The 72,089-nt window shown below is 39.5% G+C and overlaps 3 protein-coding genes across 4 annotated transcripts; 1 reads left to right on the forward strand and 2 right to left on the reverse strand.

The window, feature by feature from the left end:
* The first annotated feature begins 33,234 nt into the window (after positions 1-33,234).
* On the forward strand, positions 33,235-36,191 carry LOC115739898. Its single transcript, XM_048271701.1, has 3 exons — positions 33,235-33,310; positions 34,591-34,930; positions 35,525-36,191. Exons 2-3 carry the CDS (start codon positions 34,601-34,603, stop codon positions 35,876-35,878), a joined length of 684 nt encoding a protein of 227 aa, XP_048127658.1. The 5' UTR covers positions 33,235-33,310; positions 34,591-34,600; the 3' UTR covers positions 35,879-36,191.
* A 2,292-nt stretch (positions 36,192-38,483) lies between these two features.
* Positions 38,484-41,417, reverse strand: LOC115739847 (organelle RRM domain-containing protein 2, mitochondrial). The gene is made up of 3 exons (XM_030673134.2): positions 41,198-41,417; positions 39,001-39,069; positions 38,484-38,896 (listed from the first exon to the last, which is right to left on the reverse strand). Exons 1-3 carry the CDS (start codon positions 41,322-41,324, stop codon positions 38,661-38,663), a joined length of 432 nt encoding a protein of 143 aa, XP_030528994.1. The 5' UTR covers positions 41,325-41,417; the 3' UTR covers positions 38,484-38,660.
* Positions 41,418-43,428: 2,011 nt separating this feature from the next.
* LOC115739846 lies at positions 43,429-56,041 on the reverse strand. 2 transcript variants are annotated; one of them, XM_030673133.2, is made up of 19 exons: positions 54,534-56,041; positions 54,381-54,446; positions 54,089-54,287; positions 53,746-53,812; positions 52,339-52,443; positions 52,063-52,131; positions 51,796-51,877; positions 51,663-51,722; positions 51,260-51,312; positions 51,010-51,173; positions 49,461-49,638; positions 47,318-47,375; positions 47,176-47,232; positions 46,853-47,101; positions 46,168-46,229; positions 45,171-45,227; positions 44,964-45,057; positions 44,710-44,850; positions 43,429-43,888 (listed from the first exon to the last, which is right to left on the reverse strand). In XM_030673133.2, exons 1-19 carry the CDS (start codon positions 55,287-55,289, stop codon positions 43,802-43,804), a joined length of 2,604 nt encoding a protein of 867 aa, XP_030528993.1. In that variant the 5' UTR covers positions 55,290-56,041; the 3' UTR covers positions 43,429-43,801. The 2 variants fall into 2 exon arrangements, with proteins under 2 accessions (XP_030528993.1, XP_030528992.1); XM_030673132.2 differs by having other exon boundaries at positions 52,339-52,446; positions 54,534-56,040.
* Between the last annotated feature and the right edge of the window lie 16,048 nt (positions 56,042-72,089).

The following is a 72,089-nucleotide window of genomic DNA, read 5'->3' on the forward strand; positions in this document are numbered from 1 at the left end:
TTACAGCTTTTGGAGATCTCGAGTCGGTCCGAGCGGTGCGATTGCTTCTCCTCGGCTCGGGTGAGCTTCCTACGGTAGCTTGATGCTCCGATTTGGTCTGTGGTGGCCGGGCGAGCTTCTCACGGTCAAGCTCCGGTGAAGTAGCAACGAGGCTCGCTAGAGCTTCTCTCTCCTATTCTCTTACTTTCTCTCTCTATTCTGGTGCGCGAGCGAACGAAATGAGCCTCCCCTTTCGTCCGGAACCTTCTTTGGCTATTTATACTTGGCTTTTGAATTTTGGTGCGTACGGGTAAGGGCTCGCCGAGCTGTTCTCACGTGCGCCATCACGTGATTTTTGGTCACCGATGGTTCTCCGTTAATCGCGAATTGTGCTTGAATTTGTGCATTTTGCGAAATGTTGACTTTTTTGCGTCGCCGGAGCTTTGACCGTCAATTTCGCCGTACTCTGGCGACGACCGGTCGCGCCGCCGGCCCCAATTGACTGAGCGCGACCCGCACAACAAAAGCCCTAATATAATTGGCTCAATTAGGCACGAATTGACGTCCAATTTGATCATTGAAATTCGACGTTCAAACCTGCAAAATGCACGAAGATTTGGGGAAGATGACACTGTCTTGGACCGGTTCGACCGGTTCGGACGATGAATTTTGCGCAATTTTCAAAATTAATCAAAATTTACTGGGAATTTTTGCAATTAAACCTCAAAATTGGACTTAAGGGCTTGGATATTACCTAGAAATGCAAATTTGCCCAAAATTTCCTATCAATTTGCACAAAAGCCCCAAATTTTCCAAAATTGCCAATTTGGGGAAAAGTTCAATTGGATGTCAATTTGACCAAATTGGACTATGAGACCCATGCCAATCGATTCAGAATGTGTCAAAACCCTAGGGGTGGTCCAATTTTGCAGAGAAAGTCCCCCAATTAAAAGTAATTTCAAAAATTAGCAAGTAGAGGGACTAAATTGCAAAACTTTTGGGGATTCTTATGCAATTCGTGCAATTCGCGCAATTGAGGGTGCAATTGATCAAATTGAAGTTCAAAGGGGCTGCAATTGAATGTCTAGACTCTAAATGTGCAAAAATTGCAAATAAAAAGACTCAATTGGTATTTTTTGTACAAATTCAACTCTAGGTATTGTGAATAAACACCTAAAATTGGATTCAATTTTCAAATTTTTATGAGGTCAATATGAAAAGGGAATTAAAAGAAAAATATTGGACATTTTTCTATATTTTTGTGACCTCGAAAGGTATTTTTTACGAAATTTCTAATATTTTCCTAGTTTCCGAAAATATTAAAAAAATGTGAAAAATATGAAAAATTATTTTCTGTTCCAAATTGGTTCCTTAGGCTTGGCCAAGGCTTCCAATATTGATTTTTTTAATTTTTAATTTTATTTTTTGTGAATTTTTAGTGAATTTTGGAAAATAAAACTAAAGAAAAATTGATTAAAAATCAGGTGTCAACGATTACCAATAATGTGGTATCTTACGAGCTCAAGGGCGAACCTAGCGAACTTAAACATTTTAGTAGCTAGAGTCAAAGAAAACAAAGGGGGATTCCCTTGAATAGCCCAAACCAGTTCTCTCGCATAATTGGGGTTGTAGGAATTATGGTCATCATAAGAGTTACCAAAGCTACTCATAGGATAATTGTCTAGGAAGCCATACTAAAGAAGGTGAGAATCCTGTATTCTAAATGAGTTTCTCTTTCCTAAATAGGGGAAATTTGTTGGGAAGCAGCGGGGACCACCCCGCAAGGTGAAATACTACTTAGTCACCAATAGTGACCGTGAGGGAAAGGGTAAAAGAACCCGCATCTACAAGAAGTGAAAGCTTGTTTGTAGAATGAGCCTACGAGTTATGATTGTTAAACGAAGCCGCAACGAAAGTGAGTGGGCATTAAGTCGGTGATTTTAAACCCAAACTAGGTGAACTAACCATGAGCAAGTTGAAATTAGGGTAATATCTAGTGGAGGATCGAACCAGCTTTTTTTGTTGGATGACTTGTGGTTGGGAGTGAAAAGCTTATCGAACTCCTTGAAATAGTTTAGAGACTAGCTCAAAAGTTAAAATAAGTGGGGATAGAGCACTTAATAGAGAAGGGCTCCAAACCGAGTACCACCTCTAATCAAACTCCGAATACCCTTTCAATGTCGCGAGGGCAACCTCGGCGAAGGTCCCTAAGTAGTATTAGGAAGATGAAAACAGCTAGAAGGTTGGCTTACAAGATCCTTTAAAGAGTCCGTAAAAGCTCAATTTTCAGCGCCGAGAATGTAAGGGGGCTCAAATCGTACACCGAATAGGCTAGCTAGTCATTTTTGTAGTGATAGCTAGCGATAGGGGAGCCTAGTAATGATAATGAAGCTAAACTGGGAGGATCAATGGAGTTTTTACTAGTGAGAATGCCGGCGTGAGTAACGAAAGGGGGTGAGAATCCTCCTGGCCGAAAGACCGAGGTGCTTAGTTGATGGATAATAGGTTAATCTTCTTGTACTCACCGTAATTACCGAGGGAGTGACGGAGTCGCCTAAGATAAGCTTAATTGGTCTAAGTGTAAAGAGGGTGTGGTTGGCAAATCCGCCACACGGTAACCTTGAAGCATGATGGATAGGGCAACCGAAGTATCTTAATGCCTTGCTTACAAGAAAAACTTATAAGGATATATTTAGGGTACCCATACCGCGAACGAATGTACGTAGTAAATGAGAAGATCCTCGGGCCCGCGAGCAAACTATAGTTCGGGAACTTGGCAAATTAGCTTTGTAAGTTCGCAAGAAGGGGTGCCTATGGCAACCTAGGTCGCAATAAAGAGGCACGAATGACTGTTTCTCAAAAACACAGCTCTATGCTAAGGTGCAAGCTATAGGAGGGGGCGACACTTGCCCTAGTGCTCCAAGGTTAAGAGGAGGGATTCACTAAAAAAAAAAAAAATTGAGTTACGTTCTGAAAGGCGTAACTAGAATGATCCAAAGGTAGCGAAATTCTTTGTCGGGTAAGTTCTAACCCCATGAAAGGCGTAACGATTCCACTATAGACTCGGTGTAATCTTAGTACCGGTTACCCGGAACTCGTGGAGCTTTACTACAACTTGATATTGGATTTTGTTTTTTAGGTGGGAGACCAAGACAGTGTTTAGTGAGTAGTTTTATTGGGGCGGTCGCCTCCTAAGGTTTTAATAAGGTATCGTAAATATGTAGTAAGCGAAAAGGTAAAAGGATGCTTAATCATGAGACAAAGAAGTCGAGCAAATACGAAAGTAGGACTTAGTGATCCGACAAAAGCGGTTACCTGGTGGTAGGGCCGTCGCTAAACAGATCAAAGTGACCCCGGGGATAACAAAACGTAAGGATTCAACTAGCTTTGAGCTCTCACATAGTTCAGGTTGAATCGGTTTCCTTTGGTTCGGTGGTATCCTGTATATAGGATCAAGGCAGATTAAAGGAAGGAATGGATAGAGCTAGAGTCAATTGACATGAATTTCTCTTATAAGTCAAAATGGAAATCAAAATGGAATGAGACCTTCCTTCCGATTCCGAGATGCTAAGAACCCGGTCTTCTTGTTCACACCGCATTTGCTAAAGAAAGAAATAGATCTTCTTCCCCGAAAGCCTCTAAGGAAGAACTATTAACTAATGCAAAAGGCTAGACTTAAGGATTCACTTCTTTGTGAGTAAATACCGAGCCGAAAGGCCCAGCTCCGACTTATTTATTGGATATCGAGAATCCGATCTGTAGATGAAGCATTGCGTTGGATACCGAGAATCCGATCTAAGGAAGAACTATTAATTTCGATATGTTTTGCTCGAGAGTACAGAATTGGATTCTTTGTGAGGTTGATTACATTGGTGTTGTCACACTTGATTTCTACATTTGATACTTCAACACCATAGTCCTTCGATTGTTGCTTCATCCATAGGATTTGAGCACAGCAACTTCCTAATACCACATACTCAGCTTTCGCAGTTGATAGTACCACAATGTTTTGCTTCTTTGAGAACCAAGATACTAGCATTGATCTTAGAAGTTGGCATGTGCCTAAAGTTCTTTTTCTATCTAACTTACAACCTACAAGGTCAGCATCCGAATAGCCACATAACGTAAAGTTTGTTGTCTCAAGATACTACAATCATAGGCTGGGATTAGCCGCTATATATTTTATGATCCTTTTAACTATTGACAGGTGAGACTCCTTAGGATCCGATTGGAATCTAGCATACATACATACACTAAAAATAATGCTAGGTCTAGAAGCGATAAGATATAGTAATGAACCGATCATGCTCCTATATAGCTTTTGATCAACTTGTTTGCACTATTCATCCTTGTTTAGTTTGGATGAAGATGACATTGGTGATTTAGTTTTCTTACAATTTTCCTGACCAAATTTGTTCACAATTTCCTTTGCATACTTCTCTTGATGTATGAAGGTTCCTTGATCAGTTTGATTCACTTGTAATCCAAGGAAGAAAGTAAGTTCTCCCATCATGCTCATTTCAAATTCACTCGGCATGATCCGAGAGAAATTCTTGCAAAGTTTTTTGTTAGAAGAACCAAATATAATGTCATCAACATATATTTGAATGAGTGGGATTTCTTTACCTTCCCTTTTGATAAACAAGGTTGTGTTTACCTTACATTTTTCAAAGCCTTTTTTAATAAGGAAGTTACTTAACCTTTCATACCATGCTCGAGGTGCTTGCTTCAGTCCATAAAGAGCTTTCTTGAGTTTGTATACATGATTTGAGCTCTTTGGCTCTTCAAATCCCGAGGGTTGTTCCACGTATACTTCTTCTTTAATGTATCCATTCAAGAATGCGTTCTTGACATCCATATGATATAGCTTGAAGTTATTATAACAAGCATAGGCAAGTAATAGTCCGATGGATTCCAGTTTTGCTATTGGAGTATATGTTTCATTTTAGTCAATTCCTTTGTTTTGAAAGCAACTCTTTGCAACGAGTCTTGCTTTATTCCTAGTTACTTTCCCTTTGTCATCCAACTTGTTTATGAAAACACATTTGTTTCCAATAATTGGATGATTCTTAGGTCGGGTACTAGTTCCCAAACTTCTCTAAGTTTGAATTGATGTAGCTCCTACCGCATTGCTTCTATCCAACTTTCGTCTACAAGAGCTTCCTCAATTTCTTTAGGTTCTACTTCTAAAACTAATGCAAATGCATTTATAGCATTCTTGAGCTTGGACCTTGTTTTGTTTCCTTGTTCTATTTCTCCAATAACAAGTTACGTAGGATGACTGGATTTGTATTTCCAATTCCTCTTGGACTTGCTACTTTCGTTTTTTGGAGATTCATCTTGATTTTCCTCTTCAGAAGACGTGATATTCTAAATCTCTTCTAAGTTCTGAATAGAATTGAGAGTACTCGTATCCTCGGATGATGGACTCTGCTTAGATGGTTCGATGCTTTCAATGTTTGTCTTCCGAATGACATGTACATCCTTAAATCTGATATTCATTGACTTTTTAATTGTTCGTAAGCTTTTGTTGAAAACTCTGTATACCTTGCTTGATGTGGAGTAACCAGGGAATACTCTTTCGTCCGATTTTTCATCAAACTTTCAAGGACAATCACTTGTATTCTTAAGAATGAAACATTTACACCTAAATTCAATAATTTACAGAGTCATTTTTCTAATTATTTCTATTCTCGGAATTGCTGAATTATTTAAATTATAATTAATGGCAATTTGGACATTCTATTAACATACTAGAACATTCTATACTTTTCCAGAATATTTTTTTTATTTGATAAAAATCTGCCTTGGAAATTGGGCATTGACTTTTTAAAGCTCCTTTCTTGGAATGCGTGTTTAATATTATCTTATAGGGATTCGTGCTTGTTGTTATCATCTAGGGATTTGTGCTTGTGCTTATCATTTAGGGTTGCGTGCCTTACCTAGGATTGCGTGCTTTGACTAGGTCAAATTTTGACTTGGTCAAAGTCATCATTACCATTGACTTTTCAAAGATTCTAAAATCTCCCTTGGAATGCGGTTTTGACTATCCAAATATGATGTCATGCTTGCCTAGGTTTCTTGTTGACCAAGTCAAGGATAAAATACTCCTTAAAAGACGAGCTTTGACTTTTCAAAAAGGTTTTAGTAATGATTATAATTGACTAGTCAAATATTTCCTATATTTTTTTCAAAGTTCGTGCTCACAAGGTGTCAAGAAGCTACGAGACCATGTGTCGCCTAAGGATTGGCCTTTTCAATTCTTTTGAGATTAGTAAGTATTTATTGTGTCGAGTCGGATCGAGCTTCCGATTAATTGTGTATGGCCATCCCTCAATCGAACAGTGCCAAAGGCATGTCCAGGCTGTCATCAAGCATGACCAGGATGCCATTGGATAAGGCCGAATGTGCCATGTGGCACAGCCAGGCATGTCGCATAACATACCCTATTATCGCTAGGAACGATCATTTTTATTTCGGGTTTGATTTAGGGTTGGAATCACCTATTCTCGAACCACCCATTCCCGAACCGAACGTCCAATCAGAACACAACCGAGGGTGACAGCCCGCGACTCGTAATCCCACACGTCATATTGCACAACCGAGGGTGATCAACCAGCGGCTCGTAGTCCCACACATCATATTACACAATCGAGGGTGATCAGTCCGCGGCTGGCACGTGTTTGAGTACGAGGTTCTTAGGGTTGATTACCATAGTAGAATTCGGAATCGATTTATTTGTGTATCTGAAATGCTTGCCATTGGGCAATACCAAGTTATGATTGCCCATAGCAATTATTCATCCGAACACTAAGATCGATCATGACTCGCTTGTAGGCAATGTCTCCCGCGATTGGTGAGCTAACTCTATTCTCGGCGCTCGTGATTCCTATCATAGCTCGCCCGTCTTAATACTTAAATAGGCCCTAAAATTTAGGATGTCACATACAGGATGCAAATGTTTTAACGGGATCACTTGCAGAATGAAAAGATGTGCAAATCCTAAGGGAAGCATAAATATAGGGGGAGCTTGAGAAACATGGAGAGCTTAAGCAAGAGAACAAAGGATTCTCTCTACAAATGTTTATTTTAGAAACATCTTGAATCGTGACTAAAGATCTTGATCAAAATATTTTTCAAAATCAAAAGATCAACTTAGTCGGTTCTTCTCCAGATTCATTTTCAAATCTTTTTCGGAGAATCCATATATATGCGATTATGCCTTATCAATGAAATATCAGCTATGCAGATTTTTACATAATTGCACTTCTATAAATTCTGTCTCACTTCATATCTGCAAGATAGTTTTGTCATCATAAAAAAGGGGGGAGATTGTTGGAGAAACATCTCATAAAACATTTTGATAATTCCCAAACTATCCTTTGGTATTTAATTTACCTTTAGTGTGCAAATGTTTGTTATCTATGGCTAAGGATAATGACCATCGGGCAAAGATTGCGTGCATCCTGAAGCACTTTCATGAAAACATCCGCCGAGGACCCCAAAAGATTTGGTCATTGCATATTTGATATTGGAGCTTGAAAGATCGGGTTAGCGATGGTGTTTAAAGTCCATACGAGCTGATATTTGTGAAAGAAAGGATAAAGTAGCCGTTACTTGATGGGAAAACTCAACGGGAAGATTTTGAAGCTTCTTGGGAATAGTTCTCTGTTGTATCAGAGTCTAGTGGAAAGCTGTCAAGGTGGAACAGTGGCTCAACGCCTATTTTTGGAAAGATTGGATTATCTTTAAAAAAAAAAAAGCTATATGGGTAGCTCTACTTCAAAGATAACGAGTCCAACGGCTCTTTTCTTCTCCTAAGGGACTCCAACAGGTTGAAGAAAGTCTATAAAAAGAGCAAACCATGAAGACTAAAATAGCAAGACGAGCATATACGAAAATTCAAGAATTGGTCTAGTTGCTTGTTCTTGTTGAAAAGCTTACGTTGGGGAAAGATCTTGTGATCCGTTGTGCCTTGTAATTGTGCAATAGTTAAGTGGACAACCCCGAGTAGTGTGGCTAGATCGAGATAGTGTGATATATCGTGTATAAAGATTAGTACATTCCATTTGTAACTTGTGAGGCGATTTGTTAGTGTATTCCAGCCCATGTTGTGGTTGTTAGTTGTGTGGAGTGGACGTAGGCTTGGTCTATAAGTCGAACAACTATATATCCGGTATGCTAATCTTTTCTATCTCATATATCCGCTTGCACATATATCTAGATATTGTTTAGCGAAACATTTGCTCACCCGTTCTTTTTCATATCACATTTGATTTTTCGCAAAATCTGAAAAAGTTTCGAAACAACCTATTCACCCCCTTCTAGGTTGTATTATTAGCCCCAACACGACTTTGTCATTTTTTACCTCTGATGTGCATAAAACGGGTGTGGAATGGCCTTCGTTCTTCTTGGTCATGTCTGCGTGTGTGAGAAGAAGCTTCTTAAAACTACTGTTCGCGGCTTCTTGGACTAACCTGGTCAACCGAGTTTCTTGGGTTCGGTCAACCCGACCCAATTAACTTGGTTTCTTCTTTTTTGGTTCGAGTTGACTACCTATTCAACTAATTTTTCCAAATTTAAACGCAAAATTGGACTCCACAATATACCTAATACTTAGAAATCGACATATTCGATATGATTGGTTCAATTTAGTGCAAAACCTCCAAATCTCAAGTTTAACCCAAATGTGAAATTTGTCCAATTAGGGCCCTTAATGACTAATTTGTATCAATATGATCTCACGAATGTGTTTAAAATGTTGAAAAACCTATGAAGGTTCATCTGTACATGGGTTCGTCTTTAAAATGATCAATTTGCCAAAAGCCTCAAATTAGGGACTACATTGAAAAGAAATTATGCAATTGGGTCCTTTTTTACCAAAATTGAACTATTCCCCAAACAAATGGACTAAAATGCAATGCAAGGCTTTAGATGCAAACTTCATGACTTGAAAATTGTGAGAATAGAAAATAAAATGACTCAAAGTGTAATTTTTTTACTCAATTCGAGTATGCGTTTGTGATGAATCACGGGATCCCGAATTGAATTTTTTTCAATTTTAAGAGGTCAAAATAAGAAGGGATTTAAAAGAAAAACATGTGCTATTTTTCCATATTTTTGTGGCCACAAATGCTATTTTTTGTAATTTTTTAGGTATCTTCCTAATATAAGGAAAATATTAAAAAATACAAAAAAAAAATCGAAAGTTATTTTTTGTTTAAAACTAGTTCCTTGGGCTTAGCCAAGGCTTCCAAAGTTGATTTTTCAATTGTATGATTTTTTTTTATGGATTTTTAAAGATTTTTCTAAAGAAAAAATGATTAAAAATTATGTGTCAACATTGTCCCCTCTTTGGAAGTGATCTATATTGAGATCACTTCCAAAGATAATGTGACACTCGAGTTTCAATCGACTTGACAAGGAAAAAGGAAAAGGAAAAGCCATAACATTTGTCCTAAACCTCTTGCGTGAGTGCAAGTCTAAAAAATCAGATTTCATGCTGCTGATTTGAGAGAGATCAGAGGGATGCATACCTAGCACTTACTTGCCGGATGTGCGGATATCGCTTGCTGTGGTGAATTTCAAGAAGATACCTAGTACTCATCGTAAGAATATCCTAGGGAGGTTAAACTCTAACCCATATGATAGGTCAACCCATGATAAAATTCCTAACGAAAGGATTTGAAAAATAGCTCACCTAATGAAAGATTTACCAAATGGGATGCCTGTAGAGTGTTGACACCTAAATTTTGACTAATCTATTTTTTGCATAAAAATTAGAACTAATTTTAGTTCTAAATAAAAATCATCTCACATGTTTATTTTTAGCGTACATTGCATTGGCATATAATTGGGCAAGCGTAACACTTAATTTAACATGCATCTAGACTAGACATGGGGTGAAAAATGTATTAAGAAGATTTGGGCTTGAAAGAAATATTTTCTCGGGGACCGTATTGCAAATACTAAAACTTCAGAGACTGTATTGCAAATATTAGAACCTTAGGGATTGTATTGAAAATACCAAGAGAAGAGGAGATGATGAAGAGAAGATGGAGAAACGAAGGTGAAGAAATGAAGATGCAGAAATGAAGGCGACGAAGAGAAGATGAAGATGAAGAAGAGAAGATGGAAATGGAAGATGAAGATGGAGAAATGAAGATGAAGAAGAGATGATGAAAATGGAAGATGGGAAATGAAGATGAAGAACTTTGCCTATAAAAGAAGAAGAGTTCTTGAAGAGAGGGGGGCTTTTTGGAGAGAATTAAGAGTTTTGGTGATAGAGAATATAGAGAGCTCTTGAGAAGAGTTTTAGAGAGAAAATTTGAGGAGAGTTTTGAGAGAGTATGAGAGTTTTAAAGCCCGGTGCTACCATTGCCAATTTCTGCACCAATCAACACAAGCCACAAGTTCATCCCCATCGTTCAAGCTCCTCATAGCAAAAGAAAGCTAAGTGATTTCCTAATTTCTTCTAAGTTCTGATACAAATTAGCCCAGATTTTCTACATTGATTTCTCTACGTTTTATGTTAAATAACAGTTGCATATCAACGATGAGACATCAATGGTACAAGAATAGAAGGAAAGCAAAAAACGGAGAGAAGACCAACGCTTAGATTGCATCCGTCCCGATGATTAATTTGTCAAAGCAATTTCCTCCACTAAAGCTAAGTCCTCTTACTTTCTCTAGCTTGGTTCAAATCAATCGCACTCAGTTTAGTCTTTTCTTAATTTGCAGAGCGTCATGGAATCATAGCAAGATGAGAAAAGAAGCATAAAGGAGAGATAGGACCACGAGACTTCTTGGTCTAACAAGCCATCGAACCGGTCCAATATCAAGACAAGCCCGGAGCATAAGTTTGGTGCGAGAGCTCAAACCGGGGAGTAATCTTAAACCTATTTAATCTCAATTTCATGTAATTTCTTTATTTTGAAAATAAACAAAAACTAAAAAAAAAAGTCATAAGAAGAAAAACTAAAAAAAAACCACACCTTTGAACATCAAGCGGAATCCATCAAAATTGCCAAATCAGACTTTTTTTTTCATGAAAATGGTACCGAAAAGGCGTTAGAGTAATCTAGTGTAACCAAGTCCTCGGACTCTTACTCTCTAGTTCGCAGGAATAAAATAATTCTCCCGCTATTTTATTTAGGTTTCTAATCAACTTACCAAAAATGATTAGTGGCGGCTCTAAAAATGAAAAATCTTTTGCAAGATAATCACATGAACCATAAGTTGCGATTTGGTAGAGATTGGGAGAGCTCGAACTAGGTTAATTAATCTAATTAATTAATCCGATAATCCATTAACCTAAATATGGAAACTCGTTTTTTTTTTAGATCGCGACAGCTTGGCGACTCTTCTGGGGAATACAAGGAGGACTTAAGCCGGATAATTTCATAAAAGAACAAAAAAATCACTTGGTTTGGCAATTTTGGTTGAATTTTAATCCCTAGGTGTTAAATGGTTTTGTAGGAAGGGAGTTATAAGGGGAGGAGTTTGTAGCTAACCTCTGTTTTGTAGGCTTGGTGATGAGAATTTTAATTTTTGAACTATCTGAGTGCTGATTGCTTTTAAAATGTCGTCCATGCCCCTAGTATAATTGCACTACATCGACTTGTGACCGAACCCGGGTCACTTGATAATTTTATGATGGTATTTAAGTGGTTCTTTAACTTTGGCTGTAACGCTTCGCTAAAGGTTATCCCACTTGGATCCCGAATTCTTCAAAAAATGGCTTAAGGGTTGTTCTCATGCACGTGAGGCTATGATACATGAGAGTTGCCCTTTTCGGCCGAACCAAGCCGAAATGATTGGACCCGACTAGTCATGACTATGTATGCGAGGCGGCAACTAGTCATGATGAACGTGCGCGAGTCTGCGACATGTTGTTCCGTCTCTCATTTCATTTTGCTAAAGGAACTAAAATCTGAATCCACAATTCATGCGCATGTCTTTGTGATTGACATTTTCTTCCTATGAGCGGTAATTTCTTGTCCCTTATACCCTGCCATCTCATTTTTATTTTGAGTCGGTCCATGGTTTAGGTTGATTTATTCGACACGTGATCTATATACAAATGGATCACAACGATATCCGTTTCATGCCTACTCCAAAGCTAGAGCTCAAGAAACTATGGGGTCGGTTGAAGCCGGATGGTCAGCAAGACGTGCCCAAGCGCACCAGGTTCATGTGGCTGATTCTTGACATTGATGTTCAGAGCGGGATCATGCAAGCACTTGCTCATTTTTGGTGCCCCGAGACGACCACATTTGTGTTAGGAGAATGTCCCGCCTTCGCTTGAGCCCAACGAATTCCAAATTCAGTTTGAGAAGGACGAGAACTATAGAGCAGAGCTTAGACGTCATTCTAAGGCTTGGCAGGAGTGTTCTAATCAGAAGTTGATTTGGCCCATAGAGGAGCTCATCGGAAAAATGAGGAGACACTTTGCCACAACTCAGTATATTTTGTCTCATACCATCCCTGTTGAGATACATTCGAAGATCCCAATCGTGAAAGTGCAGCATATCCGTCATGCTTAACTCGAAATCAGCGAAGAGAAGGCAATGAAGGTCCAAAAAAAGGCAAATGTTTTGGCTAAGGAGAATGCATGATTACGACGTGCCTTGAAGGCCCATTTGTCTATAGATCATGTGGCCTCTTAAAAAAAAAAAAAAAGACCGTTTGATTTCTTGGTTTGTTTAAATTGAGTCATGTATTTACTTTCATAGGTTGATTGTTTAGGAATCTCATTGTCATGTTTCCAATTTCACACTTTGTTTCCGTAGTTTTCACATTAAGTGTAATTTCATCGGTCGTCCTCAATTCTGATTTGGTTTGTTCATGTTGTGCGATTTGTACTAAATTCTACGATCGAGCTTTGAGTAAATGCCAAACATGAAAGTTGTAGACCTATGTTTCAACTAATATCCTACAAAATTTCAGAATTAGATTCATAATTTAAGAGGGCCCTTCGTTCTTTCAACTACATGCGGTTATAATAGTTTTCTGAACGTGATTTTTCGGAAAGACACATTAAACTGATTTGATCCGTTCATTTCTAGTCCGACTAGCCAACATAAAAGTTATTCATCATCTTCTCAACTACAAGTTTGTCAAATTTAGACAAATTTTGGTCAACGTACGAATTAATACGGATTTTTTCGTAAAAGCGGACAAACTGAAAATTGCCTGTTTCAATCTTTTGGTCATAATTACTTTGTTCGTTTGAATCAAGAGGGACGCCATGGGCCGGCTCGCTATCCTTGCTCCCTGTACTCATTTTGGGTTTGTTACTGTGTACATGTAATTTATCACGGATCCTCCACATATTACTCGATCGGTCGCAAAGAGGATGGCCGATATCAACGCCACCGTCGGTGACGAGAAACTTAGCTCCTTGACCGAGCACTTTGAAGGGATGATGCCCCCGAAAGATGGAGGAAATGATGGCCACCTTCACTGCCCCAACTTTAATCATCCACCTCCAGCCCGCCGCTAGCCATTCCCGCACCGATTCCTCCCGCGGACAATTTCGGCAAAGCCCTAGAAGCTACTCCCTATCAGACAATGCCGCTAGAAAAGGTGATCATCACAGGCATGAGCTCGAGCATACCGCCCTTAGTTTCAATCCCCCAAGCCGGCCATGTAGCCCTCGGATTGAATGATGATACGGCCAAGATGTTGGCCCAAATGGAACAAAAGATCCGAGAGGTTGAGGGGACTCACAACACCGACAGTGCTTATCAGAATATGAGGCATGTATTCTCGGTTTGAATGCTGTAATTGAAATGGGAATAGCCCGACTCAAGGTGTTCGGAGATTCCGCTTTGATTATCCTTCAGATTGTTGGAAAATGGAAGATAAGAAATGCTAAATTGTTACCCTATCATGAGTATCTGGATGAGCTGGTAGAAGAATTTGAGGATATCTCACTCGAGTATCTATCTAGGACTTATAATTGGTTTGCTAATGCATTGGCTACCTTGTCTTCAATGCTACAAGTCACAGATGGACTTGAGGTTGACCCACTGAAGATCGAGGTATTAAAAAAGCCGGTGTATTGTATGTACGTGATCGATGAACCCGATAGTAAGCCGTGGTATCATGACATCAAGACTTATATTCAAAAGCAGGAGTTCCCCAAAAAAAAGTACCGTATATGACCAAAAGTACATAAGGAAGATGGCCTCGAAGTTCTTCCCGAACGGAGAGAATTTGTACAAGCGGTCATTCGATTCTGTCCTACTAAAGATGCGTTGATTCAACCGAGGCGGTTCGTCTGATGATGTAAGTACATGAAGGGATCTGTGGTCTACGCATGAACGGCCACATGTTAGCCAAGAAGATTATGAGGTTGGGTTATTATTGGCTCACGCTCGAAAGCGATTGTATTCAACATGTTCGGAGTTATCACAAATGTCAGATTCATGGTGACAAAATTAACGTTCCTCCAAACGAGTTGCATCAGTTATCTAAACCATGGCCGTTTTCTATGTGGGGCATTGATGTTACCGGCCCTATCAACCCTAAAGCATCCAATGGGCATCACTTCATCTTGGTGGCAATTGACTATTTCTCCAAATGGATTGAAGCCGCATCCTATTTAGCGGTCACGTAACGAAATATCATGAAATTTATCCGCTAGGATATCATTACTCGATACGGTTCACCTAAAGCCATAATCCATGACAATGGCTCGAACTTAAACAACAAGCTAATGGACGAATTGTTTAAGAAATTCAAGATCAAGCATCCGAACTCTTCCCCATATCGTCCTTAGATAAATGGAGCAGTAGAAGCCGCCAATAAGAACATTAAGAAAATCTTAGCGAAGACAGCTAAAAATTATCGCGATTGGCATGAGAGATTGCCATTTGCACTTATGGCGTATCGGACCTCGATCCGAACATCTACCGAGGCAACCTCGTATTCTCTTGTATATGGAATGGAGGCTGTTTTACCAATTAAAGTGGAGATTCCTTCCTTACATATACTGTCTCAAGTTAAGTCGACCGAAGCTGATTGGATCCAAATGAGGACGGACCAATTGAATCTGATCGACGAAAAGAGACTTAAAGCTGTATGTCATGGCTAGTGCTATCAACGTAGGGTTGCTAAATCCTTCAATAAAAAAGTTCGGCCTCGATATTTTCGGATCAATGACCTTATCTTGGGAAAATTGTTGCCAATAGTCCCACTCCCGTAAGGGAAGTTCACTCCGAACTATAGTGGTCCATATATCGTAAAGAAGGTGCTCCTTAGTGGCGCTTTGATTCTAACCGAGATGGATGGTCGTGTCTTTACCAACCTAGTCAATTTCGATGCTGTAAAGAAATATTATACTTGATTCACTCTGATGTTTTCATAATCGAGTTATAATATTCAAACAGATTCATGAGTTGTTCACATTCGGACATTCGTTTGGTTCCTCACTACTAATCTCTCTTGAGAGATTGTTTCAAATGGGGGAGTCTCTCTAGCCCAATTGAATTGACCATCGGGAGCGTGAGATTTACATATTTACAAAGTAAAGGGGTTATTTTGCGAAAAAATATCACAACCAAGATGAAATAAGTAAAGTAAAAAGACAGGTAAAGAGCTTCTTCAATCTGTCAGCATATGGAAGATGGAATAATGCGAAAGCAAAACGCAAATGAGCAAAAACTTGCATTCATTTCATTCAGCGGAAAACCTTACAAATAGATCATCGATGTGGGAATGTAAAGCCAAACCGAGCCCTAATAAGCATCACAAAAGAGTTTAATCGACTCTCCATACTGTTGATGCTCCGCCTACACCGATCGCTCCGAGAATCGAGATTCACAAGCTTAAAGAGGAGGAGCTCACATTTCTGTTTAAGCCTGGCTACCTTGTCCTCGTGGTACTTAGCAGCAAGTTCCAGGTCATGGATCAGCATTCTCCCACGGCCTATATCCATGGTCAGATCATCAAGCCTTTCTTCCAGCCATGTGCATTGGAATCTCAAAACAATATTGAGCGGATCGTGCTTGAAGATGGTCCGGGACATGGCCAAACGTTCTACCAAGTTCCCCCTCTCACGAATCAGCAGTGAGACTTGTTCATTACCATAGTCAATGGCCTTCTTATGATTGTCGGCTACAAGACCGGCCAACATCAAGTTTGTCGACCGATCCCGATAGCGAGCTCTCACGAGATGGGCCAAGGTAACCTCTTGATGAGCGAGATGGTACGCTTCCGGGAAGTTAGTGAAGAGAGTTGGGAAGATCCCGTATTCCTTTTCTAACTTGGTACCTTCAATAGAAACGGTGTCCATATCCGTAAACATAAGACGGATTTCAGCTTCAGCCTCGGGATGGTTGGCTATATAAGAGTAGCCTTGGTCCAAGAGATTATAAAGTTTCTCCCATTTGGCCAAAACTTCGGCCGAGAAGATGTGTGCGGGGAGGGAGGCCATTGTTGTTGAAGCGGCTAAAAAAGAATGGATGCGAAAGGGTGATTAGAAGGTTGAAGATAAAGATATGAAAGCGTTAATCTCCTCGGCGTTAAATCCTAATTTAAAGAGCAGGAAAAGTCATAGCAATAATTATTGTGGGAGCCGAGTTAATTATCCGGGTAAAACTACGGACGTTTTGTCCGTGAATCACGGATCTACCATCTCAAGCCTCGTAAATCCAAAAAAGTTGCGAAATGACTTAAGGGTCCCGCCATATTAAAAAATTAAGAGAGGGACAAGCATACTTCTCGAGAAAAGAAAAAAATCCTGCGTAAAAGATTTGAGGGTCCCACCACGTCGAAAGGAAAGGAAGAAGACAAAGCGGGAAAACACGAAATCTTGGGAGAAGCGCCGGCTTGGTGGTTTTTATTCACGATAAAAGGAAGGCTTTGGAGCATACACGATTACTCAAAAGAAGAAGAAGAAGAATTTAGAGAGAGTAAGCATATAGCGGAGAGTAGAGATTCTTGAGTGAACAAAAGGCGATAAGAGATACCTCAATTCAACATGTTTAGAGGCTACCATCACTTATTGGAGGCGACCGACCTAGACATCCCCGAGAGCGAACCGCTGAGAGGCATTAAAGATTTCGAGGCCAAATCCAGTCTTGAAGCCGTAAAACCCAACCCTCTTGGCGATGAAGTTCAAGATCTCGACAACAACAACAACAGAAGTAGCAGCCGTAGTCAACCCCGGAAAAGAAAACATCGCCACGCCCGGAGGCAAATAAGAGAGCTCGAAGCTTCCTTCAAGGAGTGCCCTTACCCGGACAAGGAACGAAGAAATGAATTGAGCCTGAAGCTAGGAATGGAACCCTTGAGCGTCAAGTTTTGGTTTCAAAACAAGCGGGCCCAATTGAAGACCCAATTGAAGGCTCAACATAAAAGTCATGAACTCGCGTTTCTAAAGGAGGAAAATGAAAAGCTTCGAGCAGAGAACAAGAGGTATAGGGATGTTCTTAACACCACTATTTGCCTTGACCGTAGCGGTCCCATCGCCCTTGGTGAAATGTTCCTCGATGAGCCGCATTTGGGCGTTGAAAATGCTCATTTATCACCTCACTCACCAGAGCAATTTCTGGCACAATCGGATTTTGTTGGGGATTCATCCTAGAAAATCGATCTTACGGACACGTAACCAATGCCCTTCGAGGGAAGAAACATGCATCACTACGATTGGAGTTTCCTTGATGACGAGCTTATTACGGTTAACCGGTTCAATGCTGATGGAACTCCGAATCAGTAACCTACATGAAGCTTAGCTGTTGATTATGGGCCCTCCAAATATCACTTTTTTGAGCACCATTGGCCAACCCCTACCGATTCTCAAGAGAAATAGAGACATGCACGAATGAATGTCTTGTTTGTTACCAAGTCCCCATGTGAAACATTCTTCTTTTTACGCTTAGAGTTAATCCAGGGGCAAAGAACAGTACTATCTACGAATATTATTATGCTTAAATGCTTGAATTCCTTGTCAGATTAGACTGAACGCTGAAAAGAAAAGCATTGAAAGCCTTCACATAGGTAAATAACCGCCTCGTTCGTAGGAGAAAGCGAAAAGATTTGAGGAGAGAAATAACCGCCTCGTTCGTAGAGAAAGTGAAAAGATTTGAGGGCTCCTCCATATCGGAAAAGAAAGAAGATGACAGATTGAGTGAGAGGTAAGAGTTATTACGAAATGGATCCAAGGCACTAAGACTAAAAAGGAGAGAAAAAGCTATCCTCTTTCGTAGAGAAAGCGAGAACCTATCTGCGAGACTAACGGATCAGAAAAAGTTTATAAAGAACCTAAAGTCTCCATGCACCTAGCGACCTCCGGAACCCATCACGAAAGGCCATCATCGCTTTTGTGATTTTCGGGCAATTTGTTTTTGCAAGTCCGAAAACATCTAAAGCCCATCCCTTGGTCGAAATACCCATTCTTGGTTTGTAAACATATGGAGGATTTTAAAAGAAAAACAAGTATACATTCATACCAAGCGAAAGTATAGGAAGCTTCCTATCTTGAGGATATGCGAGTCATGGCCATTGATGACAACCCCGTTTCCCTCTCGGTCCTCGTTGCTATGCTAAGAAAATGCATGTACGGGGTTTCAGCTTATGCGAAAGCAACGGAAGCCTTAGAAGTGTTAAGGCAGTACAAATATGATTTTGACATCGTCGTCGCAGCCATGGTGGGGATCGACATGGACGGTCTCGATCTCTTGAAGATCATTGATTCTAAGTTGGGCATATGGGTCATTGTAGCATCAGCAAGTGGTGATCTGCAGTTCATAACGAAGGCCATATTGGATGGGGCTCGAGACATCCTAGAGAAGCCGGTCTGCATTCAAGTGCTCCAGAATATTTGGCAGCATATTGTAAGGAAGCAATTACTTGAATAAAAGAACGATGGTCAAGCTAACGACGACGATTTTGTCGGTAAGAAAGCAAGGTCCCTTTGGACCCCCGAGCTTCATTCTAAATTCATTAATGCGGTTCGACGCCTAGGAATCAATTCAGCACAACCAACGGCGATATTCGAAATAATGAAGGTAGACGGACTCACTATACGAAGTGTCATGAACCACTTTCAAAGATTTGGAGAAAAACCGAAGAAGCACGATGCAGCTTGGAACCAAGGCGACCGCGCAGAGTTAACTCGGAGAATCAATACCAAGAAAACCTAAGGAGTAAAAAAGTACCGGCCATTTCCCAATATCAATCAAGAATACCGGCCGCACCAATCTTCCGCTGGTGTTTCTAGCAGCAGACCAATTGATCATCCCTACGAGTTCCGAGCAACGACAAAGGCTCAAGCTGAAGGAGTCAGATCGCTCATGGCGAAAACAAAGTCGGAAATCTATCGCTAGTGTTAGCAAGTAACAATACTCAATTTGAGTATCAATTACTCGAAAAATCAGAAGATTACTTTGATGATGAGCTTGCCACCCCGATCGGCCGGTTCGGAACCGAAGGACCTTTAGAGCCGTGATCTCAGGCGGACGATTATGAGTCCTCAAACAACGATCGTAGGTGTTTCGCCCAAGATAAAATCGGTCGATCAACAGAGTGGCCAGCAAAAGAGGTGGAACGAATCTTGCATGAATGCACCTTTAATTCCATGTATGGATCCCCTATGTGGGATACATTTCTTACTTTCTAGGTGTCCGGAATTTATCCAGAGTTAAAGGGTGAATATTCTCCTCTCTTATCAAATGCATAAGTTCCTTGTTTAGCTAAGCCTGTAGCAAATCAATTTGTGGATGACGCCCCCCGAACGCCCGTAAAGAGAGATTCCGAATAGCCTTACTTGGGAGAATACGAGTAAAAGACCAAGCGGGCTCAAAGATGGGTAACTCCGTATCGTTCCAATTGGCTCTCGGTCGTTTCAAACTCTAATTTAAGCTTATTTCATTCTCGACAGGGAATTGCCAACTACTTTGAGAACAATATAGCAAAAGGCGAACCACCCGTGGACGCCAACAACACCACAGCCTAGTGGTTGGGGGAATGACAGATGGTCCGAGGCGCCCGAGTTCGGTCCCGGGATTTAGCATCAATGTACAAAGATTAATAAAAACTTTTTGCTTCGCAGTCCAAGATCGATCGAAGTTCAACCCAGATGGTTACAAAACCGGAGAGATAACATCCCGGACATTCAATCCGATCCAGATGAGTTGATCTTTTCAATTCAAAGTTCACAAGAAATTCGTACAAGAGTAAAGCGGTATCGTTTCAACTCATTTAGAACATGAGAACGTACATTGACACTTTCCCTTTTGATTTTTACAGGGGTCACTGCCTTTCCAGATAGGGAAGTATCCCTTCTCCCTAAAAATTAATGAAATGAGAAATTTTTGAAGCCTTTGACAATCTCATGTCTCGAAGTAGACAATACAGTTTTGCAACTCATCCGCACGACCTGGGGCAACTCACGATCCACGCCCCTAAGAATTTTCTTACATGCTTGCGAATTCTGTTCGCCAAGATAAAAAGTTGATGTATTTTGTATGCTCGAAAACACTCATACATCGCATGGTTTATGCATGATTGTTCATCATGTTTAATTTACCAACTCTAAATAAGGAGCATGAACTGCATAAGATACATCGAATGTACAGAAGGGGGCATGACAGGATGATGAAAGGTAATCATTTCCAAAACACGTCCTATTTTTTCAGGCGAGATGAACGGTGGCTAAATTCCGCACTCCCCGAGGTAAAGAGTTTTCTCGCGAAAGGTACGATAACCGAAGTGACGGAGGCGTTCATTTCTCTATCCTAAATACTACAGGTTATCTGTTGATTAACTCATTTGAGCGGAGGTTTCACTTCTACAACCCTGTCATCCAAGAACCACCCCACATTGGGGCAAAACAGAGGTAATTCCATCAGCATCACGAGGCAAATGGTTAGAAATTTTCTTGCTTGGACTAACATCAATCTTCGGGCGATTCTTTGCATTATACTTGTGCTTTAATTCGAGTGCCTTAGGACAACGAAGAGCATTTCTTCCTCTATCCTACACATTTATATCCATTTGCACAACCCATTTAAGCCTGCAAATTCATCTATAAAAGCCCTTGTTGGTTATCATTGTTGTCCCAAAGCAAATATGACCCATCTTTGAGTAGAAAGACTTGGAAAGTCGGATCAACAGAAAATCTTTGAATGAACTTATCAAGATACTGAAAAATGCAGGCAAGAGTTTAAAAAGATGAAGCAAAGGTTGATTCTACAGAAAATTCTTGAGGCATTTAAAAAGCAAAGTGCCTACCAAAAGTAAGGTCAATGCACATTCAATTCATTGCTCATTTATAGAATACATTTGAATTTGAATGCACAATTCTATTGTACATTTCAAGAGGGGTCCCATTAAGTGTCAAATTGCAAAATGCAATCCTCAGCTCATACCATCCTCAAAGAAATGGTGGCACTCGAAAAGGCCAAGATCGGTGACAAGATTGCAATGGACACCAACATCAAGCCGCTTCTCATACATTTTTCGAGCCAAAATGAATCCTTTCTTTTTCAAGTCCCCAAATCATAACCTATGGTACAACCCTTCAAAAGTCTTTTCTGACTAGGGCACTTGAGTTAACGTAGAGTTCAATGATCTTAAGCATCGCTCGAAGAAGTTCGAGCAAAATTATTTCTCTCTCATTTTTGCGGGGTTCTTGACTTGTAAACCCGGAGCGGATAACGATGAAATTCATTTCAGCAGCCTTGACTCAACTAGAGTCCCCTTTGTAAACCTTTGACCTAGCCCTCATTACGGTCCTAATCAAGACCTCCGGATCGGCTTAGTCGTATCAATTGCGAGATTACTCGGATCCTTATCGAATGCGATGATGGTAAGATTGAGTGATTTCTCTTGAATCCTGTAGACAAGATAAATAGTTTTTCTTGAGAGTGAGAGAAAGCCCTTTCGAACCGAAGTCCCCTCCATTCGGCTCACATTTGAGGTATTCATAACGCGAGAATCTCCCTGGACAAAATTGGTAACGCAAACTTGATGGAATGGTTATGCATGAACCATAGTATGAGCAATTGCATTATACACATGTTATTTTTAATCATTGCAAGCTCGGCAGAATAGTTTTGCATGAACTCATTGTCGAATATATTTGCACATGTTACCTCCGACATTCTATGATAGGTAATGCATTCAGGATGATTCCCTCCTAAAGTCTCGAAATTCATCCAAGGATTATTGAATGAGCAAGTTCTGCTGGCAAATACCTACCGGGTACTATACGAGCGATCCGTCTCGTTCCTTGATTAATCGTTCGGAGAACCCAAGTAAGTTTTTGAACCCCTTTTCAAATTAACAACTTTTCTGATGATAGTTGTTATGATTCAATTCAGGCAATATACCCCTTTCGTACTTATCGATTCCATTTGGTGGTGCTCCTATCAAATATTGTTCAATTCGGGCAATATGCCTCTTCTGTCAAGTTGTGAAGACATATGCACTGGCGATCTTGACATCTTATCAAATCATAACGATGTAGCTCTTATGATTTCGGTCTCGAATCACGAAGACATATACACTGGTGATCTTAACCTTTAGTCGGCTCATAATGACATAGCTCTTATGATTCTCGACCCTTTTATAAAATCATGACGACATAAGCGCTCATGATTTTGATCCAAAAAAAAATCATAACGACGTAGCTCTTATGATTTTGGTTCCCCTTTGTCAAATTGTGAAGAAATATGCACTGGCAATTTTGACATTTTATCAACTCACAACGACGTAGCTCTTGTGAACTTGATTTCACTTCTTTCGACTCACAACGACGTTGCTCTTGTGATCTCGAAGAATACACATATCTTGCATTGTCTCGCACCGAAAAGAAGTCTCCGGTAACAGATAAGGCACCGATACCTTAAAATCCTTGCTTGGAAATTAAGAGAATCATCAGCTTATGAGATATTTGGTAAAATAGGTATTCTCGTATGCGATCCATATGCAGGTTTCTCTAACATGGAAACGAGAAGTTTTGGCGCATGTTATCTACAGTCTTGCATATCATGCATCACTTCATTACATAAAAAAAAATGGGATTAAAACTCCTACCAAGAGGTTCATTCATCATTTGCCTTGTCAAAACTTAGGGTTCAACTTTGTCTTTGAGCGGAACCTCTACGAGCCTCCACTCAAAGAGGGGCAACTGTTGACACCTAAATTTTGACTAATCTATTTTTTGCATAAAAATTAGAACTAATTTTAGTTCTAAATAAAAATCATCTCACATGTTTATTTTTAGCGTACATTGCATTGGCATATAATTGGGCAAGCAAAACACTTAATTTAGCATGCATCTAGACTAGACATGGGATGAAAAATGTATTAAGAAGATTTGGGCTTGAAAGAAATATTTTCTCGGGGACCGTATTGCAAATACTAGAACTTCAGGGACTATATTGCAAATACTAGAACCTTAGGGACTGTATTGCAAATACCACAAGAAGAGGAGATGATGAAGAGAAGATGGAGAAATGAAGGTGAAGAAATGAAGATGGAGAAATGAAGGTGAAGAAGAGAATATGAAGATGAAGAAGAGAAGATGGAAATGGAAGATGGAGAAATGAAGATGAAGAAGAGAGGATGAAAATGGAAGATGGGAAATGAAGATGAAGAACTTTACCTATAAAAGAAGAAGAGTTCTTGAAGAGAGGGGGGAATTTTGGAGAGAATTAAGAGTTTTGGTGATAGAGAATGTAGAGAGCTCTTGAGAAGAGTTTTAGAGAGAAAATTTGAGGAGAGTTTTGAGAGAGTATGAGAGTTTTAAAGCCCGGTGCTACCATTGCCAATTTCTGCACCGATCAACACAAGCCACAAGTTCATCCCCATCGTTCAAGCTCCTCATAGCAAAAGAAAGCTAAGTGATTTCCTAATTTCTTCTAAGTTCTGATACAAATTAGCCCAAATTTTCTACACTGATTTCTCTACGTTTTATGTTAAATAACAGTTGCATATCAACGATGAGACATCAATGGTACAAGATAGAAGGAAAGCAAAAAACGGAGAGAAGACCAACGCTTAGATTGCATCCGTCCCGATGATTAATTTGTCAAAGCAATTTCCTCCACTAAAGCTAAGTCCTCTTACTTTCTCTAGCTTGGTTCAAATCAATCGCACTCAGTTTAGTCTTTTCTTAATTTGCAAAGCGTCATGGAATCATAGCAAGATGAGAAAAGAAGCATAAAGGAGAGATAGGACCACGAGACTTCTTAGTCTAACAAGCCATCGAACCGATCCAATGTCAAGACAAGCCCGGAGCATAAGTTTGGTGCGAGAGCTCAAACTGGGGAGTAATCTTAAACCTATTTAATCTCAATTTCATGTAATTTCTTTATTTTGAAAATAAACAAAAACTTAAAAAAAAAGTCATAAGAAGAAAAACTCAAAAAAACCACACCTTTGAACATCAAGCGGATCAAAATTGTCAAATCGGACTTTTTTTTTCATGAAAATGGTACCGAAAGAGCGTTAGAGTAATCTAGCGTAACCAAGTCCCCGGACTCTTAATCTCGGGTTCGCAGGAATAAAATAGTTCTCCCGCTATTTTATTTAGGTTTCTAATCAACCTACCAAAAATGATTAGTAGCGACTCCAAAAATGAAAAATCTTTTGCAAGATAATCACATGAACCATAAGTTGCGATTTGGTAGAGCTTGGGAGAGCTCGAACTAGGTTAATTAATATAATTAATTAATCCAGTAATCCATTAACCTAAATATGGAAACTCATTTTTGTTTAGGTCGCAACATAGGGAAGGACATAGAATTACCCTAATGCTGCTTTGTGGGCAAGCAAGGACGATGGCGAATCAACTTTAAATCATCCTATCAAAAGGAATCATTAAGGAATGTCTATAGGTAAGACACGAAATTACCTTCATGCTGCTTTGTAGGTGAGCAAGAGTGGTAACGAATCAACTTTAGATCATCTAACAAAAGGAATCCCTAAGGAACGTCTATTGGAAAGACACGAAATTACACTAATGCTGCTTTGTGGGCGAATAAAAGTGATAACTGATTGGCAAATGAAAACCTAAAGTAGTGTTTTAAACACTTCAAGAGGAGTTTCGACAAGATTTCAGTATCATACAAAGGTGATAAAAAATTCCTTGTGGGGAATTTTTTTTAAGCAAATGATTTGAAACAGCCAAAAGAATTTGGTTAAAACATCAATTGGAGTGCCCCCATCAAAGCCGACTTCTTACAATTTCGCAACAACGGTTTTAAATTCCTACTTGCTGGGGAACATATCAATAAGGTACTCAAACAAATCTCACAAAACCTATCGTCTAGGATTTTGGGATTATTCACGAGGCATACACTCCGATTGATTAGAAAAGGTCTTTTGAGGGACCGTAATGTTGATTTGATCAAAAGGCTTTCACGATTGAGAGGTACTTTGAGGCCAAGAATGAAACATGTTTCAAAAAGTCATTTTCGGGTGTACAAGTCAAGAACCCGAAAGATAAGATAAGACAGGATTGTACTTACTCCTTTAAGTAATAGCTTCCTAAGTGAAGCTCCATGTCGCCTCGAAACACCTCGATCAAAAAAGTCTTCGAAAAGGGTTATATCGTTGGCTTTGGTTAGGCTTGAAAAGGCCAAATTCCAAGAAAAAGGAATGTGAAAGGTTGGTGGTTACCTTTGCATCATTACCAACTCTTGATATCCACTGGAGATGAATTTTCATTCGTGATTCTAGAAGTCTTTTGGAAGTTTGTCTTTTAGTTCTGAACGTAATTGCCATGCTCTTGATCATATCTCAAATCTCATTATTTTTCATGAAGGGCTCTGGCCTTGCTTTTATCGTGCACTTTGCTTTTTCTAGCCCTTTGGCTCAATTAACATTCGTCTTTTGACTCTTTAGTTTGAACCTTAAGGGTTCTTTTATCCGTCATGATGTCACATTTTCATTCAATAAATCACATCCATTGCCCCAGCAAAGGGAGGTAATCACTAACGGGGTTTAGAAATGAAGATTTCAGGTTCAAGTTGGTTAGTGCGTAGGATAGAGAAACGAATCGCTCTTTCTCACTTTGCGATGTTTCGAACTTCCATGGGACGTCACCTGGAGCTATCACAAAAAGATTGATGCAAGTTAGCACAATAAAATCTTTATTGATCTTTTTCTCCAAGATATTTATCAATGAACCTCCAAGTTGCCCCCAGTGTAGGATGGCTCTTGATAGTGCTGTCTTTTAAAATGCTCCCCTTTTTAGCTCAAAACGGTTTACAAATTATTAAATACGTGTTTGGGATATGAAATGAATGCATTACTTCACTTTAATCCATGTAATCATTGCGAATGATCCACACGTCCATAGATCAAGGTTTTACTTTCAATTTCACTCCACTCAACTCTCAAGTGTATGTAGGGCCTTGTTTGGACTAGGTTTGCCTCTCTACATCCGAGAAAACATCCTTTGAAAGTTTTAAACATCTCTTGCTAGAGAAATTCATTTCATTTTCTCCAAAAATTAACCTCCGTGAGGATTTGTGATGCACAATGCATATTTTAATCATGTTTGGATAACCTCCAAATTTTTAAACATGAATGCCAATGAAGTGATTGTGAGAATTCTATATCTTTCTAGACATGAAAATTGAGTATATCTTAGATTCCTAGAAGTCTTAGGGCTCGCATGACAACCATTCTGGTTCTCCGATTCTGTTCCTCAGAACAGAAAAAGATAAGAATGCTATTTGATAATGTAAATGATTATGATTCTAATTCTGATTATTCTTCCAGAATCAGTTTTAGAGAATCAAAATCAGTTTTATAGCAAAAACAAAAACCAAAAAGACTAAGATTTGATTTCCTTGAACCAAAAAGGCGGACCAATGCGGGATAATGTAGTGCATTTTCCTTGTAGAAACGAGTATGTCGCTCATGTTGGTTATCCGCTTGCTCAAAAGAGTTGGATGAAATCACACAATAAATGGAGAAAATGACTTTTGATGATTATTGATATTTATTTTTACATTTCAATATGCAAACTATTATATAAGAGAATCAATATGAATTAATCTTAGATTAATTCGAAACATAGGATCAAATTTCACAAAGTATCTACGTAATTATTTGACTTAAATAATAAAAATTGGGAAGAACAATCGTTCTCGGGAACAGAAATTATGTGCATTTACCAAACACATTTATGTTTCAAGAACAAAAATTTTATGCAAGTTACTAAACGTGTTCGATTCTCTAAAACTTATCTAAAGAACAAAATCAGAAAAAATCATTTTAATCGGAATCACTTTTCCGGATCAAAAGGGTTGCCATGTAGGCCCTTAACGTCCTAGAAAGAAAAGACTTTGAAAGCTTTAAACCTTAATAGATTGAGTGAAAAAATACTTACTTGTCCGTCGTGTCCGAAGATCCCTGGAGATATAAAAGGAATACATTAGTGCATGTTCTCGAATTTTGAGAAAATTGGAATGATTCAACTTTTACGTTTGGTTATGCACTCCAATTTAAAGGAGAATGCATGGCTTGAGAAAATCTACAATCTACTTAACAAGATAAGATTGTTAAGTGCTCTAAAACTTCTTGATTTTTATTTTTATTTTAATTTTTATTTTTATTTTTATTTTAGAGGGAAAGGACACTTACCTGTCCACCATGATGGCGAGTCCTCGCTATTTTACCACTATGGCGATGACCTCTTTTCCTGGTCCAGCAATGAATCTTTATTTGCATTGGAAAAGATCCCTTCATTAGGTTGTGTCGGGCACTACTTAAATCTCTTCATCTTAAAAGCTCCTTTTGGCATGACCTGTATTTGTTTGAAAATTATAGCATGTGGTGTGGAAGTGATATGTTTTACCCTCTACTTGATCTTATATCTAAAGATTGTTTCTTGAATGTTTGATTTCTGAAGCTGGTATTTCCTTTCGCTTTGAATCCATATTAGCGAATTCCTTTCTTTTGAGTTATCTTGATTGCTAATAATTTTCTATTGATAGGAGGACAAACTCATGTTATGAATAAGATCATCAAAGATCAAATTAGAACGATATGAAGTTACCTTTCACTTGAGTCCATATGTTGGAAATTTTGAGATTTTACTCTGATGTGAATGACCGCTATCGAATCCATTCATTCGATCTTCGGAGGTGTTGCTTACGAGAATACTTATACCAGGTTTACTTGATAAGTACGTATCTCTCTTGCGTCTATTGACTTGATGGAAATGAAACGTCTTACTTTCACATCTAGTTGCACAAATGATTCACTTGCTCTAGCTAGGCGACACTTGCCCCAACTAGGTGATGCTTGCCCCAGCTAAATGGCTATGTTCTTTTCCACAATTTCTTGCAATCCCCTATCCACTTTGGGATATCTCCTATTTGGGGTTTTCACTTCACCTTTCACTTTTGAGGTGTCGTCTTTCCAATATTTGAGAAAATTATTCTTTTCGGGCGTCTTGTTACTTATCATCTCCTTTTTGACATCCTCCTATCAAGAGAAAGGAAATGAAGTCAACAAATAATGTCAGAAGAAGTAAATTGGAACTAATACGATTTACCCTTCATTGGAGCTCATGATAATATCTTATTAGCACATTTTTTCTTTTGTCGAGTGTTGACATTTTCTTTTAATGGAATCCATTTCAATATTGTATACTGATATGGATAATCTCTATCGAATCCATTCATCCGTGCTTGAAGGTGTTGTTCACGAGAAGACCCTTAGTCACATTAACAATCCATTTGCTCCAGTCGGATGGCATTTGCCCCAGCTAGATGTCTTAGTACTGTCTCACAATCTCTTGCAATTCTCTATCCAATACGAGATATCTTTTGTTTGGGGTTTTCACTTCACTTTTCACCTGCATGTGAAGAAATGAAAGTTAGCCCACATTTTATTTTGTTTGAACTCTTAGGAACAAGATATCCCCTTGAGGCGTTGTCTTTCCAATGTTCAAGGGAATTGCTCTTTTCCGGTATTGTGTCCCGGTAGAGCATATCTTGATGCTTGTCACCTTTAGACTTGATAACTTTGCTCCAATATGCTCTCTCTGTGGCATATGAGAATCTTGCCCCCGGATTGATCTTTTGGCAAGAAGGGAGAGATTTGCTCTAAATGGACTTTCCTTATTGGTCCTAGTATCTATCTCGGCTATCCGAATCATCAACTCTTTTTATCTTCCCTTCAATGGCTTGATAACCCTGTGAGAATGAGAAGGGATGTGTCAATTAAAGATTCTTTAGGTAATGAAAGGCTTGGAGCGATACAACCTTACCCTCCAGTTGAACTCGTATCGGCTTCCTTAACAAGTAAAGATGACTCACACTCATTCAATCATTTAGAGATTTTTTTTTTAAAATTGTTTGGAATCTATCACATGGTGACTTGGTAACTCTCTTGATTGCATTCATCTTTGAAGTGTTTGGCGTTTTCCTTTCACATTCATCCTTTGGGTGCTGGCATTTTTCCTTTTCATTTGGATTCTTCTACCTTGACTGATCAACATTTTCCAAGAAGGATATGCATATATAGGATGTATGCGTGATATGCACGATGCAAGTGATTTAAAGTGAATCGTGTTTGCAATGAAAGGTGACTTTGTGGCCTTGATTATATTCATAGAAAGAATTTCTTTATTGCATATGACAATCTATAAAGTTTAAACTTTTTCTTCTCAAATGTTCTTTTCAAAGAGACTTCTAATTGATAAGATATTTTTTTTCAAGTTTTCTCGAAGATTTTGTCCACAAATGAGCCATTAAAATGCTCTTGAATTCATCTATTCTAAATGCATGTCCAAGATGAAGTGAGAGGGGTACTTACTATTTTGTCATTTGGATGTGGCGTTCCTTGAGTGCCTCGCCTCTATTCATCGTCTGCGAAGAAAAACATAGAAAAAATTATTTCCACACTTGGTTAAAAATTGCTTTAGAATGATACATCTTTTCACCGAAACAGATGATTCGGTCCGGTCCTCTTTCTTAGTTGAGAGTGTAATCACGCTTAGATGATTTGCTTCACTTTTCATCCCAACATGCTCCCTTGGTAGGGCGGGAATGATTTGCTTCAAGTGAGTTCTCTTTGTCCATCTTCAAGCATTTATCTCTACAGTTTGAGCAATTGACTGTTTTTAACCTAGGCCGGGAGGAACATGTTGACAAGTTAGTTCATATAGGAGGTGTTTTCATTAGAACGATCACATTTATCCTCTTGAAGTACTATTCCTTAGGAGATTCTGCACAAATCAGCATGTAAGCAACATTAAAGTTTATGCATGCAGTTTTGAAAAACTATTTTGAAAGATACTTTCAATGGAAGAATGAAGAAAAAGGGAACTAGTCCTCCTATCATCGGACATCTTCGTTCCTTTGATCTGAACATGAAAGGTAATTTTCTAAAAGCAAATCATGAAATAGGAACTAATCCTCATATCATCGGATGTCCTCATTCCCTTAATCTGAACAAAAAAGGTAATTTTCTAAAAGTAAATCAAGAAGAAGGAACTAATCCTCATATCATTGGATATCCTCATTCCTTTAATATGAACATGAAAGGTAATTTTCTAAAAGCAAATCATGAGATAGGAACTAATGCTCATATCATCGGATATACTCGTTCCTTTAATCTGAACAAGGAAGGTAATTTTTCAAAAGTAAATCAAGAAATAGGAACTAATCCTCGTATCATCGGATATCCTCGTTCCTCCGAAACTCGTTTAGAAACTAGGAAGCGTGCAAGAACCCATGCCTCAAATCTTCGAAAATCAAAGACAAGTATCATCATTGGGCTAGTTTGAAATATTCCCTCACGTCCTTAATAAAACGTGCGTATGCTTGTCATTGAAATTCAAATGATAAGGCCGTCTTACAAGTGAGACTACCTTGGACCAACGGCTGAAGATCCAAGGTGTCATTGAGTTCTGCTGATAATAGGAATTGAAAGACTAAACGGAAATGACATGAAACAAACAACTCGCGTAGATCACTTTATTGTGAAAAATCCATAACAGCTCTGAATGACCTAGCTTCTTCATATACCACGATGGTATCCTTGTCATATCAGTTGATCACCTCTTCCACAAACTCCTTCGAGACTTGATCATGTCTCAACTACAATGCGTTGTAATTTTGGGGACACCAATCGAGAAACCCAATCTATCTTCCTCTTTTTCAACACATACGAGCTCTACTCCTTAATGTTTAGACGAAGTATTCGGATGTATGTTCGATTTTGTTTCCTTGAAATCCAAAAGGCCATTGTCAATAAGCTTTTGAACTTTGGTCTTGAGTATGGCACAATCATTCGTGCTGCGTCTCTTTTCCCCATGTGATAAGCACATAATTTAGTCTCATCATAGCCCTTGAGCTTCGGAGCATTATATCTTGGCACTTCCTTAGCTATCAATCGCTTTTCTAAAAGCATTAAGAGAGGCTTCGACAAAGGACGAGGAGGTGGCGTAAAGTGTTTGGATTTCTTCCTTGGCTCAACGGATTTTAGCGCAATCTAAGTAGACTTAGTTGGCTTTGGAACCGATTCAAGGTAAGATTTCTGATTTGGAACAGATGTCTTATCAAGAGGAGACCTCATTTGGTATTCACAACTTTGACGAGGTAGATCCCGCTTGCGAGACTTCTTTTGAGGGCCATGAGGTGGTTGAGCATCGATAAAGTTGGTTTCTTCAGCATATCCTTTGCTATGTCCTTTCTTAGCGGAAGATTGCTCGACTTCGTATATGGGCTCCTCGTACGGTCGTTTTCCTTTGCCTCCCATATAACTAGTAGTGGTTTCAAACATGGAACGGGATGATGATTACATAGCAATTTGATTCACGCGGTCCATAAGGCATATCAATATCCCATGCAACTCATTAATCTAGTTCTGAAGATGTTCGGGAGTAGGTATAGCTTTATTTGGACGCAATGGAGTTATGGAGGCTTCGAAGTCTGTAAATGTGGCGATCATCTCTTCAAATCGCCTTTCTAAATCAATAAGCCAATTGTTTTGTTTTTCAACATCCATTTAAAGATTAGGAGGCGGCATGTTATCCACAACTTGTGGAATAGCAGGGGTTCTTGCTTGTTGAGACAACTCTCCCAATGTGGAATGTACTTGAAAGAGTTGAAATTCGACGTAAGCAAGCCGAGTAGGGATATTTTGGTTATCCATCTTGCTTGAAAGTGTACTTCCACGAGAGATCTTGTTCCAATTTCTCATTACTTGTTTAAATGAAATAATGGCATTAGAAGAGAGAAATAGAAAAGTAAGCATTAATCCTTTTAATTTTATGCTTGCTTGTAATTAATAAAGATAAGAATCTTTACACGAGCTTTAGCCTTGTGTGAAAAGTTCTTATCAATATTTTTCTTAAGAAAGCATACCGTTGAAAGGAATGTAATCTACGGTAATTGCATTTGATCAATTCGAAGGAAAACCAATGGAATGTTCAAAAAATGCAATTTCAATATGTTTTAAATTCAATAGAAAATATGGTATCCAAGTTAAAGCCGTTTGTTAAGAATGGGAGTAATTTGGATATCGATCTTCTCATTAAATTTGGAAAACACGAAAGATTTTGATCAAGTATCTTGAATTACAAATAATGAAAATGACATGAAACATACATGAACTAATTCAATTTTATAGTTCCTTTTGCCGAAATAGAGATTAGATTCCCTTATATGACCAAAAGGTCAAATAAGGGTTCTAATTCCGATATCTTCTAAGGGGAGTTATATAATTAATTGAATATTCGAATGATTGACAGAAATGTCACTATCACATTTCAATGATAAATTAAAAGAAATACGACAAAGTTCAAACAAAGTGTGTAGAATTAGAATATATTCGTCCAAAATTGTAAGTAAATAGTTAAGCAATAATCTCCTTCGTCTTCCTCGGTCAAGACCTGAAATCAGTCGCTAGCTTGCGCATTCGCCAAAAATCGTCTTTAGGATTAGAAAATTCGAAATTAATAGTAACAATAGAATCGAAAAGGCAAGGTAGAGAACAAAAATCGAAAAAAAAAAAAAACCACCAAACATTATCCAATCAATTTCGAGCCGGGTTGGGTAAGGTATAAAATGTCCAAAATTGCCCACTCCCCCATAACTTGCTCATCACGCAGCAGCGGGAGAAAGAGCATGATCAACCGATTCACTCTCCGTGTAATCAGGAAAACCCTAGCCTTCTCTCTGAAATACTACTTCTAACTTCTCTCCAAACAGCAACCGGTCCCGCTCATGCTCTGCAGATATAGATAGGTATATAATGTATCTCCCTGTGATCTCCATATTAGGGAAAGAAAAAAACAATACGCACTTTCTTCTTTTTTCTCGCTCCGTTTCCAGTCCCTGAAGCTCTTGAGGTTTTTCCTGCGGAATTTTGGAACGAGGGTCTTGTGTTTTTTTTTTTTTTTAATTGTTGAATTTCCATCGACGTTGTAGTTTCGCTGCGTGAAGCCGCAAGGGCGTGATCGCATCTGCTGAGTTACGTGCTTCGGACTGTTTGGGGTGTCATCAACTTTGTTTTTGTTAGAATTTGGTTCTCTGTTAAGGTTTGTTGTTCTGGGTATGTGGAATTTGATTGTTTACGCGCTGTTGAAGGTTTTGGGTGCGGTTTTGCCTTCAGGTTTGGTTTTGTGGAAATGGGTTTGAAATATTTGGGATGAAGGAAGTTGTTCTTGCTTTATGTGTCCCGCCCTTTGGAGGTAGGAGTTTGGGCTGTGGAGGAGAAATTTCCATATTGTATGTGTCCTTCTGTTTGGTGTGGCTTGAATAGACCGGACAATCCATCTCAGACATCTTTTAAGTGGAGGCGAAAAAGTAAGAGCTAGCTTAGACTCTCGAGTGATGTGATTTGCTGCTTGAATTAACTCAAATTCAACTCGAAAAGTAATAGGTCAATGTTGGGCTCGATTCACATTGAGGTTGAACTGCTTATCTCAAGCTCCACCTCAAGCTCGAGCTTGTTTTATGCAAATCGGACAATTGGGCTGTGCAGCTATTGCGGCTTTTTCATGACAGTGGGGCGATTTTGAGCCATATAGCTAGCTCTCAGAATCTATTTTGGGAATTGGTGCTGCTAAAATGTTCGTTTGGCATGAATCATCAATGCTAATCAATAGGAAAGTCCAGCGTCTACCTTGCCAGCTCAGGTTCTCTTGACAGACTAATAGCTTTCAAGAAGCTGGCTGTTGTCGTGCTGTTTAAAGGAATCAAGGCACTTTTTTCTTCTGATGTTGTTGCCAGGATGCGAATTTAATGGCGATGAGATGATGCATGAGTGATGATGATTTAGTTTAATTGTATGTCCACGGTTGAGTGAAAAAAAAAAAAGTTTATACGCTTACTGCTCTTCAGTGGATCAATGAATCAATTTATTGCCTCTTTGATTAGCTTCAATGTGAGTCTGTAGTCTGCCGTTCCTTTTCTGGTCTGACATGCTTAGTGCAACTTCTTGGCAGGAATGATAGTTCACTTTCCTGCGCCTTCATTTCTAAGTTTCATGCTACATGTGTGAGTTCATCTGGTGTGTGTTCTTGTGCCTAACAGACTGCCTTTGCTTTTCATGTCAGACATGCTTAGATCAACTTCTTGGCAGAATCGATAATTCACTTTCTTCGATGTGTGTTCTTGTGCCTAACAGATCTCTGCCTATGGAGGAACAGCATCTTTCTGTTGATTCAGAGTTGGTTACTAGTAAGAATTTGGTCAATAAACTGGGAGCTGCTTTTGACGGATTTGAAAGCTCTTCTGATGGAGTTGATCCAAGCGATGATGAGGATGCTGATGAGCTTGAGGAATGTACACGACCTCATCAAAAGATGTTGGACAATGCAGTGCAGCCTTCTCCAAGCAAGCTTATGTCTCCACATATATCTTCTGACGAAGAGAATGAGGAAGAGGAACCAAATTTAAAATTGCAGGAACTCTTTTCTGAAGAAATTGTGGATAATCCGGCCCTTGGATGCTCGGTGCTTTCGCCAGTAAGTACCCTTTTCTCCCATGGCGCTGTTTGTGTTTACTTCGAGCTTCGTCTTTTCTCGGTGGGTACGCATAAGGCTGTATGATAATTTGCTTGTTTATTGGAACTTGTGCAGCTATATATTGGACTTCAATTTTGTGCTTTTTCTGTCTTTCTGACTGATGATTACCACTGCGACTCTGTAGACCGGTTTGTGATCCACTTGGATGATTCATAATAGATTATTGGAGCCAAATAATTAGTTCCTTCACTATTCTGTTACTGCCAGTGTATTAAGATTGGTTCCTCTTTTAGCATGTCATTTGATGCACATTCGTCTGTGTGCAATACATGGGCAATATAGCTGTATCTTTCACCTGGTATTTATTATGATGAAATTGATTATGACATAACTCTATTCAAAGGCGTAACTTTATGTCAATGCTTTCTGGTAAGTGGGGTAAATCTTATAATGAGTTGGATGGTTGGTTGGTATAAAATTACAGCCAGACTTTTATCCAGTCCCCCAAATATATTCTCTGATAGAACCAACAAACCGTTAATATTCTGTGCTCAGATGTTTCTCATCTTTATCCCTGTGTATCGCTTTTTTCAGGCTCCTCTAGAGCTAATATCTGCCTTGAAAGGTAGCCGCGAGAAACAAGGGGGAGCTCCAAGGAAGCTCACGCTGACGTGGGCTCCTGATGTTTACGATCCACCTCCAACACAACTATTAGATATAGTCACCAGAGGGACAAAGCAGAAAAAGGTCCCCAAAAAAGAAAAAGTAGGCAGAAAGGAAGGCCAAAAGGGCAAAGAAACAACACGAGGTGCTGATGGAGGTAGAGACTCTTCACGAGGGGGCGGCAGCACCAAGGACAAGAAAAAGAAGCAGAATCACAGAACCGGGAAATCTGGTAGGTCATATAGTTTTGTGGATGACAATGGATCAGATAACTACTCCTACTGATGGTGGAAAATTTTTCTTGAAGCTGAGATGAGTTTGGTTGTCTAGGGAGGAAAATTTATCAACTTGTTACTCTTCTCCATCTTTTCAGTTAGTAAGGAGTTGAGGTACAGGAAACTATATTTCAGAGTTGAATTTTTTGGGGCATTATTTTGTTAACTTTTAGTTTGACATGCTGGGAAGTATTTTCCTGACTGGACAGGCTCTAGTTGTTTTTTTTTTTTTTTTTTTGGTTGAAGGACAGGCTCTAGTTGGGTAAATATTATAGTTCATCAAAATCTAGCGGAGCCCCTCCTGTCCTGGGGAGCTGCTCTTGTACATATTTTTGCATCTCTGCACTTCCTTGGTGCCAGCTAATGAAAATATGAAGGAAAGGTCTTCCTGGTGTTGCAGTTCTCGACTCTATCTGAAGTAGGCATGAAATTCGAGCTGATATTGCATCTTGTTCTAGTATGAAAAAACATAGTCATGATGTTATGTCATACCGTTTGGATGAGATACGACTTTTGGGGAGCTTTTGGCACTTTTTTTCCTCGTTCTCTTGTATCAAATTTTGAACTGTTTGTCATAAGAGTTCTGTATGTGAACCTTTATGTTCAAGTTGAATCTATATAAATATTCAGCTCGCTTGGGGCAAGCATTCTGGATTACAGCGAGAGAACTGCCCATGCATTGTACTCATTCAACGATGCTTAAATAGGCCCTTGGAAACAGAAAGTTACATGCATGGTCCCTGAAGTTGCACGGTTTTTTCTTTTAAACGTCATCTTCGAACTTGATGCGTGCATGTCCGAGCGATTCCATCGGTAGGGATTTCAGAGTTACAATTAAAATGTATGGATATAAAGGTTAGTGTATGGGGAATTGTCGGGGTTAATTTTTTAGTAGTGTGTATAAAACAGTAACGAACCAATAGGAAATGAACTATACCAAGGCGTAAAGGACGAATCACTAGTCGACGATATAGAACGAAATGAGAGTTCGATCACCACCAAGGCAATGATAGAGTACGACCACCAAGGCCTAAAGATAACACTAGACAAGGATAAAAATCAGGATTGGATAGAAGCTCATCATACGGTATGAAGGGTATGCCACTAACCGAGCATGAAGGGCTTTAGACTCACCAAGAGTAATCCACTCTGCAAGGATAAAGATGCCGAGGGTTTAACAAATCAATTCACAAAGAGTAATTTTCATTCATTTAATCAAGTATTCTGTGTCACAATGAAGATTTTGCCTCGTTATAGAAAGGGACTCGGACATAGAAAATAGACCAAACATTAAAGACTTAAGAACCAACCGACACATAAATGCATGGGGACTAGACGAACATAGAAACTCTACGAATAGTAAAGACACACGGAAACTAGAAAGTAATTAAACTCCTAGTAACTAGAACATCATTAAATGACATGAAGACTTGAACTTTGACTCCTAACACACAATTAAGACTAGGACTATATACGACCAGAAATAACCAAGACTATAATCTAAGACTCTAAATTCGTCATCAGCATGGGCAGCTCCATAAACACTAAATCAGCAAATATCAAAGGAATCCATCCAAAATAGCCTCCCATCGAACGTTGTTGATTAGCTTTTTTGATATCAGCAACTTCTATGGTAAATTGGTAACTTAAAACGTAACCGGCAAGGAAAAATTAACAACTATTATGGATGAAACATAACTTAATCGGCTAGGGAAGAAACGGTATCTTGATCATCAGCATCTCCATTATCTATAACCTGACCGATAGTCCTCATTTTGTCCATGATCAAGTGGATTGTTTCTTAGAAACAGCTTCTCCGGCTTAATTAGTAGGATTAGCTGACGAGGACTGAGTTGAACTTACAAGTTGAAGGATTAAGCCCCGATGCTCCCGCATCATAACTTGTTACAAGTATTCAAGTTCTTAACTTGTAGAATTCATTTTCAATCAAGTTACAAATTCCAATAAATTGAAGCACCGCACTGATTGATGCAAAATAAAAAGTCTCATGTTAAAATATTCACCAAGTATGCTAATTTATCTGGTTTGTTGAAATTGAGTTTCAAAGGTGACAACCGACATTTTCCCCTATGGCTGTATTTGCCACCCATGGTTCGCATCATTTGCCACCCATGGTTCGCATCAATCTCTCGACGGAATCAAAGAACAAGGTACCTACGTGAAAAAATTGTGTAAGCATATAAATGCCTGGAACAAATCATGAAGTCGAGGATCATATAATTTATCTGGTTTGTTGAAATTGAGTTTCAAAGGTGACAACCGTCATTTTCCCCTATGGCTTTGTTTGCCACCCATGGTTCGCATCAATCTCACGACTGAACCAAAGGACAAGGGACCTACGTGAAAAAATTGTGTAAGCATAAAAGTGCCTGGAACAAATCATGAAGTCGAGGATCATAGTGAAAAGAAGAGTGCGAATTCAGGGATCAAATATGTACTTTTTCCTAAATAAGTAACTACACAAGAATCCAAATGCGTTGATGGTGGGGTGTGGAGAGAGAGAGAGAGAGAGAGAGAGAGAGAGAGAGCAAGGAGCTAGAATTTAGGCAAGGCAACCAAAGCAAAACATCAGAAGCAAAAAAGAACATGAGAAATTGAATAGCAATTGATTTATAAATATGTAAAGTCAATACACGAAGAGCTGACAATCCTCATCCCAGCCAATGGTTTTAGTTTGATCAAGTTTTCAATTAATCCAAGAGCATCAGGTGCCAAAAAAATTTGGGGAGCTGAACCACAATCAAGGATGGGAACAATGGACACAAAAAGCATTAACCACACCATCCAACGGTCTTATTGGTCCTGAAACCAGTTTCCGAAGGTTGCTGCCCTTGTTGCGGTGGGGCCCTCGGCTCCCTTGGCCTCGCAGGGTCAACAAAAATAACCCATCCATCAAGGAATTTAGCATTCATTCCTTCTCTGGCTTTCTCCGCTTCTTCAATTGTTTCATATGTCACAAAGCCAAACCCCTTTGATCTGCCAGACTGCCTATCTATAATAACTTTTGCTGCAAGACCGCGAGATGACATGCCAGAACAAGCAATTTAGGATCTGATCTTATCAGACAGATGCCTCAAAAGAAGCGAAAGATCAATTAATCAAGGGTTGTACCTTCGACAAGATTTCCAAATGCTGCAAATGCCTCCTGAAGCTTTTCATCTGTCGTTACTCTAGAGAGGCCTGTGTGCTAAAGGGCATCAACTCAACATACACTACAACTTATATAAGCAAATCTCATTACAGCTCTTAAATAAAACAAGGGAAAGTTCAAGGCAGAAGACTGTGAAACTGTATGGTATGCTAGTCAAAATAAACCTAAAAATTTTCTTGTGACAAAGAAAAACCTAAGCTTTTACTGGTGACACATTTACCATCCATTAAGTTATGTTGAATATTTTTTTTTTAACCAAAACAATGTCCTTTTTATTTCACTTAAATCATGTGAGCGCTATGTCAACACCATTTTCCTTACATCGTTATCGACCGTGTAGACATATTTTTAACAATAGGAGGATAAAATTGAGAATTTGATGTTACAAAAACAAAGTATAGAATTACTTGATGACAAAGCCAAAGTTAGATCACCTTTCCATATTAAATCTTGGGTATATATAATGGAAAAGATTCTACCAACCACCCTCCCAAATGATATACATCAAACAGTTACCATTGTTTGTGCATACTTGAGTACGGCAAAATAACATGGTAGACAAACTACTGCGGAGGGAATCCCCATTAAAAAACTTTTCTTTGGATAAACAATTGTAATTTTTGAAAAGAACACATATCTAATTTACCATAGCAGGCTCTAATTACAAGACTATTAGGTTGAAGCTCGCAGCATCATGAATAGGAAGCAGCAGGACAAGTGCATAAAACAGAAGGAAACAACTATAACCTTGTCTCCAACAGACACATAGCTGCTTTAGTCCCCTATGGTCAGGACAACCGAACTAAAAGCTCCACAACTTCACTGCCGCTTGTCTATGCAAAAAATTTGTCAACATCGGATGGTAAAGCGGCCAAGCTACTCCCATATCTTCTCAAATGTGGCCCAAAGCCCAACCACCACCTTCTCCTCTTCTGGGAGTGATGTCGTTATTCTTTCTCAGACTTACATCTAGGAATTGAAGCATCCCTAATTAACAGATTCTAATACAGTATAACATCATGGCAGTGTTCAAACTGGTCAATCGTGTCATTAACCAACACCACAGAACTAAAAAAGAAGGTGCTCAGGCTCATATAATAAGGGCATTCCAGTGCACAAGGCTCCACTGTCCACATTGTGAGGTAATATCGAAAAAATCAGACAGGCCACTCCCATTTGTCTCGAATACTTTCCTAGAGTCGTCGTGTACAGTCAAGTACTGGATCTCATTCTCTGATATTTACCCTTTTCTCCGGGGAAAGAGTAGGATCATGACCCAATAAAAGCTCTAACTGAAGAGCTATTCATGGGTAGGTGAAGGAAGAACGAAATAGTAACTATAGAATAGAGGAATACCACCCAAACATTAAAAAAAACCCAATCAACCAGGCAGCCTTAAGGTTTTGAAGTATCGCAAAAATATGTACACCCATCTTTGATGAAATGCAGATCCGACTCTAAGTAACATATAAGCACGCTGGTTTTATTGCAGTTCAGTTAAGCTAGTAACACTGTTGCCATCATGGATGTCTTGGTACTAAGGGAATCTCGACATCACCAACCATCCTTCAATAAATAAATCCAAAAAAAAGCTAAAATACCCAATCACTCAGAATATCGCCACAAAGAGAACAACATGGCGAAAACACCCGCAGCCAACCATTGGGATCATCTTGCCTGCTTGTAAAAATCGAATTGGCCATTCACCCAAAGAGTGCATTTTCCATTCCCATGTTATCCCTTTTGGATTTCCAAGAACCCACATAAAAGAAACTACAAGGCAATTAAAATTTATCCCCTACCTACTCTCCATTTCCTGGGACTATAACCATGAACCTACACAGAGACCAAACCTCTTATTAAACTTCAATTCAGCTAGCTAACAGAGCTTCGTATCTTCAATATCACAGCTTTTTAACCGTCAGAGCATCAAAGAGCGCAAAAGTAACCCAAAACGTACTTCCACACCATCAAACCAACACGAGGCAGAACCAACCCGTGCGTGAAACAGAAATGAAGCAGCGATTTCGGTTCTTCTCGTGCGCGGAGTTAAAATCAGCACCTAAAACTCTTCTTTTAGCTTCCAGAAAAAAAAAAAAGATGGAAAAAGAAAGGAAACACAAAACACTAAGAATCGCGCAGAGACGAAACGCGTACCGCTGATGAATAATTTGGGCGCCGTGAGCGTTGAATAAAAGCTGCTCAAACAGGGCTGGGATAGGAAAGCTGATGGAGACGCGGAGGACCTCGCGAGCGCATTCCGAATGCTCGAGAAGAACGCCATTGAAAGGGTTGAAGAAGCCGGAGAGAGCCGTTCGGGGAAAAGAGGGTTTAATTAGGGTTTCGGGACGGAGCACTGCTATATGCAAGCGTTATAGAGAGATCTTTTGAATTTAGCTTTTAATCCCTCATGGTTTCTAACTTTTCAGATTGACTCCTCAGAGTCTTCTATTTATCGTGAGATTCCCTACCTTCCCCCAAACAAATGAGAAAAGTCCCAGCGATGACTACTCTGATGTGGGGATGAAAATGAAAACGCCGGACTCGTCCAAATTCCGCATATTCAATTTTTAGAAGACGCCCCCACTCTCTCTCTCTCTCTCTCTCTCTCCACCCTCCCCAAACCCTAGTCGTCAGTAAATTTTCTAAGGGAGAGCCCTCCCCCTTTTCTTAAGTTATTTTGATATTTTTTTTTGCTTTCCTTCAATTTTGGTGCTTTTTTCCAATTTAATCTAAATCTGAAAGTTTTTCTCTCTTATTTTTGGGAAATCTCTATGTCGATATATTAGATTTAGGATCTTCTGAGTGTATGATTTCGGAGTTTCGCTCTCCTCGAATTTCTCTGGTAAACAAGTCCAGTTTCGAAAGAGATCAAAAGAGCTTCGTAAAGTTTCGTTCTCACGAGTGTCAAATTTATGCTCATTCAACCTTTTTATTCCGCTTCGAAACTACACTTAAATGGAGTTTTCGGTATGTACTCATTACTTTTTGAGCGTATAACTCATAACATTATTTTGATAATTTCTCTTGTTATCCGGAACTTATTTTGTTTTGAAGTTATTTGAGATATATTTTGATTTGCGGTTGAACTGCGATATTTTTTTTTTTTTTGTGACCCAGGGAACCCCCGCACGGCCGGCAGCCGAGGGGTAAACCCTAAGGGCAACACATGCTAGCCACCACACACGTGCCACCGGTTAAGTCACCCCGCAACGCCCCTGAGATTCGAACACTTGACCTTTTGCGAGAGGAAGAGTGCGCGAACCGGCGGCGCCACCCAGGTGGGTGGTACTGCGATATTTCTCTCTTGTATTCCAAAGAAATGAATGAAATGAAATGCTATTGCTAAAAAAATAAAAATCGAATAGACTTTGATTGGAAATTGTCTAGCAAATATGTGGCAATGATTGTTTCTTAGACTGAATAAAGCAGATGGGCATCCAAAGAAAATGCGGGGCGAGTAGCCATAGTCTCGATTGGATTGCAAATTGTACTTGTAGTGAGCTCGAAAATTTGAGCGTAAAACAACATGCTAATCCGAATGGCAAACATTTCTTTGAAAGAAGAGAAAATTCTCATTTTGACCATGATAATTTCGTCGTGATGTGAATAAGTTATGGCACTTTGTGGCAATTTTCATAGTGTGAATAGGTTTGTGTCGAGTCAGGAAGCTTCAAATAGCTCAGGTGATTGTGCTTACTTGACACCATAAGTGTAACGGAGATAGTCGCAAAGTGACACCTGCACTATATTTTCTCCAAATAGCTCGACATCGCCGTTCCCATGAACCCAATCTATCCGAAGGAACAAGGAACCATTCAAGGTTCACCTTGAACTCTATGGAAGTTTGGAAAAATTTCGAATTCCTTGTGAGATTATAATGATCACTGGCATTATTTTTCCACACAAAAAGAACCGACTAGAGATTTTTTTCAGTGCATATTTCAATATTTTATATTGGGCGCATCTGATTTAGTTTGCTTTCAAACATGTGGAGACATGATTAAGGTCGAAATCTCGATCGTTTCCTAACGTATGATTTTTCCTCTTCTAGTTAAGGTCAATATGCATCTGCACTTTTGCTCCTACATGGATGGAGCCAAGCTCCACATTGTAGGCTTATAAGCAAGCGGACCAACTTGGCATGCCTTCTTTTTCCTTAACTGGATTGGTTCAGCACAAACCAGTGCCTGACTAGGAACGTTTCAACCAAATATTCATTCAGCGTTACAGAGAGTACGACCTCATTTGACATAATCTCAGAATTATGTCCAGATTTTGATGCTTCAAGAACATTGACAAAAACCATAGACACCACAAGCAGAGAAGAATTAGATAATCCCAGACATAAATCCAAAATGAAACCGGTGAAACTCGGGAGGGTGATCTAGGTAGCTGTCCGCTCAAAAACAATGCAGTCTTATTAGTGCAGTCTTAATTGGTCTCGTGGCCACAGAAACAAAAAAGTACCAGAAACACAACTTGACATATGCATGCGTAATAAAAAATGCTGAGCACGCACTGATTTTTCCTTTTTACAAGACGACCTCTGTAACCACAAAACAATGCTCTTTCCTTGCTATCTAATTCTAATGTCAACACAAGCAAAGATCCTACTCGTGTGGGTTTCAGCATCAAGGAAGACCCCAGACTAACAAGAACGTAAAAGCAGGACTAGATTCTACATGAAGGAATTGACGAAAGAAGAACTAACAAATATATCAACCTTGACGAATCTTCCACCAAAACGGAAAAAAGCTCTTAATCTCTCTGCGCCGGCACCTCCTTCTCCAGCATCGATGTCCCCTTGAAGATAGTAAGCTGATGATCCCCCATGTGCTTCTTGAACTGGGTAGGGGAAAAAACGAATATTTTTTGTCAGCAGCGCTCTACAGCATTCTATTAGAAAAAAGATCAAAGATGGCACAAGAAACTGCTCGCCTCAGCTTAATCACAAAGAAACCGGTATTGATTCAATTTCTTATTATTCAGTAGACTAATTAAAAACACAGCAACAACACGGGGAATTAAAGCAGCAGCAGCGAATCTGACAGTTTAGTACGCAATCCTTCAAGTCAGATTCAGAAGATCATATCGGCAAAAGATTGAATTGTGGAAAATTAAGCAGAGGCGGGGAGCAGGAACAGAAAACCATGCACATAGTGAATCCAACTAGAAAACGAAAAGGTCACCAACAGAAATCCAAGTGAAGAAAAAAATAGTTGAGATGAGAGGGAGAGAAGTCATCACCAACCCAGTGCAATATAAATAAAATCGTGGCTCATGAAAAACCCTCTCACCAAATCTTTGTACTAGACAAGAATTGAGCCACGTATATTTTGTTAAACAAGAATTGCAGAAACTATCAACGAGATCCATGCATATGCTGCTTATGTCTATCTATCCACAGCACTTAACCTACTTTTTCACCCAAAAAGCCTAGATCTGACCGCTGCCAACACAACCAAATATCTAAGTCCAAGCTAGACACTATGCGCTATGCAACATATCAAAAGAATAACAATCCAATACTCCACCATATGATGCCATTACCCTACGAATTCTAATGTTCTTATTCTTTGGTTCACCTCACTTTCTTTAATGCTGCTACAGCTTTGCTCCCCTCGCTAAAAAGGCGTCATTGGAAAAAAGAAAAAGAAACGGCTTACATGTTCATCACTCATCTTTCTGAAACAAAATCTCTTTGTCCAAATTGACTCGGCTTCTTCAGCTGCTGGAAGCACCAGCTTCTCCACATTCAGTGAACAAAGTAGCCCCTCAATACAAGAGAATAGTGCTTGGAAGTAACCCTGGAAAAAAGGTACAAAGAAGACAAAATATCTCAAGTAAGAAACAAATGCAAAGGAAATAGGACCTGAGGGACTAGCAGACAGAGACTTAAAAGATCAGCAGAATTTCTAACTTTTCCCTGATGCTCTCTACTTGTAGCAACCAAAGGAAGCTCAGCCACCTCCCTCCCAAAAATCCTAAGAAGACCAGCTGATACAACAACAGACCTGCACAAGAAAGCAACCTTCTCCATAAGTTATTGCTCATGATATCATGGTAGGGAAACAATTACAGGTCAGACGGCGAGAAAAGAAGAATTTTAACACACAAACAAACTTACTTCACTGTTAAAACTACGCAATACATGCCACCAAATTCTTGACCAGAAATATTCCTCCTACAAAAGAATTTAAAGAACAATTAGTACATGTAAAGCATGAGAAGAAGCATACAAACCAAATGAACAACCATGATATTGCTAATTTTCGTTTCCAAGAATGACCCAAAGCACTCTCGAATCCAGAGAAGTGGATGCAGCATGCAAGATGCATAGAACAACCCACAGATCCAATAGCATTCTTCTTGAAACTAATCTGACAGTTGCTTTTCATTTACAAGTATAAATTCTGGGAGGGAGAAGAGATCTCTTTACTTGTACAGAAATTTCACCTCTTTCGAACGGGTCATTGAAAAATACTCAATTCAACATTACCCACAAGGAATCCCCAGTACTTAATTCAACATTACCAACAAGGAATTCCAATAAAAGATAACTATTGGGATATACATATCGTTAAAGTAAGTCGCCAAACTTTCCAAAAAGTAAGAACAAAAAAAAGAACTCCAGTGCAAATGGACAAAATTGTGCAGGTTGCATGGAAAAATAGCCCCAATATCCCCTGTTCTACCATTATATAGTGCATGAAATTGAAAGACAACTTGAATGCAATACCATTATAACCAAACACTTATAGCTATTCAAAAACGCAAATCAATTTGGAAGAACATGCATTAAGAGAATTAAGTGACTATCAAGATTGTGGATCTCTATTTGACAAGTAAAGGTTCAAAACACAGGGAGCTAAATCAAAGCATGTGACGAGAGCCTAAACTGTAAGTGCAGATCAATGGCACAACAAACAAATTCTTTTCATGTTAGTCAATATTCAACCCAAAAGTTTGAATTGGAAGGGCAACATGCAGAAACAATATAACACATCAAATGTCAAAGTAAAGATTCCAAACAAACAAAACTGAAAATAATGAAACTAACGCATATGATAGTTTCATAACATTTACATGCAGTTATTAAGAGGAGCATCAGTATAAGGACTTACCCATAAACCATGACAGGTATGAGATCACGACCAGATGCCACGACAATAGGATCAAAACACTCCTGCCACATGGGGTCAAATTTACAATGCGTGAGACCAAGTCCAGTTAATATCCACATAATTTTGTAAATTCAGATTGATGCCCCCACTACTCCATGTAGATAGTATGTATTCTATCTCACTCAGAAAATCAGATACAGAACAACACGTTGTATTCTTTTCTCGATTGGGAAAGAATATACACTTTTATACAAAAAAAAAAAAAAATCACCCAAGGACAAAAGAAAATTATTCAGTTGAATGGCACCTCTAATGTGGGCCTTATCATGTTCAAACGGACAGAATATACAATGTTCTATATAAGGACTTCCAGTCCAGACACAAAATAAGCACATCTAAGAGTGGAAATTACAATGCGTTCTGAGCATCAAAAGCTCTTATCTAAACGATTTCACAGCACATTCTTCCCAATTAATCTAATTGATCAAGTAATAACTTTTCTGTTGTTTTTATATGGGTGCATCTATGGACTAATACAGGGAAAAGAAGTGATAGGCGCGCGCGCGCCCACACCCACACCCACACACACACACACACACACACAAAAGGAAACACTAGTAAGACAATAGCTTGCTAATAGGATAGAAAAGAAGGAATGAGAGCAGACATTGCCATCATGACTTACTCGAAAAATTGCAGTGGCCCTCGAAAGCAGAGGAAGATCCTCAGGGAACCGACTTTTCCCACTTAAAATTCGCCATTGGACATCATCTGGGAATCCATCAATGAGAAGTCCTTTTTCAATATGCTTCCTGTTTATTGTACTTAGAGAAGATGCCAGGATGGTCTGAAATCCAGCAGAGACAGATTTTTGTAAAGCAATGTGAATCTTATTGCAGTCATCACAACAGAACCATTTATCTTTGGGCAATTCCTGCAGAATGATAACTGGAAGTTAGGTGCCATACTTTACCACAGTTCACCATCATTTTCACTTTCCAAACCTACCTTTAGATCACAGAGTCCAATCTCCCGCAAGCAGCCAACATGGTATTCCTTCTCGCACTAAATAAAAACAACAAAATTCCAAAATTTGAGCAGCAATAAGACACAAAAAAATGGAGAAGCATAACAATAGAACTCAGCTTACTTGATCACACAGCATAACTGTTTGTTCGTCAAATGCACCAACACTGAAGTCATGGCTCCTGAAGTAGAAGATGAGAAATTTATGAAAATCTAGGGACAGTGAAAAAAAAAGAATAAAAGAGACGGGGGAGGGGGGTGGACGAGTTGAACCTTAACAGGAATAAAACAATTAAACACAACAAAGATATAATAAATCAACTTCAAAGGAAACAGGACTACATGCATTTGTCAATATACGGATCCTAACTAATGAGTACAACGTCAAATTGAATTTAACCTCCACTGTTCCGAATCTTCTTTAAACCAAGAACTTATACTTAATTTTTACTACAATCTCTAGAGAGATGGATTATAGCCGTAACTTCTACTAACTGCATGCCTAAAATAAACGAAATTGTGGAAGACTGACAGCTTTAATGCAAATTAAAAAAAACACAAAAAAAAAGACATACACCTCAAAGAGGCTTGATAAAGTGATGCTACAAATACAACACATGTCCTCTATAAAAATTACATGACGGGATTGCCATCAAGCGTTAATATATGCACTTGGAGAAGAGAAATGGACATGAGAATACCTGTCCTAAACCTAAATTATCTTTTATAAGCCACAAACAAGAGGGGAAAAAAGAAGCAAAAGTTCTAAAGGAGGGAAGAAAGGAAGACATTGATAAATGGATGCCTCCATCAACCTTATCTGGCTTCTTATTTCACTGTCAAACTTTGATTCTAGTAGCACCAATTAGAGATTATAAAATTAGTCAGGAGGCGGTTTGGAAGACAAATATATAGAAAGAGATGCATTGCAACCAACCCTGACCCATCTAGAAAGGAGAAGATTTAAAGTAGAAACATAACACCAGCCATTCAAAAAAAACTTCAAATGAGGACTATTGGCATCATCTCCCATGCTAAGCTTCACTTCCAAATGTTTTTACGTTCCTTTTGGCCTTCATCTGAACTCTAAAATTCTATATACCTCTTAGCAATTCATGTGTATCATCAGAAACCGCCAAAATACTCATTTAAGTTTTCACATTTTCATTTAGCACAACCTTAACAGCAATAACAATTATAATAAAAGAAAAGGAAAAGATGAAAGTACATGGTTAAAACACAAGCATAAGTGGCTGGTGCCTTACCACCATATTTGCAACAAACAATCCTGCATAACTTCCCATGCATTATTTTTGTTAAAAAGAACACCACGTGCTCTAGTTGATAACCTTGAAGATCACCCTCCCTCAGTCCCTCTATCTCTGTGCATGCGCAAGACACATTCAACCCTCATTTCCACTACCCACCCACCCACCCAAAAAAAATATATATATATAAAATAAAGCAAAACAAAAAAGAATTAAATGTGCTCTTCTGACTTGCTTATCTATACTCGTCCTCTCTGCTTTGCTCTATCTGGAAGAGTTTTCAACCCCCTCCTCCCACACCCCTCCTCTGCCTCCCTCCCTCCCTCCCTCCACCTCACAATCGAGAAATGGCATCTAATAGGAGCTCATTTACTCCTTTTTTTAAATTTTATACATGTGATTTATCCAGTTGGTGCGGCATTTCTTCGGTATAGTCGACTTCCCTATGTCACTGTATGAGACAACTTCTGATGATCTCAAATTTAAGCAACTCCACTGATTTCTTATTTGCATGATTGATCCGGAAATAATGTCAAAACTTGGACCACTTACAAAGGAAAAAAAAACGGTGATAATATAGTTTTGAAATTTAAGTCGGCCCTAAGTATTACGATAACTATCAAAACTTAACTCGAGCTCAATGATATTGCCGCTCAGTTAAGCTTAAGTTGACATATCAAGTCCAGTTCAAAACCTTGTAGATCTTGACAGCTCAATCACACAGTTACAATTCATCTAGTGCTAGCGTACTATCAAAACTTAACTCGAGCATAGTCGATACTGCCGCTGAGTTAAGCTTAAGTTGACATATCAAGTCCAGTTCCAAACCTTGTAGATCTTGATAGCTCAATCACAGTGTTACAATTCATCTAGTGCTGGTGTAGTCTTACCCGAAAACCTCACAACCGCTTAACAGTGAAGGAAAAAGCTATAGATAAGGATGCCACGGCTCCAGCCACGCACAAGATGGAAAGTGTCAAATTATAACAATCGACTCACCTGCAGACACAGCAACCGCCAATGTCAACTTCAGGTTCTTTGACAACACGTGTCAGCCGTATCATAATTGGTCTGGCATTTGAATCTCCAGGACATATTTTTCTACAAGAGACTGATTTATCTTTACAATTTGAGCAGCACCAATCATCACGTGGAGTAGAAAGCAAACCCAAACAAGCTGCACAAAAAAGAGAGATAAATAGCCCGCACAAATAAAATATTGGAGAAAGCCCTACATCCCAGCACCTGAAACCCTTCTACTTAATCAGACTACTGCCATAAAAAAACCAAATAACTATGACCATCAGGAATAGAATCAAAAGGCCTGGAACTACCGCAAATTGTACAATGGGCAGTTTTGCAAACAGCTAGATAGATGACAATTAAAGCAACAAACAAACTAGATAAACATGAAAGAGTAACAAGAGACAGATGGAGCAGCCATAATTTATGGTAGCTCATTTGGAAAATAAATCATACTGAGAAAGCTTATTTTGAATGTTTCGGGTGCTCAACTATACATGTTGGAATTTCCACTCTTTGAAGCACCAAAATGTCCACTACATTGGGGGATCACTGGAGGTTATATGATCATATAGTACAGCTTCCACACTGGTAGCATCAGGGACCAGAACATATTTGGCCAGAAACGTATCATGAGTTAAACTCAGCGATTTAAGGGTCCAGCAGTGCAGGTCACGGAAAGTATTTTAAAAAAAATAGTCGCTAAAGGAAAATTAGCCATCAAATAGTCGAACTCGAGGCACAATTTTATTAGAAACATCAGAAATGCTTTCAAGTACAGTGGTTGATGTATACAGTCAACAAGAGAATTGGATCAATATTTATCAACTTCATGAAGTAGTTCGGGATAGTAATGGTTCATGTAAAATGAATTCAATCAATAATTGATTCACGAAAAATAAATGTTTGGGATCTCATGTTCTACTAACACTGTCCCTCTAAACTACATAGAGAAGTACAAGAAGCTTCCAAGCATTCATCACTGAGGACCCTCATTGTTAGACGAGAATAGCAACACCATGGTGTTCAGTGTCCACACTCTAATACCACAAAATATGAAGCCCCCGACAAAATATATATATATATATATATATATATATAGAGAGAGAGAGAGAGAGAGAGAGAGAGAGAGAGAGAGAGAGAGTCCCACTGTATCACATTTAACAACTACGTACTGCTTATTTCACAATCCAAAGCGAATAAGGAGGCAAGAGCTATAATTAGTTAGAATCTGAAAATGGAATAATAACACATTGGTAATAACTTACAGAGATCAGTATTTGGGAAATATTATAACACTTAGAATGTAATAATTATCAGTTGCTTGTTTATAACAGAACTACAAGGAAAGTGTATGAGCATCTATATACTCAAATAGAATGCATTCTATTTTCTATCTGGAATAATGAAGTAGAGCGCATTTTCCGTGATCACAGACAATGTGATTGTTGGTTGTTATCTTCTAACTAATTTTATATACCACATATAATTCCCCCGCTATGAAAAAAATAAGACTGACATATACCTGCATGAAAAGCTTGGGGACATCCAACACAGAGAATCAAGTCTCCTCCCTCTCCACATACTGTACACATATCATCACTAGTACCAGCAAGATTTTGTCCATTTGCAAGTGATAGAGCTATATCATGCAGCGTGAGTCCATTTGAAGTATAGATGTGTCGGTAGCTGCCCAAAAGGAACATAATTGACTCAAACTAACACAGTTGAACAACTATTTTAAGAACATCAACAAGAATATTTAGAATACTCACGGTTGGCGTCTGACAGCCATCCCAGCATGGGCTTCAAACTGTGATGGACTAATCTGTTTTTATAAAAAAATGGCAAAGGTGAGACAAAAAGGAGGGCTCCTCAAATATTAAGGGCAAATTGCTTAAAACGACAACACCATGCAAATGATAGAAAACGCATAAAACCCTCTGTGAAAGTTAAAAATGCAGAATTGTATGCTTTCAAAACATACCAGAGGATACAGCTGTATATTTATCAAGTTGTAAAGGGTTGGAAGTTTTTCTGTAATGATAGTGAAATCAACATATTTGGTGGATTTTGAGTTGGTTTCCCAAAATAATGGAGCAACAATGTAGTTTCACAAGATTGTGTGTACTCAAGTATTGACTTTATATGTTAAAAGATGCTTCAGCCAGGTTATACCTCCCTGTCACAACAGCTACAGACAATTCCATTTGCCTGCTTGTATCCCCCTAATAATCTCTGCATAATGATACCAAGAAGTTAATATAATTGAAATCCATTCACCAATTTGATTCGAACCTCAAAATGCAACCTGTCCTTTAACAAAATAAGCCAACTCAGCTCCATCTGGAAGTCCATTTGGCATAAAAAGTAACTTATGTAGATCATTGTCCCTGTTTCAAAAAGCACAGAAATGGCTATGATAATCAAGTAAAGAAGACAATAAAGCGTAAAAATGAGAGAGATAATCTGGAATGTCCTAGCCAGCAAACAAAAACAATGTTATCTTTTTCTGTTCCTTCCTCTTTCTTTCCTTTTTTTTTTTTTTTTTTTTTTTTTGGGCGCAAGATGAACATACCTTCTCCTACAAGATCCTTCAATGGCTTTCTTATGCTTCACAAATTCACTATAAATGAATGAGCCCGGTCTGGAAAGCATATGAAGTGAAATATAAATAATCTATCATTCCAACTGCAGAGAGGACATACCATAACATATGAAGTAATGCATAAAGGACATGAGTACTCATTACAAGCACATTGCACATTGCACATGCAGATATGCACATGAGCATACCGGAAAGTGGGCAGATGTAAGCGCTCACAAGCACAAAGGGAGAAGTCAGAGAGAGTACTTTTTCATTGCACGTTTATTATCATCCGATCTCCCCTCACATCGAATAGCATTGTTGTCCAATAGAGAACACCAACCAGGGCCTCCATTTCCTTCAACATCTTGACTGCTGTAAAATGGTATAAAATTAAAGTGATTTAAGCCCAAAGTAATATTGGTATACAATCTAAATGTCAATCGTTATCTGCTTAAAGGAACATTTCTCAGCCACAAGTAGACATCACATCAGCTTAAGTAGTGGCATCCCCTCAGTGCATGGATCAACTTTAAGTCACAACATCAATCTCAAAAAAATTCCAGATTGTCAGCTTGTTTCCTTTAGTATTTTTGGGCTTTCCAGGGGTTTTGAAACCCTGTCCATCCTTCCGTCACCTGACGCCCATACCACTAGGCCATTTACCCATGGCCACCAAACATGAGAAATTAGCATCTGGCACAATGCACAGCGAAAGCATGAACAGATAAATGCCATTTGCTTTCCTTCTATTTAAAAAAAAAAGGACAGACTTAAGAACTAAGGAAACAGATTAAGAGCCTGTTTCTGTTGACTTCTGAAAAGTACTTGCCATGCCAACGTATCTATATTTAGTGCCCCACAGGTCTTTTTACACGTCAAGGGAAATGCAAGAAAGAGATGCATCATTCTTCCTTTCGTCAACTAGCTAGTGCTGTGCTATGTTTCCTCTCTTCTCTAAAGCACCTTGCTTTTGGGCTTTCCAGAGGTCTCGAAACCCTCACCCATCCTTCCATCACCCCTCGCTCATACCACTAGGCCATTATGGCTTCCAAACAGTAAGTAATTAGCATCTGGTACTACGGACAATGAAAGCATGAGCAGAAAATGATGTTTGCTTTCTTTACTCATGAAACAGATTAAAGGCCTATTAGGGTTGACTTCTGAACTTGCCACTATTTAACTATTACTACTTATCAAAATCTTCCGCATGAATTTTATGACTTTAAATACGAAGTGTTCAGTGTTAGGTAAAGATCAAAGTAATAGAAACGGACAAGGGACATTGCAAACACAACACAATGTGTTAACAGTCAATCAGCCCAGCCCTAAGGAGATCTTGCCACTTGTAACTCTCTACAATAACAATTAGAAGTACCCATATTTTCCTAGATGCATAGCATTGAGTGTATAACAACCAAATAAATAAAAATCGAAAAGTCTAAAAGGAGCTAACACCAAGACCAATAAACCGAAGTGGATTCTAGAAGTATCAATTTATGACGAATTTTTCTGAATAATTAAAAAATGCAGCATATTAACCAGAGTACGACTTACAATCAATAGAAGAAATGGTGATTAGCAAAACCCTATTTTTCACCCAAGCAATATGCCTCTACTTCGAGTCAAAATGCAAACTCTGATAAAGAACTCAATCTTGGAGAAATGACAGACCTTAGACGTGACTGAAGCAAGAACTTTTCAGCACCTTCATTGCTTCCAATGCCTTGTTCAAGGTTCTCTGCATGTACGAGAATGAATCAACATATGTCCTGGAGAAAAACAAGATGAAAGCAACTTGTCTAGTCCTAAGATTTGCCCAATCCTAGCAGAGCACAAAAATGTTAATGAAGCTGCATTCTCGATCCTTTATAATTGAAATCCTGTTTACTTTGCTTGATTTAATCAATCAAGCAGGCAGCATAAATTTTTTCTGTTGCAAAGGTGAATAGACCATTTCGGTAACACATCAAGACAAAATCGATACTGTGCAAATTATGAAACTGAAGGTTATCACCTTTCCAGACCTGAAAGCCCTCCTCATTAATCGCTGAACCAGCAACATCCTTGAGCACTTCTTCCAGTACACTTAGCGGAGCAGTCTTCAATTCTCGAATAATGCTATAGACAGGCTTTCCATTTTCTAGGTATATGTGATTGTTAGGATGTTTAGTTTTGAATCCAGCATGCTGCTCAAACTCATATGCTGTGAGAACCTGCAATCAGCAGTGAGGTCAACTGCTCAACAAACCAGCGGTGGGAACACTCCGATGCATAAGGGATAAGGGCAAAAGAATCAGAGAACTCACTTTCGAGAACTTGCACAAAGAACAGCCACATAGGTATCCACCACGGCTAACTATCCCCGTTAACTCCTAAAAGAAATTGGAAAGAATTAACACTCCCTCGTAAATTAACCTTCAGATATATGTGAAGAAGTTCAACATGAATCACTAACCAACCTCATGAGCACCAGAAACATATTTCACCCTAGCTCCTTCAAGGATGCCAGTTGATAATAGCTTCTTGACATTCGTAGGGTAACTATTAGGAACAACTTTCTTAGACATTTTCAACTCCATATTGCGACCATATATATTGAGGTTGCCGAGAGGATATCTTCTTCCTGGAGAGTCTTGCTCCTGTTCCTCCCTAGAACTTGCATCCACTAAGTGGCTAGTCGCATGACCGAATGCTGGCTCCACAACCGACGAAGTACACAGACTATCATAGTTCTCCCTTCTTTTACTGAACTTAAATGTAATTTTCCTGATCCCAGTAGTACTAGTATGCTTAGGAATCTCCAATACAACAGAGGACGATATAACTGGTTCAGGTTTTTCGGCGGTGCCATTAGATTCTGCGTCATTTAGACCATATTCTTCATTGCTCAAAGTCGCTTCTGAACTCAAATTCGCTGAACATTTAGACGTAACTTCCCCAGAAGCAACCCGCTTAGCACTCAAAAATTCCGCCGGCAGGCTGGTTACATCTTGAAAGCTCATGGCATTCGCTTTCTGCCACACCGTGGGATTGGAGACTTCAGAGTGCGTGTCCTCATTAGAAGCTTCTATAGCTTGCTTCTTCGCTGGGGAAGAACACGGCACAGCATCATCCGCGGTGCATTCACGTTCGCGCTTCAGTTCATCTGTAGGAGAATTCTTCCCCTCCACAACCACATCTGACGAAACATCCAGACAAGCTTCCTCTTCTGCCATCAAAACGCAGTTCCTCGGCACATTCAAGCGAAAGCACTGTCGCTATTGCCCCCGACACCATCCACCAGCTAGTGGAAACCCAGGAAACCAAGCAAATCGAGAACCGAACTAGCAACGACTGTACCTGAATCCGTTTGCAAGTAATTGAGTTCGCCACTCGGGTCCGAATCCAACTCGAGTTCAAATTAAAGAGCAACTCCTTCTAAATGATCCAGAAGAAAATCTGCAGCATCATCGGAAATCCAATTCCCTAAACAGATACAAACAGCACCACCAAATCCCGTAAACCCGATCAATCTCTCCAAACGACGGCTCGCGAAAAGGAAAGCCTACGTCGTCACATGCAAAGCTTCCACTGAATTGCTATCTCGAGCTCTCAAGACAATCCAATGAAAAAGCAACCGATTCTCGTCAATCCAGAACCAATCGCCAAATGTCTCGAAGGTGAATCTGAAACTGGACGATTGGATCTAGAAGAAAGCGCGCGCAGAGGCCGCGAGAAACCGACTCGATTCTTCAAATTCAGGGGGACGCAGGCGAGGCGAAGTGCGAAAGCTAGGGTTTCGTACAAGAGAATTTGCAGCGGGAACTCGCAGAGCGGCAAAATAGGGACGAAACCGCAAAGGCTTTTTGGGTTCGCGGTCCAGATATTCAACTTTCGACGGAAGGAAAAGAAAGGACACTACACAACTGCTCCGAGGCGGGGGAGAGAGAGAGAGAGAGAGAGACTAATTTTAATTTCTCACTTGGAGAAGAAATTATATCTTTTGGGAAGCAACGAGAAGGGGGGCACGATGGACCAGATAAAGCGGGGCCCACGTCATCAAGCCAGTATGGCAGCGCCACGTCGCCTTACAGGGCCCGGTTGCTGGGAATCACTCGAAATGATCCGGATCCAGTAGAATGAGTGCATGACGCCCGTTGATCTTGCCGGAGCCGTGAAGGGACCACATCCAGGGATACAGATCAACGGCCTTCATTCATCTGGTACGATGGATCCGGGTTTCAGGGAAGAGATTCCCCACGCTTCTCGGACTTTGCGGAGGCTGACGTGTCCCGAGGGCCACACGTGTGGGCGTGTGGGGCTTGGCCTTCCCTCACAGTCATATCCACGTTCCACGTACCCGGCAGTTATGGGGATTGGATGCATCGAGATGAATGGGAGGGGCCGTTGGATGGAGGCGGAACAGGTGGGCCCAGTCGCTTTTGTGGGCCGGGCTTCCTCTTGGTAAGAGAAGAGGCGAGGAATGGGAGCCCAGATATTATGTCCGCCCACCCAACGTCGATTAACGGCGCGTTTGGCGGGAGGATCGGAATTAGGAGATACGAGAGAAGATTCACTCTATTCGTTTTCGATTTGTTACGCAGTATTTTTTTTTTTTTTTTAAATATTTGCTTACATTGTCTTCAAAAATGAATGAACGCAAACATGAAGAGACTCTAAACATTTCTTTGCCTGTTCGACTGTCGATTGTGATTCTTCCGTCTCTTTTTGTTAAGGTACGAATGCATGGCTATGACATCCCGAATTTCACTATACTAAAAATAATTAGAAAGTAAAATAAATATTCTTAACATTTTCTTTAAGGAACCTTTAGAAGAGGCTATTTCGTAACTTTTCGAGAAAGTTATTTCGAAATTTCTCAAGGAAGCTATTACTTAACTTATTTAAGAAGTTTTCCGAAAAATTGTATTAGAAAATATAATATGAAGAAATAGTTCTTGAATTGATATTCATAAATTAAATAGAATATGAGAGTCAATACTAAGTCAATTGAGTCAACGGCAAGTCAATTTTCTAAATGATAAGAATAAAGTGAATGCTAAGTCAATTAAGTTTTTCTAAAAGATGGGAACAATGTCATTTGCAATCACTTAAAGATTGGATAAGATCAACGTCGTTTTTATGTAATTAATGATAGGATAAGATCAACGTCGCTTTTAAGTAATAGAATAAGATTAACGTTGCTTTCAAGTAATTAAAGATAGGATAAGATCAACGTCGCTTTTAAGTAATTAATAATAGGATAAGATCAACGTTACTTTCAAGTAATTAATGATAGGATAAGATCAACGTTGCTTTCAAGTAATATGATAAGATCAATGTCGCTTTCAAGTAATTAATGATATGATAAGATCAATGTCGCTTTTAAGTAATTAATACTAGGAAACTCCTATAAATAGGGGTATGATTTTTTCGTTCCATCGTCCACCAATCCTCTCCTTCTTCCTTGTATACTACCCCTCTCCCTCTTTACTCCCCATTCTCCCTCATGCCAACCTTCCACTCTTGACCACCCCACCGACGCCACCGCGTCGTGCCACCACTACCATCACGCCACTTATCGTCTTGTTTCCTTGTTGTTCCTTGTTGCTTAACGTAGGGCACCATAATTTGGGTACCAAGTAAATGGGATTACTAGATCTATCGCAGTAACATCCATTTGTTACTTAAATGGAGTATTGCATTAGATTGTCATGAATTGTGTATATTTCGTGTGCGATACGAGTGTTATTGATCAAGCCACAAAGATATTTTTTTGCATTAAGATGATTTGAATCATGCCACAACGATATTTTCTTGCATTAAAATGATTTAATGTATGCGCCTACAAGAATGTGTTTGTGCAGATCATTCGAGGAACAACGTATGGCCCAGATTGGCAATTATGGCCCGGATAGGCAAACGTTCTCTTAAAGTGTGAAGGATTCGTATTGTGGGTATATTGAGTAGTCATTCCGGTGAAGATGATTTTGCGAGACTTTACCTTTTGGTGATGTTGAACTCACAAGTAAGAGTTCTCGGGATACATCTTATTAATTATGGCTAGGATAGGCAACTATTGTGGCCTAGATAGGCACAAAAGTTGGCGAGCTAGGAATAGCCGTTGGATGTGACTTGTATTGATTGATGTGTTTATGGTATTTAAACAAAAGGTATGTGGTGGATTCCACCCATTTAATGATTTACAAATGAATGTTCATGCTCATATTTACAATAAATCACATGATAGCTTTGTTGGGTGTAAAACCGACATTTCTGCTTTATGCTTAGTAATTTCATTTACTAGGCCGCTCGTTCATCCTTTCATTTTTTAGGAAACTAAGATGGATCCGCCTCATACCTCGCTGTTTGGAGTGCCTACTCACATGGAATATACCCAATCGGAAGTTGTAAATGTAGAAACAAGCGTCAAAGAGTAGATGGAGGAATGCTCATGGGTCCTCTGCACAATTTTGATGGGCCCTTAGGTTTCCAAGGCAGAGTAACCCCTTAGGAGAGTTTCCGAATCTGAATGAGAAATAAGTTCTAATAGTTTAGAGAGAGTAAGAAGATGTCAAGTAGCAATAGTCGAGATGACCTCCCTAACATTTGATTGTACATTTTTAAGGGAAGGTAATGAATATTTTAAGATATGCTTGGTACAAATCTAAGTAGGTTTGTAAATTTCTTGGTAGCTGGTATGTCTGTTTATATAGGTAGCATGTGGTCACGATTCCGCAAATAGATAATAAAGGTTGATAGAAAATAATAAATATATTAGAAAAGAGTAGAATAGCGGGGCAAAGGGCCTAGGGTCGTTACAATGGCTCTGTCTCAATTTATGGAAGAAAGAATAGAGACGTCAAACATGAGTTTTTAATTAAACAAAAACCCGACCAATTGTGATGGTTGCTCGACAATCTCGTTGTATTAATGTTTTTTTTCCTTTTTTTTTCTCTTTTTTAAAACAAATGAGCTACTTCGATATAAGGCCGGATTTAACATTCTCACTACGCTCACACTATTAGTTGAAATGTCTCTAAAACATAACTTTGAAATAACTCCCCTTTTTTTGTGTAGTCCGGAGACGTATTGACATAGATTTCCATTTTATTGAGGCATAGACTTGATTCATGTCACATTTCATCACGTGTTAAGACCGACTTTGCATATCTTCCTTTTTGTCATGTTTTGCGTTATGCTTTGAAATGTACCACGGTCGCCAACTACAAAAGTCCATAATGACGGTATCGAATCTATAGCTTGGATATTGATCTCTGCGCCCATACATTGCGCCTTGTTTACTCTTACAGTATGTTTTCTTCAATTGTGATGTGGCTGAGAATATGAGTTTCAAATGAAAGGGAAAGATGAGATTTGACGGATGGTGGTCCGGCTGTCATGCCCTGATTCCCAGGTGCGCAGCAACCCTACAAAACACCTCAAGTCATTTAATGGCAACATCCTAAGCATATCGTTGACCCATTCATTTTATTTTTTTGATTAAGTGCATGCGGAACGTACTACTTCCTCGGACAATAATAAAAGCAACAAGGATAGACAGTAGATAAGCAACAACCAACATCAGCAAATGATCGGTTTATTTATATATATTCGTTAACCTTGGGAAGCAAAACATCTATAAGCCCTCCTTAGGGCTATTTCGTACGACCACCAAAAAGATACCAAGTCGGGGCAAGGTCAATACTATATCCACGAACTCCAAAAAGAGGGGCAATGTCACCCTCCTCGGACCGCACCGATCCGCTCTCTATCGCTAAGGTCCTGAAAAATAGTTAACAACAACGGGTGAGATATAAAATCTCCGTGAGTTAATATCCTAAGTCCGAGTATAGTGTTGATTCGCTCAAGGCGATCTAAACATGCAAGACAAAGTTGACAACGGATCAATAGCGCATGACTCTCGAGATATTCTAGCTCCCACATGATCGTGCATTTGACTCAACCAATCAACTATCAACCACATGCACACTTACCCCGCCTTAGTTAGTAGTCAATATAGCATTTCACAACACACTGACCAAGGTACACAATGAGAACATCCAACACGGAATTGCATGCATAATGCATCACATGTGTTTCAATTATTAACGGCCATTCGACAATATCACACTAGGCATTTATTGCTCTTTCAGCATGACCGGGGCATTGTCCCATCTCATCGGGCACGACGGCCGATAAGTCATGTGGTTTCAAGTACCTCGGCATGGATTGACAATCAAGCATTCCTATGAGGAGCATCAACACACAACTTTCCGTAATTGGTATTTGATAAGTCGTGTGATTCCAAGTACTATCGGCACGAATATATCAAGCTTGACCCCAAGTACCCTCGGGTGTCGGCTTTGTCACCAAGTACCCTCGGGTGACGGTAATCATCATGTGACCATACGAGCACACAAAACAATCATATTATTTCATATATTTGCAATTAGTCTAATGCAAACATGATCGTGCTCACAATTTCAAATGATTGTAACTTTTCATGCTTGAACATGCAAATCAGAAATCCACACGTGGTCATAGGAACATACGTTTTCCGTTGAACTTAATATTCCAAAATAGGTAATTGTTTTCCATAACAACATATATATATATATATATATATATATATATATATATATAATTAGGGCACACAATGACCAACAAATCATCAATACACAATAACAAAATAAAAAAATAATTATTTAATAAATATAATTATTTAACTCGACCATTGTTAATTAACTCAACCACGATAAATTAAAATAACTATGGTTAATCTAATCTAACCATGATTAAAATAAAATAACCATGATTAAATTAATGTAACTATGGTTCCTCCAACCTAACCAAGGTTAATTTGACCTAACCATATTCAATTAACTAACCCAACCATCATTAATCTAACTCAACCGCCATTAGTTATAAACTAATCCACAATGAACTTAAACTAAACTAATCTTAAACGTAATTAACGGCATAATTAGAGATTAGGGAGTTAACTCACAACAAATCGTTCGACGACGATGATAACTCGGCGTGCAATTCGGCAACGGTGACAGTGACGGGGCGATCTTTGGCGGCGCCGCTTGCGGCCGAGGTCCGAGGACGACATGAGTTGGCTTGGCGGATAGTGCAATTGGTGGAGGGCTCGCAGGTCTCGGACGGTGGTTTGCAGGGCTCGGTTGGTAGCGGGTCGGCGGAGCTTAGCAATGACGATGAGGGCACGGATCATGGGTGGTTGGTGGCTCATGCGATACGAAGCCCTCGGGTGGTTGGGTGTCTATGGCAATGACGAATACAGAGGACGGTGGGCTCACGGATGGCTGGTGGAGCTTGGGGGGTGTAGCGAGTCCTGGGCCGAGAGGGGTGGAGGTCTATGAAGCACCGACACGCCGATCTCCTCGGGAGTGTCGGTGTCGGACAAATGTCTAACACGGACACGCGTTCGATATGTGTTGACGGCGTGTCAGAGATTCGACACATGTTGACAGCGTGTCAAAGATTCGACACATGGTTAACGCCAACGACATGCGGTGGACGCGCGAGTCGGTAAGGAAGGAGGGCGGAGAAAACGTAGGTCTAAAATTACGAGATCGGGAGGAGAGGGGGGAGGATGTTTACGTCTCGCCATGAGAGATGAGGGAGAGAGCAACAGTCATGGATGAGGGCTGAAAAACCACAGATCGGGAGGAAGGGAGGCAGCTAGCGAGCCAACACTAGAGTGAGCGGCGAGCGTCCGAGTAGTGAATGGGTTTTGTGTGTGCCGGAAGAGAGAGTGAACAAGCGGCGGAGGAGAAACAAGGCAGCTAAAATCACGTCGGGTGTCATTGCTTCGTTCACTTGGCAACGTAGAGAGGTGAGGTTGTGTGTCCAAAAAGAAAAAGAGAGAGAACAGAGAGCCCGTGGCAAAGACGTGATAAGAGACGAGAGAGGAGAGAGATCATGGGAAAGTGTGAATTTTTTTCATAAAGTAAAGAGAGAGAGAGAGAGAGAGAGAGAGAGGAGGAAAGAGGGCATGGGGCGTTGAGTGGTCTAATCGAAGCAATTAATTCAAGTGATTTAATTTTTTTATTTTGTTATTTATTTATTTTTTGCTATAGTAGCTTAGGTTTAATTACGGCAGTATTTATGGTAAAAATTTTTTTTTTTTTTATTATAAAGGCACTTTTTGTAAATTCTCTATTTTTATTTTTTTTAACAAAACGTGTCTTTAACGTATCGGAAATCTCTATTTTTTAGAAATCACGTGTCAACGTATCGTGTAATGTTGCGTGTCACGTATCAATGTCGGTGCTACTTAGGTGGAGGTCGCGGGTGTTGACACCTAAATTTTAATTTTCTTTAAATCAGTCATATTTCATAAAATTGAGAATTAACGTTAGTTCTCGCCAAAAATAATTTTCATGCGTGACATGTTATATTTTTGTGCATTGCATTAGCATTTATTAGTGCAAGACCGAGCTTAGGTGGTTTGAATTCAAAGGGACAAGAAACTTGTTGGCAATTCAAGGATATATGTGCCAAAATTCATAAGCACAAAAGTTGTGGATGAGTCCATGGTTGGATGCAGTGTTCGGCCAGTTCAATCCACATAAAAGGCGTGCTAAAAAAAATTAATTAGGTGAAGGGAGCTGCCCTTGGGCTTCAAATTTAACCCACTCACGTTTAAATTGGGGGAAAAACATGGACTAGTCATTAATCCATCCATTGAGCCCATATCATAAAAATTTGCAGCTGTCCACAACTTGCGCCAAAAGCAAAGGAATGCAAACCAAGTGAGACTCCTCAAAGTGCAGATTTTTTTTTAATCCAAGGGTTTAAAAACTAGTCAAAGTCTAACTAGGACTCCCAATCTAATGGTCAACATTCAATCCTATCTCCACTAGGTTTAGAATACTTAAGCTCTCTATAAATAGAACCCTAAACCTAGGTGAACAGGAGGAGGCATCCAGAATTCATTCAGAAAAATCAGATTACACGTGAGAGGAGATAGAGCAAAAGCTTTGGCCAAAAAGCTTTCTTGAACAACCCATTGGTGCCCAAGTAGAAAGAGGCTGACGTCTTTCTATCTTCAAGAGGTTCTTTTGCAGTGGATTGCAATTATCCTTCTCTTGTTCGGTGGCCGAAAGCGAGAAGACGTTCGGTCCAAAAAAATTAGTTTCGGTCCCAAGATCGGCGGATCCAAATTCGGAAAAGAGAGTGTTGCGATATTAGGGCTGATCTAGCATTGTTTGCGAGCAACTCCCTCGTTGTTCGTGAGCATCCTAAGCCGGCCGCGACGAGGCGTTTCATAGTCCGAAGTCTCACACAAGTGTGAACCTCCAAGTTGTACGTGCGTCGATCCCGCGAACTCCCATCCGCGGACTGGTGGCGTCGAGTTTGAATTGGCAATACGAGCCCACGGTGTGCAGAATTTTAGCGCAACATATCAAGGTAACTCTCTCACATTTATCAACGTTGATTTGCTGCGGATTTGGGATAGAAAACACGCTGTTTGACATGCCTTAGATGCTGTATAAGTGCTGTGAAAGTGCTGTTTTTTTTGGAATTGTCCTTTGTTTTGCATCATACGTGTCCCTAATCATGCAGAATCTCACCAAGCTTAAAGGTAAGTCTTTTGACTATTTTATTACTGATTTGGCATGAATTAATTGCTGCTTGTTTGCTGGTTTCTTTGACTAAGAAATCGAATCTTTTGAAGAAACTCAAAGAACAATTTTCGCATATCAAAACCCTAATTTTTATCACAAATTTTGAAAATTGGATTTTAATTGGACTCATTGGACATGTTTTCGAATAAAAAATCCTAAATCTAAATTAGGGAATTTTATTCCCTAATAGGTAACATCTATGTTAAGTTGGATAAACTTGTCCGTCGCCGTTCGGATACGACCCTCCAACTTAGTAAAGATGGGAATTTAGTTAATCGATCTATCACCGTTTAGATCCGATTTGCTATCTTCAAAAAGCCGAATTTAGATTTAGGAATATCTTTTTTGAAAAAAATGCAAGAGGATGGGGTTTGATTCGTTTCGACTTATCCGGATTGCTATCTTGAATTATCTGATTGTATTGATATTCTGCAATTGATTGAGATCTTGTCTTATTTAAATTTCCTAATAAACTTTAAAAAAAATCCTAAAAAATTAGTGAGATATGGTTTCTTATAAACCATGTCTGATTAAATCTTTAGGAAGATAAAGTTTCTTAAAAACTTTATCTCATTAAGTTTATTTTGAAAATTCAAATCAAGAGAATCAAATCAGAATATTCTTAATCTGGTTCAAATCTCTCATTGCATATCTACATGTTTTTTTTCACATATCTCACGTTCCATGCATATCTATTCTGCATTATTTCATTTATCTAGCCAAATTCACTTCATATATTTTCGAGTATCATATATTGCATTCCATATTTTTGAAATATCACTTGCATATCTTTAAGTTGTGTTTCCAAAAAATAAAAATCTGCTCGTTTGAGATATTGCTTTATCTTTTGATCGCATCATATTTTCGTATACCATTTAGTCCTTCATCCATATTTTTGGAAATTAGCATATATCATCCATGCATTCATACTTTTGTATATCCCATTGGTTGTCTTCCATGTTCTAAAAATAACATTTTGCACATCTACATATCATATCTATTCGCATGTCGCATGTTCACTTTCTATGTCATATTTGCTTGCCGTACATTTTTATATCATTTTTTTTAATATGCCATAGTCATTCGCACGTCATATAGAAAACATGTTTGGATTCGTTCATCTTAGGCTAATTAATTTTATTGCATGGGTCATTTAATTTAAATTGCATGTCTTTTAAATTAACCATGAACTTTCGCATACGGTTCTTGCATGTTGAATCTAATTGATTGCATATTCGTTCTTATGCCACCCACGTTATCCATGTCATGCATAGTTAGAGTAGATTGCCTTGCGTTTTACGACATATACGGATTAATGCCATGTCATCTTGCATGCTTTAATTGATTAGTTAATTTTTGTATATAGGTTAGTCTTGCATGTCATGCATTGCATCCATTCTAAATAAATGAAAACATAAAAACACCTCGTTCGAGCCTAAATTCAATCAAGCTTGAGTCGTCGATTTAGGACATCTCATGGAATTAAGGTACCGAAAGGGCATTAGCTTTAATTAGTTAATGTAACCAAATCCCCGAACCCATTTTTCTCTGATGCGCAGAAATAAAATAGTTCTCCCTCTATTTTATTAAGGTTTCTAATCAACCTTCCGTAAATGGTTAGTGGCGACTCCGAATTTGAAATCATTTGAGTTAACTAATGTTGCGATTTGGTAGGGCTTGGGAGAGTCCGTATTAGGTTAGTTAAATAATTAACCTGATAATCCATTTGCCTAAAAATTTATTTTTTAGGTCGCGACAGCGGGTACTCGAGCGACTTTGGGCTTGTGATGGCGACGAAGCAATGGCGTGGCTTGGGTGGTTGGTGGGTTAAGATGGCGCGACGAAGCGATGGTAAGGGGTGGTCGGCGACGACTAGAGGAGGAGGGAACGGTGGTGGTGGGTGGTGTCGCTGAAAATGGGAGAGAGGCGAAGGGTGAGATTCGGCCGGCCAAAGGGGGAGGGAGAGAGGAGAAAGAGAAGAAAGAGAGAAAAGAGGGATGTGATGTGAGTTGCGGGGCATTAATGGGGGTGAGGCCCATAAGGCCAAATCCCCATTAATGATTTTATCTTTTATGAATAATATCAAGGGGCATTTTGGTAATTTGATAATGGGGATACATTAGTCTTTTGGCACTAATAACCGAGGGCTTTTTGGTATTTTCGCAACTAGGGCTCGGTCGGGGCTAGGCCGAGGCGCGAAGGGTTTCGACGCTACGATCTAACGACTCAACTACTTGGACTTGATTTTCTCTGACCGACGTATTAGGATAATTCAATTTCTATTTCTGACGAATAAATCAACATTCAATTATTGTCCCTTAATCCTAAAAAATTCAATATTATTTACCAGGCTGGAATTTGTGGTTAAAATTCATCGAATTCATTTATCTTACAGACGTCAAAATTTCAGGACATTACAACTTTCCCATCCTTATGGGAATTTCGTCCTTGAAATTACACCACTACTACTCAAAAAGAAAATGGTATTGACGCTTCATAACATTATCTCTTTCCTACGTCACTTTTTCTGTTCTATGGTGTTGCCAAATCACCTTGACCAAGAGAATCGTCTTATTCTGTAGCACTTGCTCTTTTCTGTCCATAATCTTCACTGGACATTCCACATATGATACTCGCTTATCCACTTTAATCTCCTCAAAATTCAACACGTGAGTTGGATCAGATTCATACTTCCTCAACATTGATACATGAAAAATGTCATGCACTTAAGTAAGTCTCGGTGACAATGCGAGAGGATATGCTAAATTTCGGATTCGTTCCAAAATCTCAAACGGTCCAACGTACCTTGGACTCAGCTTCCCTTTCTTGCCAAAACGAGATATCCCTCGCATAAGTGACACCTTAAGGAAAACGTGATCACTTGCATGGAATTCTAAAGGCTTACGCCGCTTGTTGGCATAACTTTTCTGACGGCTCTAGACTGTCTTAAGTCTTTCCCTAATGACCTTGATTGCATCCAACGATAATTACCCCAGCTTAGGGCCAGTAATCTTCCTTTCACTAACTTTGTTCCAATAAACCGGTGTCCTATAGGCCCTACCATACAACGCTTCAAATGATGCCATCTTAATAGTCTGCTGATAACCGTTGTTGTAAGCAAACTCAATCAAATGAAGTTGTTCCTCCCAACTTCCTTTGAAATTTAAAGCACAATCTTGCAACATATCTTCAAGCATCTGAATCGTCCTTCCCGACTGGCCATTAATTTGTGGATGATAGGCCGTACTAAACTGCAGCCTTCATTCCCAATGCATCTGTAAACTTTTTCAAAATGTGGCAGTGAACTTGGGATCACGATCCGATGTGATTGTCATTGGCACTCTATGAGGACGTACTATTTATCGCGCATACAACTCAGCATACCTATCCAAAGTGAAGTCCTTTTGCACTGCGATGAAATGCTCAGACTTCGTCAGCCTATCCACCACGACCCAAATCAAATCATTACCTCTCTAACCCCTCGACAACCCTAACTCGAAGTCCATTATGATATGCTCCCACTTCCACTCTAGAATCTCGAGGAGCTGCAGCAATCCGCTAGGTTTATAATGTTGCGCCTTCATTTGCTGGCATGTTACGCACTTTGCTACGTGCTTGGTTATGTCCAATTTCATGCCATTCCACCAGTAGTATTGTCTCAAATTCTGGTATATCTTTGTGCTGCCTAGATGAATACTATGGTTGCTATGGTGTGCTACTAACAAGATTTCCTCTTTGAGACCTTCATCGGCATGCACGCACAAACGTCCTCGAAACCTTAGTATTCCATTCTCGGCTACTTGGAAGTCGATTTTCTTTTTGGCTGAGCCCTCTTGTAGGATCTTTTGAATTGCGAGGTCCGTCAAGTGCAAAGCTTTAACCTTTATCTATACTTCCGGTTCAATCCTCAATGTAGCTATGAAACTCGATAGACGGCTTACCTCAAGTTTAAAGTCTGAGTCTCGCACTTCCTCTAGAAGAAGCTATTTTTGAACCATCGGTTGCGCTATCGCTAACTTCCAACTCAGCGCATCTATGACCTTGTTTGCCTTACTTGGATAATACAAAATCTCGCAGTCATAATCCTTAATAAGGTCCATTCAATAACGCTACATCATGGTCAACTCCTTCTGAAAGAACAGATACTTAAAACTCTGATGGTAGGTGTAAACTTGAAATCTTTCTCCAGCTAGATAGTACCTTAAAATCTTAAGAGCAAAACAATTGCTACTAACTCCATATCATACGTCAGATAGTTCAACTCATGAGGCCTTAACTAATGGGACACGTATGCAACCACCCTTCCATGTTGCATTAGAATGCAGCCCAATCCTTTACATTGTCAAAACTGGAGCCGTAGTTAGCTTGTGCTTAAGCTCTTGAAAACTACGCTCGCACCTATCCATCTACTCAAACTTCTCGTCTTTCTTCAGCAATCGCATCAAAAGCATATGTCACGACCCGAACCTTACGAACCGTCGACATCCCACCCGGCCTCGCTTGCGTACGGTTCTCCAGGATCCTCAGGCCAACAAAATTAAACAACACATGCGGAAGCAACAACAATCCTCGTACGTAACACCAACAAAACTACGATAACTTGGAATGGTAAAAACACACATATGTACATATATACATAGTTGTTACAAACCGTCGAACCTAAGGCTTCAGGGGTCACCGTACAAGCCCGTGACCACCTATAACAAAAGACACGTGGTCAAAGCCCGCTATACAACCAAAATACAACACGCCACAAAAACTATGAAGCCAACCATCTAATCCTCATCCTCATCCTCGCCACCCGGCACAAACCCATATCGGGCTGCCCACTCGGCCTCATCTAACTCTGGAGAGCGATCGGCATCCGAAGGCTCCATAACTTCACCATCTGCTTCTGCAGGTACCACGGCTACGGGGTCGGGTGCCAAAACTTCAGGTACAGCTTTGGGGTTCACCACCTCTCCATCTCGGGGGTGCAGCATTCGCAGGATCGTACTCCCCGACTCCATTAAAGGGAACATCGAAACCTCTCAATGGTCCCGTGGTCAGGTCCCCGTGGCGATAAGTCCATGCCACGTAGGTTTGAGGCTTCCAATATAGCTCTCCGGTATCTACCCAAACCGTAGTTGCATATCTATAATAAACTTGATTTTCCCCGACAGGATACTCTGTCACTTGCGTATCCATGTCTGGGGGAATCCCGAACTTCGGGGCGGAACGCTCATGGCCGAGGCGAAGGGTCGAAAAACAACGAACCCACGACGGGGTGAGATAAAATCTCGCAGGGAAAATCTCTAACCCTAGATCAGGTCGCTAGTGCCTCCGGACACATTTCCATAGAAAAATTTCCGACAATCCCTCTTTCTTACCCAAAAATTCACAATTAAATTCCAGAAAAATTCCGTTCTTTCTCCGAAAATTCTCACACCTTCTCCAATATTCTACGTTACTCCCGTCTCGGCATTCCACGCCTCAACTCGACAATAAAATATTATACGTGCTCCAAGACCCATTTTTAACACATCAGGCCATAATATAAATATCCACATTACTCCAAAAATTTCTACGTTACTCCAAAAATATTCCACGTCACTCCAGAATATTCCACGTTACTCCAAAAATATTCCACATTCCTCCAGAATATTCCACGTTCCTCCAAAATATTTCACGTTACTCCAAAAATATTCCACGTTCCTCCAGAATATTCCACGTTCCTCCAGAATATTCCACGTTACTCCACCGCCATCAAATAAGTTCATAACATTGAGCCTCGGACCTTTATGGAACACGACTCTATATATATACCAGGGTCTCGGACACATAGGAATACGACCCACGGATCTCGGTCTCGGACACATAGGAACACGACCGGATCAAGTCTCGGACAATTAGTCGAACACGACTCACTTTGGTCTCGGACAACTTAATTGAACACGACTTTCTTACTTTCTCGGTCTCGGACAATCGGACGAATACGGCTCACTTTGGCCTTAGACGACTTGATTGAATACGACCATCACATTTCCTCGGTCTCGGACAATCAGACGAATACGGCTCACTTTGGCCTCGGACGACTTGATTGAATACGACCCTCATATTTTCTTAGAATAGATCGGGATCACGTGATTCACCCACATTAGAGAATTAATAATTCGAGATCACTCGATTAATTCACACTAATCCAAATATTAATCCGGACTACCCGATCGGTTAATACTACCATAGTATCCAATCCACGTCATGCGACCATATTACGCTAACGTAGTAATTTATAAATCACGCGCCATTAAAATTATACTAACGTGGAAATTTATCACGGCCGAACAATAATAATTTTCTAATATATAATTAATTCACGACCATAGTACTATACTATAACAATGTCACATTTAATTAGCATCGTGGCATAACGACTTTATGTCACATAAAAGTAACCCTAGTTAATATTTAAACTAACCATGGTTCAAAAACTAACTAGAGTCAAATACTAACCTAACCATGATTAATAAATAGCATAAAGCAACCATAGTTGAACAAAAAGTAACTAGGGTTGGTAGAGTAACCATGGTCAAACTTTGACCAAACAAATATCCTCTTGCAATTACTATTCATTGCAAGAACAAGCATATCTCACCTCCATTTTTGCAATTTTCGTCCAGCCCCTCCTCAAGCCCAAATCCAACAATTTTCTTCATAAAAAATTCACAATTTCATGGTCTTTTAGCAACCTAACCACCTAATTTAGGTTTAGAAACAATCCTACCTCAAAAACTCGCAAAAACCTCCGTTGAATGGTTGAGGAAAAGCTTGAATCGAGCGGTGATTCCGGCGGTCCTTGCACGGCCGGCGACTCGGCGACGTTCTAGCGACTCCAAGCGCTCCAAAGCGACACCAAAGAAGGCTTGAAGAATTTTCGGCAACGGAGGGTGAGAGAAAGGGTGTTCGGCCAAGTGAGGGAGAGGGAGAGGGAGAGGGAGAGTGAGGTAGAGAGAAAGTGAGCTAGAGAGAGAGAGGGATCTTGGATAATGAAGAAGAAGAGACCAATATAATAATTAATATAGGTTAATAATAATTAATTATGCCCATAAAGTCAAGAGTAAAAAAAATAATTATCTCCCCTCATTGACTAGTCAATCTCGGCCAAAAGGGGAAATGACCAAAATACCATTCGTTCCAAGTGAAAAATAGGGTATTTTTTTAGGGCAAATGGGTCATTTCCCATATCCAGTCCAAATATACTTTTCCTAAACCTCTTTGGGGCGAACCGCGAAGGAATTTCACACAGGATGAGGAAACGTCCAAAATTTTATTTATTGAAACCCTTGAAGGTCCGACGTCAAATTCTGAAGCTCGATTCGCGATCAATCTCGATCAATAGAATTTTCAGCGTATCTCACACTAACGGGCGGCTTTTAGGAGTTACGCGTATCGACCCGTGATTAAAATCACGTTTAAGAATTACTCGAACCATGGCGACCTTGGTTGTCAATCAATTGCGAGGGTCAATCACTAGTTCCGATGGACACGATCGTTAGAAAATAATTCGGGGACGTTTGGAACCCACACGAGGTCGAACGGAATCACCCGTGATCCAAGCGTTGGGTATTATCCAAATCATTCCTTAATTATTCTAGGATCGGTCTATATTGGTCCAAAATATTCCCTCGACAATTTTCATGGCCAAAGAGTTAGTCCATGATCAAGTTCTTAGGTCCACGTACTTGATTTTCCTAGTTAGCCATTCCCATTTGGTTAGTCTACTCGAGAGGGATCGGTTCCGAGTGAGATTCGATCGAAGTACATCGATGAGACTTTTCATTTATTCAAGGCTTCAAAACGAGCCGGATTACAGGATGTCACAGCATAGCTATTGTAGAGAACCTTTCCACAAAACGCCTCTAATAGCCTATCAATCCTACAAAACTCCGAACCTACGTCACCGCCGTTAGTCTTGGCCAATCCATGACCGCTTCGGTCTTAGCTGGACCCATAGAAATTCCTTCACCGGAAATCACATATCCTAGGAAAGTTACACAACTTAGCCAGAACTTGCACTTACTACACTTGGCATACGCCTTATGATCCCGAAGGGTTTGCAATATCGTCTTTAAATGATGCTTATGTTCTTCACAACTCCTGGAATATACCAAGATGTTGTCTATAAACATGATAACAAATCGATCTAAAAACTCCTTGAATACTTGATTCATCAAATCCATATAAGTAGCAAGGACATTTATTAGACCAAACGGCATTACGGTAAAGTTATAGTGACCGTAGCGCGCCCTAAATGCCGTCTTCTATATATCCTCCTTCTTAATCCTCAGATAATGATATCCGCCCATGGGTCGATCCTGGAAAATACTGAACCTCCATGAA

The sequence above is a fragment of the Rhodamnia argentea genome, chromosome 10 (assembly GCF_020921035.1).
Source record: "Rhodamnia argentea isolate NSW1041297 chromosome 10, ASM2092103v1, whole genome shotgun sequence".
In the NCBI taxonomy this organism is placed as follows: Eukaryota; Viridiplantae; Streptophyta; class Magnoliopsida; order Myrtales; family Myrtaceae; genus Rhodamnia; species Rhodamnia argentea.

What these genes read in the sequence shown, in the direction of transcription:
- LOC115739898 (XM_048271701.1), top strand. Translation starts at nt 34,601, where the DNA reads ATGGAGGAACAGCATCTTTCTGTTGATTCAGAGTTGGTTACTAGTAAG. An exon ending in GATGCTCGGTGCTTTCGCCA is followed by an intron (nt 34,931 to 35,524) that starts GTAAGTACCCTT and finishes CGCTTTTTTCAG; the next exon opens with GCTCCTCTAGAGCTAATATC.
- LOC115739846 (XM_030673132.2), bottom strand. Translation starts at nt 55,289, where the DNA reads ATGGCAGAAGAGGAAGCTTGTCTGGATGTTTCGTCAGATGTGGTTGTG. An exon ending in ATGTTTCTGGTGCTCATGAG is followed by an intron (nt 54,447 to 54,533) that starts GTTGGTTAGTGA and finishes AATTTCTTTTAG; the next exon opens with GAGTTAACGGGGATAGTTAG. An exon ending in ATGGCTGTCAGACGCCAACC is followed by an intron (nt 51,174 to 51,259) that starts GTGAGTATTCTA and finishes CCTTTTGGGCAG; the next exon opens with CTACCGACACATCTATACTT.
- LOC115739847 (XM_030673134.2), bottom strand. Translation starts at nt 41,324, where the DNA reads ATGGCGTTCTTCTCGAGCATTCGGAATGCGCTCGCGAGGTCCTCCGCG. An exon ending in GCCCAAATTATTCATCAGCG is followed by an intron (nt 39,070 to 41,197) that starts GTACGCGTTTCG and finishes TTTAGCACACAG; the next exon opens with GCCTCTCTAGAGTAACGACA. An exon ending in ATTTGGAAATCTTGTCGAAG is followed by an intron (nt 38,897 to 39,000) that starts GTACAACCCTTG and finishes GCGGTCTTGCAG; the next exon opens with CAAAAGTTATTATAGATAGG.